Source organism: Nyctereutes procyonoides, unplaced genomic scaffold (genome assembly GCF_905146905.1).
Source record: "Nyctereutes procyonoides isolate TBG_1078 unplaced genomic scaffold, NYPRO_anot_genome, whole genome shotgun sequence".
In the NCBI taxonomy this organism is placed as follows: Eukaryota; Metazoa; Chordata; class Mammalia; order Carnivora; family Canidae; genus Nyctereutes; species Nyctereutes procyonoides.
Genome location: NW_026575151.1, coordinates 2,048,841 through 2,120,929, shown reverse-complemented (window position 1 = coordinate 2,120,929; position 72,089 = coordinate 2,048,841). Strand labels below are relative to the sequence as shown.

General features: G+C 36.1%; 2 protein-coding genes across 3 annotated transcripts; both read left to right on the top strand.

The window, feature by feature from the left end:
- The first annotated feature begins 34,457 nt into the window (after positions 1 to 34,457).
- IBSP (integrin binding sialoprotein) lies at positions 34,458 to 48,816 on the top strand. The gene is made up of 7 exons (XM_055313158.1): positions 34,458 to 34,521; positions 37,129 to 37,196; positions 37,290 to 37,340; positions 37,433 to 37,510; positions 41,430 to 41,492; positions 47,267 to 47,434; positions 47,984 to 48,816. The coding sequence occupies exons 2-7, from the start codon at positions 37,143 to 37,145 to the stop codon at positions 48,533 to 48,535; spliced, it is 966 nt and encodes a 321-aa protein (XP_055169133.1). The 5' UTR covers positions 34,458 to 34,521; positions 37,129 to 37,142; the 3' UTR covers positions 48,536 to 48,816.
- Positions 48,817 to 60,582: 11,766 nt separating this feature from the next.
- MEPE (matrix extracellular phosphoglycoprotein) lies at positions 60,583 to 70,857 on the top strand. 2 transcript variants are annotated; one of them, XM_055312935.1, is made up of 4 exons: positions 60,583 to 60,636; positions 64,916 to 64,969; positions 65,894 to 65,986; positions 69,388 to 70,857. In XM_055312935.1, the coding sequence occupies exons 1-4, from the start codon at positions 60,583 to 60,585 to the stop codon at positions 70,855 to 70,857; spliced, it is 1,671 nt and encodes a 556-aa protein (XP_055168910.1). The 2 variants fall into 2 exon arrangements, with proteins under 2 accessions (XP_055168910.1, XP_055168911.1); XM_055312936.1 differs by lacking the exon at positions 65,894 to 65,986.
- The last annotated feature ends 1,232 nt before the right edge of the window (positions 70,858 to 72,089 follow it).

Below are 72,089 nucleotides of genomic sequence, written 5' to 3'. Positions count from 1 at the left end.
TAACAGCAGACTTCTCCACAGAGACCTGGCAGGCCAGAAAGGGCTGGCAGAATATAATTAGGGTACTAAATAAGAAGAACCTGCAGCCAAGAATACTTTATCCAGCAAGGCTCTCATTCAGAATAGAAGGAGAGATAAAGAGCTTCCAAGATAGGCAGAAACTGAAAGAATATTTGACCACCAAACTAGCTCTGCAAAATATTAAGGGGGACCTTGTATAAGAGGAAGCTCAAAGAAATAATCCACAAAAACAGGGACTGAATAGGTATTACGATGACACTAAATTCATATCTTTTAATAGTAACTCTGAACATGAATGGGCTTAATGATCCCATCAAAAGACGCAGGGTTTCAGATTGGATAAAGAAAGCAAGACCCATCTATTTGCTATCTACAAGAGACTCATTTTAGACCTAAGGACACCTAGAGCCAGAAAATGAAAGGTTGGAGAACCATTTACCAATCAAATGGTCCTCAGAAGAAAGCTGGAGTAGCCATCCTCATATCAGATAAATTAAAATTTATCCCAAAGACTGTAGTAAGAGATGAAAAGGGACACTATATCATACTTAAAGTGTCTATCCAACAAGAGGACGTAACAATCATGAATATTTATGCCCCTAATGTGGGAACTGCCAAGGATATCAATTAATAACCAAAGCAAACAGATACTTAGATAATAATACACTAATAGTAGGAGACTTCAACACAGCACTTTCTGCAAATGACAGATTTTCTAAGCACAACATCTCCCAAGAAACGAGAGCTTTAAATGATACACTGGACCAGATGGATTTCACAGATAATTACAGAACTTTACATCCAAACACAACTGAATACACATTCTTCTCAAGTGCACATGGAACTGTCTCCAGAATAGACCACATACTGGTCACAAATCAGGTTTCAACCAATACCAAAAGATTGGGATCATCACCTGCATATTTTCAGAACACAATGCTTTGAAACTAGAACTCAATCCCAAGAAGAAATTTGGAAGAAACTCAAACATGTGGAGGTTAAGGACCATCCTGCTAAGGACCATCCCAAGAAGAAATTTGGAAGAAACTCAAACACGTGGAGGTTAAGGACCATCCTGATGAATGGGTCAACCAGGAAATTAGAGAATAATTAAAAAGATTCATGGAAACTAATGAAAATGAAGATACAACTGTTCAAAATCTTTAGGATACAGAAAAAGCAGTCCTAAGAGGGAAATACATTGCAATACAAGCCTCCCTCAAAAAATTGGAAAACACTCATATATAGAAGCTAACCTTGCACCTAAAGGAACTGGAGAAAGAACACCAAATAAAACCTACAGCAAGCAGAAGAAGAGAGTTAATAAAGATTAGAGCAGAACTCAATGAAATAGAAGCCAGAAGAACTGTGGAACAGATCAACAAAACCAGGAGTTGGTTCTTTGAAAGAATTAATAAGATAGATAAACTATTAGCCAGCCTTATTAAAAGAAAAGAGACTCAACTAATAAAATTATGAATGAAAAAGGAGAGATCACAACCAATACCAAGGAAATATAAATGATTTAAAAAATGTATTATGAGCAGCTCTATGCCAATAAATTAGACAATCTAGAAGAAATGGACGCATTTCTGGAAAACCACAAACTACCAAAACTGGAACAGGAAGAAACAGAAAACCTGAACAGGCTGATAACCAGGGAGGAAATTGAAGCAGTCATCAAAAACCTCCCAAGACACAAAAGTCCAGGGCCAGATGGCTTCCCAGGGGAATTCTATCAAACATTTAAAGAAGGAACAATACCTATTCTACTAATGGTGTTCTGAAAGATAGAACGGGACGGAATACTTCCAAACTTGTTCTATGAGGCCAGCATCACCTTAATTCCAAAAGCAGACAAAGACCCCACCAAAAAGGAGAATTATAGACCAATATCCCTGATGAACACAGATGCAAAAATTCTCAATATAATAGTAGCCAACAGGATCCAACAATACATTAAGAGGATTATTCACCATAACCAAGTAGGATTTATCCCCGGGACACAAGGCTGGTTCAACACTCGTAAAACAATCAATGTGATTCATCATATCAACAAGAGAAAAACCAAGAACCATATGATCCTCTCAATAGATTCAGAGAAAGCATTTGACAAAATACAGCATCCATTCCTGATCAAAACTCTTCAGAGTGTAGGGATAGAGGGAACATTCCTCAATATCATAAAAGACATTTATGAAAAGCCCACAGCGAATATCATTCTCAATGGGGAAGCACTTGGAGCCTTTCTCCTAAGATCAGGAACAAGACAGGGATGTCCACTCTCACCACTGCTATTCAACACAGTACTAGAAGTCCTAGCCTCAGCAATCAGGCAACAAAAAGAAATAAAAGACATTCAAATTGGCAAAGAAGTCAAACTCTCCCTTTTCACAGATGACATGATACTGTCCATAGAAAACCCAAAAGACTCCACTGCAAGACTGCTAGAACTCATAGAGCTATTTGGCAGTGTGGCAGGATACAAAATCAATGCCCAGAAATCAGTGGCATTTCTATACACTAACAATGAGACTGAAGAAAGAGAAATTAAGGAGTCAATCCCATTTACAATTGCATCCAAAAGCATAAGATACCTAGGAATAAACCTAACCAAAGAGGTTAGGGGTCTATACTCTAAAAACTACAGAACACTTCTGAAAGAAATGGAGGCAGACACAAAGAGATGGAAAAATATTCCATGTTCGTGGATTGGAAGAATTAATATTGTGAAAATGTCTATGCTACTCAGGGCAATTTACACGTTCAATGCAATCCCTATCAAAATGCCATGGACTTAAAATGAAACTATTGGGACTTAAAGCAAAAATGAACTATTGGGACTTAATCAAGATAAAAAGCTTCTGCACAGCAAAAGAACATCAACAAAACTAAAAGACAGCCTACAGAATGGGAGGAGATATTTGCAAATGACGTATCAGATAAAGGGCTAGTAAAGAATTTATCAAACTCAACAGCAAAGAAACAAACAGTCCAATCATGAAATGGGCAGAAAACATGAACAGAAATTTCACCAAAGAAGACATAGACATGGCCAACAAGCACACGAGGAAATGCTCGGTATCACTTGCCATCAGGGAAATACAAATAAAAAGCACAATGAGATACCACCTCACCCCAGTGAGAATGGGGAAAATTAACAAGATGGGAAACAATCAATGTTGGAGAGGATGTGGAGGAAAGAGAACCCTCTTGCACTGTTGGTGGGAGTGTGAACTGGTACAGCCACCCTGGAAAACTGTGTGGAGGTTCCTCAAAGAGTTAAAAATAGAACTGCCCTATCACCCAGCAATTGCACTACTGGGCATTTACCCCAAAGATGCAGATGTAGTGAAAAACCGAGACACCTGCACCCCAATGTTTATAGCACCAGTGTCTACAATAGCCAAACTGTGGAAGGAGCCTCAGTGTCCATCTAAAGAAGAGTGGATAAAGATGTGGTCTATGTATACAATGGAATGCTATTCAGCCATTAGAAAGGACAGATACTTAACATTTGCTTCGACTGGATGGAACTGGAGGGTATTACGCTGAGTAAAGTCAATCAGAGAAGGACAAACATTATATGGTCTCATTCATTCCGGGAATATAAGAAATAGTGAAAGGGATTATAGGGGAAAGGAGAGAAAATGAGTGGGAAATATCAGTGAGGGAGACAGAACATGAGAGACTCCTAACTCTAGGAACAAACAAGGGGTAGTGGAAGGGGAGGTGGGCAGGGGGTTGGGGTGACCGGGTGATGGGCACTGAGGGGGGCACTTGATGGGATGAGCACTGGGTGTTATACTATATGCTGGCAAATCGAACTCCAATTAAAAAATAGACACACACACACAAAAGAAAAGAAAAAGAACTGCCTTTTCCCCACTGTATACTTCTGCCTCCTTTGTCATAAGTTAAATGACTATAAAAGCATAGGTTTTTTTTAAGATTTTATTTATTTATTCACAAGAGACAAAGAGAGAAAGAGAGGCAAAGACACAAGCAGAGGGAGAAGCAGGCTTCCTGCAAGGATCCCAATGTGGGACCCGTTCCTGGATCCCAGGATCATACCTTGACCTGAAAGCAGACTCTCAACCGCTGAGCCACCCAGGTGTCCCTAAAAGCATAGGTTTACTTCTGGGCTCTCTATTCTGTTACACTGATCTATGTGTCTATTTTTGTGCCAATACAAAATGGGATATCATCTCGTTTTGATTACTAACTATAGCTTTGTAGTATAGTTTGAAATCTGGGAGTGTGATACTTCCCCCTTTGTTTTTCTTTCTCAAGATGCTTTGGCTATTTGAGGTGTTTTGTGTTTCCATACAAACTTTAGAATTATTTGTTCTAGTTCCATGAAAAATGCTATTCAAATTTTGACAGGCATTGCATTGAATCCGTAGATTGTGAGTAGAATGGACATTTTAACAATCTTAATTCTTCCAATCCATGAACACAGAATCTTTCCATTTATTTGTGTCATTCAATTTCTTTCATCAGGTCTTATGGTTTTCAGATTATAGGTCTTTCACCTCCTTTGTTAAATTCATTTCAAGCTGTTTTAACCTTTTGATGCAATTTTAAATGGAATTTTTTTCTTAATTTCTTTTTCTACTAGCTTATTATTAGTATGTATGCATACAACAGATTTCGATGTATTATTTTTATATCCTGCATTTTTACCGAATTCACTTATTATTTGAATAGTTGTTTGGTGGAGTTTTCAGGGTTTTCTAGGTAAAGTATATCATCTGCAAATAGCAACAGTTTTATTTTTTCTTGTCTGATTCCAGTACTTTGTTGAATAAAAGTAACAGCGGGCATTCTTGTCTTATTCTTGATATTAGAGGAAAAGCTTTTGGCTTTTCCCCATTGAATATAATGTTAGTTGTGGGTTTGCCATATGTGGCCTATATTATGTTGAGATATGTTCCCTCTATATCCAGTTAGTTGCTTAGCTCACCATTCTTAAATAAAACAGACAATTGCCTCTCAGAATAGTCCCTTCAGCTCTGTTCACCTCCAAACCAACTGGATATTGTTTCTTCCCACACTGCATTAACTTAAAATAAATCCATGTACCCTGGAACACAAACACTACAATAGCCATCATAAGACTTCCTGGCTTTTACTCTACCTCACTGTCTCAAACACAGATGATTTCCCTGGGAATTTTTTTTTTACACATCAGCTTACTGCATGTAATAACTTTTTTCAGCAAGAAAATGTAGCTTGTGTAAGCTAATTTAAGGGGAAATTTACTGTAAATGGAAAATTAAATACCATTTATTGATCAATATCTTCAATTTGGATTCTTGAACTTTCTTTTTTTCCTAATGTTTTTATCCTTTTGAGCTCCCTAATATAGTTTTGATTCCGTTAGTTAAAATCCTTTCTTTCCATACTTGTAACATCCTAGTTTCCATTTCTTTTCACCCTACTCATTCTATTCCAGCCAATCCTAGATCCAATTTACTAACTGGCTTCCCTATTCTTATATCTGTGTTTTGAGCGCTTCCAGAAAAAGTAACACAAAAGCATAGACTGGTATCATTACAACTCATAGGTCTATGTTAGGTACCTGTCCGTTGTTATAATTGGAATTGGCTTCTCGGCAAATAAGGTAAGCCGAGGTCACAGAAAAGCAGAAACCAAGAATCTTGTGGAGGAAGCTTGTTTGCAGAGAGGAGAACAGAACAGACAGGGAGGGGAGATCACATAGAAAGAGATGTAGACTAAGTCAAGGGAAGAGAGGGCTGCCCCTGACATTCCAGTTTCGTTATGTTGCTCTACATCTCTCCCTTTTTGAGGTAGCTTGAGATTTTTGTTCCCTGAAAATATATGATTCCTTATAAAATATGGACCTGACTTTACAGACACTTTGGTTTCTGCACCTGCCAGACTGACTATGCCCAAGCTCGTTCTGCTGGATAATATGGTTTCCACTGGCCACCACTTTCTCAACTAAACCATGCATTCGCATTATTATATAACTTTTTAAATGTGTCTATTAGTATTTGCTCATTAGATTTCAAGTTCTAAATTGCATCTTTCATTTCTTTTTCTGTCTGTGAATGTGTAGTCTAGAGCTCGATGATCATATTCATAGTACGTGATCTTTTTTTATATATACATTTTTTATTGAATTTCGATTTGCCAACATATAGTATAACACCTATTGCTCATCCCGTCAAGTGCCTCCCTCAGTGCCTATCACCTAGTTACCCCAACCCCCCGTCTGCCTCCCCTTCCACTTCCCCTTGTTCATTTCCCAGAGTTAGGAGTCTCTCAAATTCTGTCACCCTCTCTAATTTTTCCATTCATTTTCCCTCCTTTCCCCTGTAATCCCTTTCACTATTTCTTATATTCCCCATATGAGTGAAACCATATAATGATTGTCCTTCTCTGATTGACTTACTGGAGGTATTATGCATAGTACATGATTTTTAGATATTTACTGAATAAATAAACAAATTAATGAATGAGTCATTAACTATTAGTCTTTAGAAAGATGATAACAGCAAGAAGTCTAGAGTTATGGTGCTCAGAAAGGATAAGAAATGAGAGAAGAGGAAACACAAATGAAAGAAATACTAGCATTACTTCCACCAAGATTCAAAGGAGGAACAGGATGATAGGCCAATAGTCTGAGCCATTCCTAAACCCAAAGCATGAGACAGGCAGGAATGATCTTCCAGCACTCTAGGTCTCCACATTTAATCTACCTTTCTGACCTGCCATTGACATTCAAAGGGTACCAAAATAAAAGTGAGCAGAAACAGCTAACTATATTTACATTTTAAAGGTGGGGGTAGGGGGGGAAATACATTTGTAGAACTAAACATTGTTTTACCAGTAACCTTACTACCTACAATCTAAAAGACATCATCACTTTAGTTTATTTTGTTTTGTTTGCTCTGCTTATTTCTGGCATTGTGGTTTCTCTTTAGAATAGCTCAGGAGTGGAAACATGTGAATATTCCTGAGTTATTAAAACAATTACTACAGTTTTCACATTCAAATGCGGCAAATATAAAAGGTAACTACTTTACTAAACAACGAACGTAATATTTGGGGGCAGAGAATAAGAAGAAAGAAGCCTCTAAACAGTTGCAAGAAATGCCTAAGAGTGATCCAATCTTCTGCTCTTTAAAGTTTGAGCATCTAAAGAGAAACATCGTGGGGCCACAACTTCATTTGGTTAAATACATGGTTTTAAAACACTAAGCTATTCATTTACAGGTTTCTGTTTAAATTTTCAACCACATTTGTAAGCATAAAACTTAGTGGTTCATGAGTTAACAAGTTGACACCAAAGAAAACATTGCTTCATGGGGTGTTGCTCATGAGATCCTTGGAAACATCAGAATGCAGTGGTTTCCCCCTTCCCACAAAGAAATCCTTTAAATTTGAAAGGCATTGGTTTGCTAATGGTTGGTTTTAGGCTGAAGTGTTCCACAAACTGTTTTGTTCTTTCTCTATGGTCTGAGAATGATATGCCTTAAGGAATGGTGATTGATATTATTTTCATTTTCCTCCCTAATTTTCTCACTAAAATGTTTAATTAGTGAAAAGGCAACATATTTATAGATATAATAAAACAGTAGAAGAAGGACTGTTTTAAATATATGCACAACATGCTATATTTAGATAGACACACACACACATATATTTAAAGGATACTTTAAGTTCAAATACATGTGATCCAGAAAACTACAGTTACATTTCCCCAAGAGAGGATGAAAGTGAAATATACATGAACAATAAATTCTTTGAGATGTTCCAAGATAAAAGAAATATATTATGCAAAAATTATAAAAGATTTAAGATATCATAAATGAAATATAGTAAAGGCTTACAATAACAGGCACTATCCACTCTTATTTCTCATAAAGACTTTAAAATAGTTATCATAATCCCCATATTAAAAATATGGAAGCCAAGGATCAGAGAAGCTAAAATGAGTTTTAATTCTAATAAAAGATGTATGAAGAGTTATGTCACCAATTTCTAAATTAACTATTTGCTCTTACAACATTATTTAAAGGTGAAAATGTACTAAAAAATTAGTGACATAATATTTTGAACAAGACTAATGCTCTGTAGTCAATCTTGGTTTCCAAATTTCTTAACAGAAAGTCCCAAACCAGGAGTTAATGGCTGGCTGAAAAGAAAGGTCCTAGAATCAAGAGAACAAAGGTAGAGGTAATATACTCCAAAGGGATATAGAACTATATCCAAAGGGATATAGAACTATGAAAAACAAATATATATATATATATATATATATACACACACACACACACACACACATATATACACATATATACACACATATATATCTTGGAATGTAATATATATATATATATATATATATTTTTAAGATTTATTTATTTGAGAGAGAGAGAGCAAGAGCAGGAGAGACAGAAGGAGAGGGAGAGAGAATTTCAAGCAGACTCTGAGCTCAGCATGAAGCCTGAGGCAGGGCTCAGTCTCCTGACCTTGGATCATGACCTAAGCTGCACTCAAAGGACGCTTAACTGATTGTACCACCTAGTCATCCCCTATTACATTTAAGGCAAAAGTCCAATTAACAAGTGCTATCAGTAACAACTGGCTACTGAAATGAAAATGTAAGATATTGGAGAACAAAAATTCTTACTTACACCTGATACGTTTTATACATTTCCTGTGCTGGCAAAGTTAAAACAAGATGTGAGATCTTGGGGTGCCTGGGTGACTCAGTTGATTAAGTGACTGCCTTTGGCTGATCCCAGAGTCCTGGGATCTCGAGCCCCATGTAGTGCTCCCTGTCCAGTGGTGAGCCTACTTCTCCCTCTCCTCCCTGCTTGTGCTCTCTCTCACTATCTCTGTCACTATCTCCATCTCTCTCTCTCAAATAAATAATTTTTTTTAAAAAAAGAAGTGAGATCTTAATCTTCACCCAAATTTGCAACAGATATAGTTCCAAGCCCAAACTATAATTCCAGTAGCATTTGTTAGACCTTGATGCAAGCATAAGGAAAAATTTCATATTTTAACATTCACTGAAAAACGGAAAATTCCTTTAACTGAATTTTAATGGAAGCAACTAAAGAGCTTCTTTCTATCTAATCTTCAATTGAATATGATTAATCTGTTATGTAACAGCAGGCTAAAAGGGAAATATCAAGGGATGAATTTAGTAGAATCTATAAATGTCTTCCAAGTGGACAAATATACTCAATTAAAATAACATGCTGATGGACTGATATACTACTTTGGATGACCTGTGTGAAAGACATTTTCAAAGATAAAAAATGCAAAATTTCATTTCATTTACAGATGCACCTTTGCAATCAATTTCAGTGAAAGAGAACACTAACACTGAACATTTTACAACATTTGAAGGAAATATGTGTAATTAGTACTTCAGAAAAGAAAAAGACTTAATTGACAATGGTGTGGATTTCCAATTTCTTATCCAATCTGGAATCTTTGTTCTTTAATCATAGTATTTGGTGTAGCTGGAACTCTCAGCCGGCCATACTGGTGTGTAGCTCTACCCACTGGTGTGCCTTTAGTAGTGGTGGCCATTACAGCCAGCCAGCTGATCATGAGCCCCATCACCAGCACACCCACAACAGTAACAGCCAGTTACAACAGAAGGGTACATACACCTTACCCAGAGCATACCCTCAGAGTGCATGGTTCTAGTGCCGAAGGGGATAGTACATCTGGGCCCCACAAAATATCCTCTGTGTTAGGCCACTATCTTTAAAACCAGGAAATGTAGCTGACTTATCTAATACAAAGAAACAAACACAGAAGAGTCAGACGAAATGAGGAGACAAAGATATATATGCCAAATAAAAGACAACACAAAACTTCAGAAAGATAACTAAACAAAATGGAGATAAGTAAACTACTTGACAAAAAGTTCAAAGTAATGGTTACAAAGACATTCACTGAACTTAGAAGAAGAGTAGATGAACACAATGAGACCTTCAGCAAAGAGACAGGAAATCTATAAAAGAACCAGTCAGAGCTGAAAAACACAATAACTGAAGTGAAAAATACACTAGAGAAAATCAACAACATATTAAAATATGCAGAACAGATCAGTGATCTGGAAGACAGAATACTGGAAATCAAGCAGGACAGCAAAAAGAAAAAAGAATTTCTAAAAGTGAAGATAGGTTAAGGAACCTCTAGAACAACATCAAGAATGCTAATATTTGCATTATAGAGTTATCAGAAGAAGAAGAGATAGAGAAATGGGAAGAAAACTTATTTAAAGAAATAAATGCTAAAAACTTCCCTAACAAGGAGGAAAAAGACATCCAGGTCCAGAAAGCATAGAAAGTCCCAAACAGAGGTGTCTGGGTGACTCAATTAGTTAAGTGACTGCCTTTAGCTCAGGTCACAATCCCAGGGTCCTGGGACTGGGCCCTGAGTCAGGCTCCCTGCTCAGCAGGGAGTCTCTCCCTCTGCCCCTACTCTTGTGTGCTCTCTTGCTCACTCTGTCCCTCAAATAAATAAATAAAAATTTTTAAAAATGAAGCCCCAAATAAGATGAACCCAAAGAAGCCCATACCAAGATACATACTAATTAAAATGTCAAAAATTCCAGACAGCAATTCTTAAAAGCAGCAAGAGAAAAGCAAATAGTTATGTGGAAGGAACACACATAAGACTATCAGCTTATTTTTCAGCAAAACCTTTGCATACCAGAAGGCAGGTAGTATGATATACTCAAACTGTTAAAAGAAAAAACTTACTTCCAAGAATACTCTACCCAGCAGTTTTCATTCAGAATTGAAAGAGAAATAAAGAGTGTCCCAGACAAACAAAAGTTAAAGGAGTTCATCACTGTGAAATAGGCCTTACAAGAAATGTTAAAGGGACTTCATTAAGTGGAAAAGAAGATATTAACTCGAAGAAAATTATGAAAGAAAACACTATATGAAAGCAAACATATAATGAAGAAATAAATCAATCACTTACAAAACTAGTATGAAGGTTAAAAGACAAGAGTAGTAAAATCAACTCTATCTACAATAATAAGTTTGAGGTTCACAAAATGAAGAGATGGAAAACATGACATCAAATACATAGACTATGGGGAAGGGGTAAAAATACAATGCTTTTAGACTGTGCTCAAACCTAAGTGAGCATGAACTTAAATAGAGTGCTATTACATAGTGTTATATATGAACCTCAAGATAATCACAACTAAAAACCTATAAGAGATAAAGAAAAAGGAATGCAAGCGTAACACTAAGAAAGTCAATGATCACAGGGAAGAGAACAAGGAAGGAACAGAAAAGAACTACAAAAACAATCAGAAAACAATTAACAAAATGGCAATAAGTACATACCTATCAGTAATCATTTTAAATGTAAATAGACTAAATGCTCCAACCAAAGTGATATTTATGCAAAGAGATATTAAGATATTATGCAAAGAGAAATGGAAAAAAACTGGGGTAGCAATACTCATATAAGACAAAAGATGTTTTAAAACAGAGACTGGAAAGAAAACCAAGAAGGGCATTATGTAATAATAAGGGGATAAATCCAACAAGAACAATATAACAATTGCCTCTACACAACATAGAAGCACCTAAATATATAAAGTGTTAACAGACATAGTGGGAAAAATTGACAGTAATACAATAATAGCAGGAGACTTTAACACTGCATTTACCCCGCAATGAATAGGTCATCCAGACAGGAAATCAAGAAGGAAACAGTGGTTCTGAAAGACACATTAGATCAGGTATATTTAACAGATATTTACAGAATATTCTAATAAAAACCAGCAGAATACACATTCTTTTGAAGGGCACATGGAACATTCTCCAGGACTGATCACATTAGGTTACAAAACAAATCTCGATAAATTTTTAAAAGATTGAAATCATAACATGTAGGAGCACAAAAAGATGGTGGAATAGGAGGATCCCAAGCTCACCTCATTCCATGCATACACTTAGACGATATCCACATCAATGTAACCGACTCAGAAAATGAACTAAAGACCGAGAACAGACTCTACAGTTAATCATGGAAAGGAACACACACACACACACACACACACACACACACACACACACACAAACTAGTAAGGGCAGAGACATAGTGGGCAAACAAACTAACCTGTGAGACTAAGCACAAAAAGGAGAACCACCACAAGCATGGAGAAGGGAGAAGAACAGACCCCACACTAAGCACCCCAGAAATAAGGGACCTGCACTGAGAATACAAGTCCCCATAACATTCGACTTTGAAAACCAGAGGGGATTAACTTTGAGAGTTTTTAATCAGCAGAGCTTAACACCTAGAATTTTAAAGATTTTTATTTATTTACTCATGAGAGACACACACAGAGAGAGGCAGAGACACAGGCAGAGGCAGAAGCAGGCTCCCCACGGGGAACCTGATGCGGGACATGATGCCAGGACCCCAGGATCATGACTTGAGCCAAAGGCAGACACTCAACCACGGAGCCAGTCAGGTGCCCCAACACCTGGAATTCTTAAAATCAAAAGGCTTGATTGACTCTAGGAGACCCAGAAGGCCACAGAAAGCAGTCCCTGCCCTTAAAAAGAGAGCATAACAAACAACCCCTCCAAGATACAGCCTAGAAGCAGCAATTTAAAAAGAACCTGAGGTTTGTAGGAAGGTTTATTTGCTAATCTCAGAAACTGCTCCAGAGGGGCAGAAATCTTTAGGAGATTTCTCCAAGAACAAAAGAGCTGATGGGTGCCATTTCTTTACCCTGCCTACCCCTCAGCCTTAATACCCAGACACCTGTGAGAACCAGAGCAAACTCACCAACTAGCATGTTGACACTATGCACCCTGCCCCACCCTGTTCTCCTGCAGACTCACCCCACCCAATGCAACCCATTCAGGAGGAGTCCATCCAAAGTGGCACCTGACAGTGCAAGAAGTCCAGACAGTGGCCACCATCACTCCAAAGTAACTCATCCTGAGGAGAGGGGAAGATAACCATACACACCACGGTAACTGCAGCCCCAGCAGTGGGCTGGGGGTGGACATCTGAGATGACTGCCAGTTCTGCCTATTGACAAAAACCTCACAGGGGGGTATCACAAAGAGTAGAGTCACTGCACCCCCAAAGGACACTGGAAGCAGACATCCAGCCTGACTGCAGGCTGCACTCACCAACAAAAACCTCAGTGAACAGGCTGCAGGCAGGCATGCGGTTTGACCCAACTACAAGAAAAAAGTGGCCCCAGACTGGTCCTTTAACAAAACAAAGACCAAATACTGTCCACAACAGACAAAAAGGACTACTGCAGCAGACTGTACTGAAGGCAAAAGTGACTCAAACACAACAGCAAGGTACACAAAATACACGAGAGATACCCTTGAAGAGCATGGCTTTGATGGACAGAAGACTGTACTGCAGGGTACCACGGGCCCTCTTCTTCATAAGGCCATTACTTTCAATATCAAGAGACATAGCAGACTTTCCTAATACATAGAAACAGAGTTAGACAAAAGAGGTAACAAAGGAATATGTCCCAAATGAAAGAACAGGACAAAATCACGGCAAAAGAGCTAAATGAAATAGAGACAAGCAACATGTCTAATAGAGAATTCAAAGTAATTGTCATAAAGATATTTACAGGATTTGAGAAGAGTGGAGGATCTCAGTAAGACCTTCAACAAATAGAAAATATAAAAAAGAATCAATCAGGGATGAAAAATTCAATACCTAAAATTAAAAATATACTGGAGGGTATAAACAGTAGACTACAGGAATCAGAAGAATGGACCAGCAAGTTGGAAGACAGAATAATGGAAAGCAACCAAGCTGAACAGAAAAAAGAAAAAAATAAATGAAAATTGAGAATATGTTAAAAGAACTCAGCAACACCATCAAGTGTAATAACATTTGCATTATAGGGATCTCAAGAGAAAGGATAGAAAAGGGGGTATAAAATTAAGAAAAGATAATAACTAAAAACTTCCCAAGTCTGCAGAAGAAAACAGAAATTTCACCAAAGAAGACATACACATGGCCAACAAGCACATGAGAAAATGCTCTGCATCACTTGCCATCAGGGAAATACAAATCAAAACCACAATGAGATACCACCTCACACCAGTGAGAATGGGGAAAATTAACAAGGCAGGAAACCACAAATGTTGGAGAGGATGCGGAGAAAAGGGAACCCTCTTGCAGTGTTGGTGGGAATGTGAACTGGTGCAGCCACTCCGGAAAACTGTGTGGAGGTTCCTCAAAGAGTTAAAAATAGACCTGCCCTACGACCCAGCAATTGCAGTGTTGGGGATTTATCCCAAAGATACAGATGCAATGAAACGCCGGGATACCTGCACCCCGATGTTTCTAGCAGCAATGTCCACAATAGCCAAACTGTGGAAGGAGCCTTGGTGTCCATCGACAGATGAATGGATAAAGATGTGGTCTATGTATACAATGGAATATTACTCAGCCATTAGAAATGACAAAGATCCACCATTTGCTTCAACGTGGATGGAACTGGAAGGTATTATGCTGAGTGAAATAAGTCAGTCGGAGAAGGACAAACATTATATGGTCTCATTCATTTGGGGAATATAAATAATAGTGAAAGGGACGAGAAGGGAAGGGAGAAGAAATGGGTGGGAAATATCAGAAAGGGAGACAGAACATGAAGACTCCTAACTCTGGGAAACGAACTAGGGGTGGTGGAAGGGGAGGAGGGCGGGGGGTGGGGGTGAATAGGTGATGGGCACTGAGGGGGGCACTTGATGGGATGAGCACTGGGTGTAATTCTGTATGTTGGCAAATTGAACACCAATAAAAAATAAATTTATTATTAAAAAATAAAAATAAATAAAAAAGACTGAAAGCTTATCACACATTATATTCCCACCATATCAGTATGAAACTAGGAATCAATCACAAAAAAAATAAAAAGTTCTGGAAAGAACACAAACTCACGAAGGCTAAATAACATGCTACTAAACAATAAATGGATCAACCAATAAATCAAAGAGTAAATAAATAAATACATGGAGACAAATGAAAATGAAAACACAATAGCCCCAAATCTTTGGAACACCAGAAGCTGTTCTAAAGGGGAAGATTATAGCAATATAGGCCTACCTTAAGAATCAAGAAAAATCTCAAATAAATAACCTATATTTTCACCTAAAGGACCTAGAAAAGGAAGAGCAAACAAATCCTTAAGCCAGTTGAAATAAGGAAATCAATGAAATAGAGACTAAAAGTGTCTCATGACTATTTAAGAGCAGAAATAAAGGAGCTAAAGAATTAAAAAAACCCAATAGAACAGATCAATGAAACCAGTAGTTGGTTCTTTGAAATGATCAAAAAAATTAATGAATCTTTAGCCAGATTGATAAAAAAAAGACTCAAATAAAATCAGAAATGAAAGAGGATAAATAGCAACCAATATGATAGAAATATAAAGCATTAAGTCACTAGGTTATGAAAAATTATATGCCAAAAAAGTGGACAACCTGCAAGAAATGGATAAATTTCTAAAAATATATAATCTCCCAAAATTAAATCTGGAAGAAATAGAAAATTTGAACAGATCAATTCCTAATGAATTGAAATGAAATTGAATTAGTAGTTTAAAAACTTCTAATAAAGAAAAGTCCAGGACCAGACAGCTTCACAGGTAAATTCTACCAAATATTTAAATAAGTTAAAACCTATTCTTCTCAATCTATTCCAAAAAACAAAACAGGAAGGAAAGCCTCCAAATACATTCTATGAGGCCAGCATTACTCTGGTACCAAAACCAGATAATAACACTACAAAAAGAAAAACATAGGCCAATATTTCTGAGAAACATAGATGCAAATATCCTCAACAAAATATTAGCAAACTGTTTTCAACAATACTTTCAAAAAATCATTCACCACAATCAAGCGGGATTTATTCCAGGAGTACAACTGTGGTTCAATATTTGTAAATCAATCAACATGATATATCACATTAACAAGAGAATGGATAAAAATCATATGATCATTTCAATAGATGCAGAAAAGCATGTGACAAAGTATAATATCCATACATGATAAAAAAGCCCTCAACAAATAAGTCTAGAGGGAACATATCTCTAACATAATAAAGTCTATATATGAAAAACCAACAGTAAATATCATACTCAATGGTCAAAACCTGAGAACCTTTCCTGTAAGATGTGTAACAACACAAGGATGTCTTCTTACTGCTTTCATTCTACAAAGTACTGAAAGTCCTCGCCACCACAACCACACAAGTAAATGAAAGAAAACACATCCATATTGGTAAGGAAGAAGTAAAACTTTCACTATTTGTACTATTTGCAGATAATATGCTATTATAGATAGAAAACCCTAAAGACTCCACCAAAAAACTACTAGAATAAATGAATTCAGCAAAGACACAGGATACAAAGTCAACATATAGAAATCTGTGCATTTCTATACACTAATAATGATGGAGCAGAAAGAGAAATAAAGAAATCAATCCCATTTACAATTACACCAAAAAGAAATGTAAAAACCTAGAAATAAACTTAACAAAGGAAGTGAAAGACCTAGAACTATAAAACACTGATGGAAGAAATGGAAGATGACACAACAAGTGGAAAGATATTTCATGATCATGGGTTGGAAGAATTAATATTGTTAAAATGTCCATAGTACTCAAAGCAATCTATAGATTCAATGCAATCCCTATCAAAATATGAATAGCATTTTCCACAGAACTAGAACAAATAATCCTAAAATCTGTATGGAGTCACAATGACTTCAAATAGCCAAAGCAGTCTTGAAAAAGAACAAAAATGGAGTTAGCATAATTCCAGATTTCAAGATATATTATAAAGCTGTAGTAAGCAAAACAGTATGGTACTCACACAAAAACAGACACATAGATAAATAGAACATAATAAACCCACGCTTATCCGGTATGCCAAAGGAGATGAGAATATGCAATGGGAAAAAGACAGTCTCTTCAATAAATGGTACTGGGAAACTGGACAGCTACATGCAAAAGAATAAAATTAGACCATGTTTTTATATCACACACAAAAATAAACTGAAAATGGACTGGCGACCTAAATATGAGACCCGAAACCATAAAAATCCTGGGAAAAAAAACCATAGGCAGTAATCTCTTAGACATCAGCCATAGAAAGAGTTTCCTAGATATGTGTCATTTGGCAAGGGAAAAAAAAGTAAAATGAAACTGTTGGGACAACACCAAAATAAAAAGCTTGTGCACAGAGAAGGAAACAATCTACAAAACTAAAAGACAACCTACTAACTGAGAGATGATATTTATAAATGATATATCCAATAAATGGTTAACATCCAAAATACATAAAGAATTTATAATTCAATTCAAAAATAGCAAATAATCTAACTTAAAAATGGGAAGAGATTCTGAATAGACATTTTTCTAAAGAAGGCATACAGATGGCCAACAGACACACGAGAAGATGCTCAACATCACTCATCATCAGGGAAATGCAAATTAACACCACAATAAGATACCACCTTACACCTGTCAGAATGGCTAAAATAAAAAATAAAAGAAGTAACAAGCATTAGAGAGGATATGGAGAAAAAGGACACGTTGTGCACTGGTGGAGTAATGCAAGCTGGTGCAGCCAGTGTGGAAAACAGCTTGAGGTTCCTCAAAAAATTAAGAATAGAATTACCATATGATTCAGTAATTCCAATACTGGGTATTTACCCAAAGAAAACAAAAGCACTAGGTGTGAAAAGATATATATGCCCTTGTGTTCATTTCAGCATTATTTACAATAGCCAAAATATGGAAGCAACTCAAGTGTCCATCAATAGATGAATAGATAAAGATGTGGTATATATGCATACAATGGAATATTATCCAGTCATAAAAAAGAATGAAATCTTGTAAGAACAAGAATAGATCTAGAGGGTACAGTACTAAATCACAGAAAGACAAATACCATATGACTTAAGAAACAAAACAAAGAGAAAAAGACAAAAAAAACACACAGACTCTTAACTACAGAGAATAAACTGCTGGTTGTGGGTATGGGTGATATTTGTGAAGGGGATGAAGAGTACACTAATCATGTCCATACAGTAATGCATAGAATTGTTGAATCATTACACTGTACACCTGAAACTAATATAACACTGTATGGTAATTATACTTGAATTAAAAACTAAATTAATTTTTAGTATATTGCAATCATATCAAGCATCTTTTCTGACCACAACTAGATATAAAAACAGAAATCAATTCTAAGAAAAAACTTTAGGAAAAAACAAACACATGGAATCTAAACAACATGCTCCTAAATAACCAATAAGTCAATAAAGAAATCAAAGGAAATTTAAAAATACATGGAGACAAATAAAAATGAAAACACAGTGTTCCAAAATTTTTGTGTGCAAGAGCAGTCCTAAGACTGTTTTGTGTACCACAAAACACACACACACACACACACACACACACAAAACAAAAACAAATAAAAATCTCAAATAAATATTTAACCTTACAACCAAAAGAAGTAGAAGAAGAACAAATGACAAAGTTAGTAAAAGAAAGGAAATTATAAAGAGGAGAGCACACACAAAACAAAGGTTTAAAAATTTCAAAATCAATTAAATTAAGATCTGGTTCTGTGAAAAGACAGACAAAATTGATAAGTCTTTAGCAAAGGCTAGTCAAGAAAAAAAGAAAGAGGACTCAAATAAATAGAAAGAATACTTACAAGCAATACAAAAGATTTTAAGAGACAGCTACAAAAAAATTATATACCAACAAATTGGACAACCTAGAAAAAAATAACATATTTCTAAAATGTAAAAATTTCCAAGACAAATCAAGAAGAAATGGAAAATCTGAACAAACTGATTACTAGTAGTAAAACTGAATAAATAATCAGAATCTTCAAACGAACAAAAGTCTAGTACCAGACAACTTCACAGGTGAATTCTACCAACATTTAAAGAAAAGTTAGGGGATGCCTGGGTGGCTCAGTGGTTTGGCACCTGCCTTTGGCCCAGGGCGCGATCCTGGAGACCCAGAATTGAGTCCCGCTTTGGATTCCCTGCATGGAGCCTGCTTCTCCCTCTGCCTGTGTCTCTGCCTCTCTCTCTCTGTCTCTGTGTCTATCATGAATAAATAAATAAAATATTTTAAAAAATAAAGAAAAGTTAATACCTATCCCACTCAAACTATTCCAAAAAATTGAAGAGGATAATTGCCCTGATACCAAAACCAGACAAAGACACTTCACAAAAAGAAAATTACTGGTCAGTATATCTAATGAAAATAGACACAAAAATCTTCAAGAAAATATTAGTAAACTGAATTCAATAATCCATTAAAAGGATCATTCACCATGAAAAGTGGGATTATTCAGATATGCAAGAATGGTTTAACAGCCACAAATCAATCATCATGCTAAAACACATTAACAAAATGAAGGATAAAAATCATATGATCATCTCAGTAGATGCAGAAAAGCATTAGGCAGAATTCAACATTCATTTATGACAAAAAACTCTCAACAAAGTGGATATAGAGAAAACATACCTCAGCATAATAAAGACTATATATGACAAACCCACAGCTAACAGACTCAACGGTAAAGAGCTGAAAAGCTCTTCCTCTAAGGTCAAGACAAGAATGTCCACTCTTGCCGCTTGTATTGTAAGTCCTCATCACAACAATCAGACCAGAAAAAGAAAGATCATATTCAATTGATAAAGAAGTAAAACTGTCATTATTTACAGATGACATGATACAATACAAAGAAAATCTTAAAGATTTCACAAAAAAACTTTAAGAACAAATAATGAATTTACTAAAGCTGCAGGATACAAAATGAATATACAGAAATATGTTTTTTCTACATTAATAGTGAACTACTAGAAAGTAAAATTAAGAAAGCAATCCCATTTACAATTGTACTGAAAAGAATAAAATACCTAAGAGTAAATTTAATCATGGACATAAAATACCTGTACTCTGAAAACTAGAAGACACTGATAAAAGAAACTGAGTATGACACAAATAAATGGAAAGATAGTCCAGGCTCATGGATTGGAAAAATTAATATTGTTATTTTAATAAATAACTCATAATACTGAAAGCAATCTACAGATAAATAGACACATGAAAAGATACTCAACATCACTAACCTTCAGGGAAATAGAAATCAAAACCATAATGAAGTATCACTGTGACTGATGGGAGAGTCCGCACTGTGTAAATGAAGGTTTCGTTTCTTGGATTCCCCAAGAAAGATTTATGTGAGGACCCATGCTCAAAAAAAGACAGAGGAAAGTAGCAAGCACAAAGCAGCTTATTAAGGACAATACACTCTTAATAAGGGAGAGTGGGCAGGCCCAGGGGTGGCAACTGCACTGGGATTAGGGCTGTTTTTTTCTTTTTATGTTTGCAGAGGTTATGGGTCATGGCCACCTTCCCCCATGGGGGGGTAGAAGGGTTGAAACCACAATATAAATATATTACAATGAAGTTATCGGCACTCTGGGGCAAAGGTTGAAGAGGAAAGCACATGTTCTGCACCTGTGGCTCTGGGTCTGTCATCATTGGGGTGTTGGAAGCCATTAGGCCAGGATGTTAAAAGCTACAAAGTCAGACTATAGTGTCCTCAGCCTTCTAACGTGTCACTTATTTATCACCACCTTTCCCTCCAGCTCAAGTCCAATTGCTACTCTATGGTAGCCTCACAGAAGTTAGAATGACTAGTATCAAAAGATAAGAATTAACAAGTCCACGTGGGTGTGGAGAAAAGCGAACCCTCATGCATGTTGGTGAAAATGTAAATTGGTGCAGCTACTTTGGAAGTCTGTACCTGTTAATTCCATTCATCTATTTTTCTCATCTCCCTACCTTCACCCCCATCCCTCTGACAATCATCAGTTTGTACTCTGTATTTAAGAGTAGGAATGATATATATCACTTCTAGTTCTGTTCTCCAAAATAAATCTCCCAGAGTATGATCCACTTTCTTTCCCCCTGTCTCCTAGTTGGTTCCTTATAGCCAACATGACTTGGAAGTTCATATATTGTAGATGCCAGAGCCTAGCAGGGCCTATTAGATGGTATGAAGTAGAGGCCCCACTTCCACCACTAGTCAGAAAAACCCAGACTGGGATTTTATTTATTAAACCAATAACATTAGGGGCTTTTATCCACTAGACTATGTTTAATTTTCACATCAATTTGCTTTATGTAAGTTTAATCTGCTTAAAACAATATAAACAATTTTTAAAATTTAAATCATGTCGCTATCTATAGGATATGAGCCAGTACTCAAATTACAGCCACAATACATTTTGTCTAATTTTGATATATAAATTATGCTATCTCTGATTACATTTTATACAAATTAAATTTTCTATGACCTTACCTAGAATATCCCACTTAATTCTTTTACCTATCAATGTGGGAATTACTTTATAGATAAAAAGACTGAGGCTCAGTGCGGCCAATCAATTTCTCTTAAGTCACTGAGCCAGAACTTAATCTAAGTAAGTCTGGCTCTAAGTATGTCTTTCCACAGTACCACTCTAACTGATGTCTACTTACTGTCATGACAGTTCCCAACACAGCTGGGCTGAAGTGCTCAGAGTTGATTTGAGGGCACTGCAGTATGGACCCATTGGTGTGTTTTGGTGCTATAGACCCTATTAATTACAGACCTATTAATACATTGCATTGGCCTTTGTCCATCTCTTATACTCTGATTCTACTCAAGATAGCCACTTACATAGTAAGTTTAAGTATCAATGCTCTAACCTCATTACAACTTAAACTTAAAATTAAATGTCATATGTCCATTAAAAGAGGAGTACACCAATTTTCACTACAGCTTTCTTCATGATAGAAAAAAATCAGAAACAAACCAAATGTCCATCACAGGGGTATGAATAAATAAATTGTGGTATATTTATATAATAGAATATCACTCATCAATAAATACAGTAAACTGCTAATGCATGCATCAAAATTGATAAGTATAGAAAGCATTACGGTCAGCAAAAGAAGGCAGATGCAAAAGGGGATTTACTATATAATTCCATTTTTATAAAGTTCGCCGGAGGCAAAACTAATCTGTGGGTTAAAAACTAGAAGAGTGTTAGAAAAGACACTTCTTTTCTTTTTTAAGATTTTATTTGAGAGAGAGAAAGAGGGAGAGGGTGAGCGCATGAGCAGTGGAGATGGGCTGAGGGAGAGAGAGAACCACACTCCCTGCTAAGCAGAAGTCTGCTGCAGAGCCAAAGCTGGGCTCAATTCCAGGACCCTGGGATCATGACCTGAGCCGAAGGCAGCCGCCTAACCAACTGAGTTACCCAGGCACTCAAGAAAAGACACTTCAAAGTAATAGAGTGTTAACCAGAAAATATAACTCATTGTTCTACCTTGACCAAAGAACACTATCATTCTGCTCCAAGAAACAGTTTCTCTCACTTCTCTCAGATGTGTCACATAAAAAACTATATTGCTGTGAAACTCTAGATGTATAATTTACATCAATTTCAATTTCCTTCATTATTCTGTTGAGTGATTAATAGTCTTAAGAGTAAGTAGTACACTACTTTATCAAGTTGGGATTGACTCCTTCACCCCCTGAGTGGCTCAAAGGCATTTATTAAAACATACCATTTTTATATGGTTTTTATGAAGAATAAATGAGAATTATTGACATATAGAGATTACTTCATGAATGTTTAAAATGTCTTTTACATTTACTATAAAATGAATGACAAAATAGCCATATAACTTTGAATCTAGTTGTAAATTAAATAGTTACATTAAAGTGTAAGTAAAAGGGTACAGAGAGTAATGAGGAAGAGGCAGTAAAGGAATATTATTGCTTAGCAAAAATTTATTTTAGAAAATTATAATCTTTCATTCTTCTTATTTTGAGATAAGTATCTAGATTCTGTTAACCAAAGTCTAACTTGAAATATGAATTTTATTTTAGAAAACAAACGAGGCAAAAAAAAATTTTCTCCCACTAGTATCATAGCTTTATTAAGTTCTGAAATTTCTGTGCCTTTCTTATGATTAGGCACAGTAAGATATTTAGTTTCTCCATTAGATCCATCTTTTTCTGTCATCATCTTGTTTCCACTTTCTACTCCCACCCTGGTTACCCCAGCTATTGCTGGTATTATGCTGTAACTTCCCCACAAGGTACCTGAGCTGGATAGTCATCCCCTTGCAATCCAGTGCCTCATTTGATACATTCCACTGCCTTCTTTACAATCCTTTAGATCCGATTATTCTTAAATAATCTGCTCTTTTGTGAATTCCCCCCCTCTAGTACTAAATAGAATCTACTACCAATTTTTTTAAAGTTTTTATTTAAACCCCAGTTAGTTAACATACAGCATAATATTGGCTTCAGGTGTACAATTTAGTGATTCAACACTTCCAATATAACACCTGGTGCTCATTACAACAAATGCACTCCTTAATCCCCATCACCTATTTAACCCATCCATCACCCACCTCCCCTCTGGTGACCATCAGTTTGTTCTCTATAGTTAAGAGTCTGTTTCTCTGTTTGCCTTTCTTTTTATCCCCCTATGTTCATTTGTTTTGCTTCTTAAATTTCACATATGGGTGAAATCATATGGTCTTTGTCCTTCTCTGACTTATTTCACTTAGCATAATACTCTCTATCTTCATCCACGTTGTAATTATGTTTTCCTGTAATAGCTCAAAAGCTCCTGCTCCACATTCAAGTTCATACTTAATTAAGGTAAATGGGCAGAGTCTGCTAGTGTTGGTGCTCCTATGTCAAAGAATGAAAAGCCACCACCCATGGAGACCAGACATGGTCTTTGTGGTGGCAGGAGTGTTGGCCACCATGGTGGTCTGCTTTTTACTCTTTGACACAGGAGTACCAACACAAGCAGAGACTCTGCCCATTTACCTTAATTAAGTATGAACTTGAATGTGGAGCAGGAGCTTTTGAGCTATTACAGGAAAACATAATTACAAGGAGGACTTGGCTCTGGTTTGAATCAGCCTGAAATTGTAGGAAAATCCTTTGACCCCCACCTTAGATGTAAAGCCACAACACCAAGGAAAGACTTCATCTCCTGATGCCAGCTCATCAGATTTAACAAAAAATAAGGAGTGCAACATGTTTTAAAAGACTTTTTTGGGCAGCCCCGGTGGCTCAGCGGTTTAGCGCTGCCTTCAGCCCAGGGTGTGATCCTGGAGAGCTGGGATCAAGCCCCACATTGGCTCCCTGCATGAAGTCTGCTTTTCCCTCTGCCTGTGTCTCTGCCTTTCTCTCTCTCTCTCTCTCTTTGTGTCTCTCATGAATAAATAAATAAATTTTTTTAAAAAATGATTTTTCTAACACTGTAGAGTTAAGTTACAAAACTTGACTTTTAATGGGCTCTCTAGTCCACAATCCCATAATTGTATTTACTATGTTCCTTATTCTATGGAAATACTGAATCTGGCCTATTTGGGCTGTTACTTAATTATATTTCTATCAAGAAATGATTATTTCTAGGTTTTTAGATATTTCTATCTAAAACTGAGAAAAAACAGACATTTTTTACATATAGAAATTGATCTAAGAGGAAGACAGGTTAAAATAGGCATGTCAACATTTTTGATAGTGATAATGATGATAGTAACAAAAGATCAAGTTTCCAGAGTTGTTACATTACTTGCTTAATTTCATTTATGTTATTTCTAACTTGACCTATCACTTAACTCACCATCACTTTATCCCATCTAATTTTATAAGTTTTTTAAAATTTTTTAGATTTTAAAAAATTTAGGAGAGACATGGCTCTACCAGTAGAATATAAAAACATATGTATAACCGTCTTGAGTTTTAAAATCCCTCTAAGAGGGGCACCTGAGTGACTCATTGGTTGTCTGACTCTTGATTTCAGCTCAGGTTATGATTTCAGGGTTGTGAAATCAAGCCCTGCCCCTGTCCAGGGCTCTGCTCTGGGTGTAGAGCCTGCTTAAGATTCTCTCTTTCCCTCTCCCGGTCCCTCTGCCCCTCCCCCTCATTCTCTCTCTCCTTCTCAAAAAAAAAAAAAAAAAAAAAAGAAAAATCCCTCTAAGAAATGCATTTCTTAGGCATTTACAATTTTGAATCTAACTGACTGGTATTTTATTCTTTAGGGTAAAAGTAAGTAGGATTAGGAGGATGGAGGAACTCCCATCTGCAGCTCAAATTCAGAAATTGCAGGAAGACTTCATCTTCAGTAATAAGGGTCATATACAAGAAAATCAGTCATTCATCCAGTCATCCAGTATTTAATAAGTTCTTTCTATATATGTGGTACCATGATAGAAATATAGGAAGTTATTTGGGAATAAGAAAAATCAATAAATTAACTAGAAAATTGAAAAAGAAAAAAACACTAAAATCAGAAAATTTTAGGACAGAAAATCTAGATGAAAACCCAGGTAGGGGAGATAAACCAGCTTCAAGAAAATGAGACATACATAAATTATTCTTCCAAAAGGCAGATAATTGCTTGGAATGTACTAGGCCAGAGGTATCTCTAAGAATCCACTTTGGACACATTGAAGCAAAAAATATCAAAGTAAATCCCAATAAAAGTCCACCAAATGGCCAGCTGGCCTCAGGTTTCCCATGAGTGCTGTAACCTTTATGGTTGATGCAATGCAATGAGCCATATCACACAAAATTACAGCAAGACCACAACTAAAGACTGGCAGTGATTTGTTTTCTGTGGAATCACAAACTGTTATTATTGCAGATCATTGCAAAGGGCTCAAGGCAATGAAAAACCTAAGAAATACCAAAAATATAACCCCAGCTGGTAACTAAAAGACTATGTTTGTCAATTCTGAAATCCCTGAAATGATTTCTCAGAAAACATTTTCAGTTTTTCACTAAAGAATGTACTGATTATATATATATATATATATATATATATATATATATATATATTATATATATAATATTTTATTAATATTAGGTATTTTAACACCACAAAGTGAACATTCATGAAATAATCAGGTTATTCACAAAGTAACCAAATAATTAGGGAACAGCATGAAACAGAAAGTTATTACTTTCTGTTGTTTTATTAGCTAGAAATTTGCTTCTAGCTAATAAAACAAAGAAGGGTAAGGAAAACTATTAATAAAGAGCAAGATCAAAAGTACCTCACAATCTGTCTACATGTAGAAAAGAGTTTTTGTTTGTTTCTTCTTTCCTTAACTGTGGCTGGTATGGGTATAGACATGACTGCCTTCTAGAAATCATTATAGATTCCCTCCTCCATTCTCAGGTACATTACAGTGGTATACGACCCTTCAAAGCTCAACTCTTTCCAATAAAATCTTATTCCATAGTATTCAATGTTTCTCCTTAGGGAGACATTAATTTAAATTAAATTTTTCTCCTTAGTGGGTAATAATGAAAAACAATGCGACGTACTCTAACAGTCTTTTAGTCATTCATTCTTAGTCATTATTTCAAAAACATTTATTGAAATAAATGCCCAACATCCAGGCACTGATGAATGGTCAGAGATATAAGGGTAAATAAGACCCTCCCCCTGTTCTCAACAACTCTTAATATATTCAAACAGCAAGACTGTTAAGCAACTAGCCACAATAAAGGAGTGCTTGGAAACACAGAAGAGGTATCCAACTCAGCCAAAGCAAGAATAGGAATCAGGACAGGATCTCTGAAGGACAGGGCTTCAGAACTGAGTCCTAAATGACAAGTCAAAGTTAGACAGACAAAGATAACATGTATAAAGGGTCCCAGAGAAACACATGGGGCACAGGGAGGGAAATGAAATACTTTAGTATGACTTAAGCTTAGTGTGAGGAAAGAAAGTATAAGGAGTGGGGCTGAAATCTTATGTAAAAGTCAGAAACTGAAGGGCTTTCATTCAACATTGAGAGTTTAAAGTTTTTCCTAAAGGTATCAGAGCCATAGAAGATTTTAAGCAGAGATTAAAAATATATTTAGTGTTTTTGAAAATTTATTTTGGCCATGGTGTGGAAAACGGACTGCAGAGAAAGTAAAAATATTCTTATATTAATCCAGGTGAGATAACATTGGCCTCAAATAAGATAACCGGGGCGTGGGGGGTATGGATGAACGTAAGATCTGAGTGCTGTGGAAATGACAAGAATTGACAGCGGTAGAGGCGATAGAGATAAAGGACAGATAGATGATAAGGATGACATCAGTTTCTAGCTTAAGTAATTGGAACACAAACAGAAGGAGGATTAGTTGGAATTTGAGGTAATTTTGGAACTTCCAGGTAGAGATTTTCATTATACGTATGCTATTCAACTGTGAAACACAGGAGGAAAATCCTTGTTAAAAAACAAATGAGTAAGTGAAGCCATGAGAGTAAAAGAGATCATCAAGAGAGACCTTGAAGAATGAGAAAAGGAGATGGACAAGGACAGAACCCCAAAAACAAAAACATCTAAAATATGCTCGAGAAAGAGTAGCACATAAGAGCAATTGAGAAATAATAGGAAGGAAGAGAAAATCAGACGATACAGTACATGCATGTGGTAAGTAGGTAGGGCTTTTGAAAGAGGAGAAAACAGTCAGTGGCATCAACTGTTATCAATGCTGGCAAAGAAAGTGACTAAAAGTGTTCTTCCAGTTAACTAGCAAGCACTCACTGACTAACCAGAATGAATTCATTGGTAATCTTTATGAGACAAGTTTCCAAAGAGTTTGGGGGCAAAAAGCCATATTATAGTAGGTTGTGAAATGAGCAGAAAATAAAGAAATTGTGTCATTAAAAGGTGACAACTCGGGATGCTTGGGGGGCTCAGTAGGTTAAGTGTCTTCCTTTTGGCTCCAGTCATGATCCCAGGGTTCTGGGATTCAGTCCCACATCAGGCTCCCTGCTCAGTGGTGAGCCTGCTTCTCCCTCTCCCTCTGCCTGCCCCTCCCCCTGCTTGTGCATGGACACACACACACACACACACACACTCTCTCTCTCTCTCAAATAAATTAATAAAAATCATTTTTTAAAAATGTTGACAACTCTCAAGAAACTTAATTGTGAAGAAGAGAGAAATATATGAGTAGCTGGATGGGAATGTGTATGAACGAAGGAGGGTTTTTGTTTCTGTTTTATGAAGGAGATATGAAAATTCAGTACCAATGAAAAAGAGCCAATAGAGAAAGAGAGTGATAAAGAGAGAAAGACACTTAGGAAAGCGGTAGAAACATCCAACAAGACTTAACTGTTTTTCATTCCTCCCAAACCTTGAATAATGACTTGGAGAGAGAGAAACAAATTCAGGAGCTTTCCCTTGGAGACAGGAACCATATCAAGAGACCAGTCTATTAGTAGTCTGCCCTTAGATCTACCATCTGCTGAGAGCATTGTGCGTTAACCTTTGCCTTGTCTTTTAGAAAGGGCAAGGAATCAACTGATGGATCTTACTAATGTTCACCTGATGTCAATTTCCATGAGAATGTCCAGTCTTATGTAAATAACCATAGATGTGGTCTCCTTGATTCTATATACAGTAATTTAAATAGATACACTCCTTGCCCTCCAGAAGCTCACAATAAAAAACAGATGACAGGGACACACATCTACCACCACCACGACCACATGAGGTCACAATATTACAGTAAGAGAACATGATGCTTCTTAAACAGGAATTTATATTAGGTACGAGTTTGGAATTTGTTATTTCTGGATATGAAATACATGAAAGTTTTATTGGAATATTGGGTGGGGTTAGGAAAAGCATTACTGGACTTCCACAAAAACAGAAGAGGCCTGGGAAATAAGTGGGGAGGGAGAGTGTGACTGGATTATAAATTCTGAGGAAAAAAACTTGTATGTTGTATCTCCCACCACCAGGCTTACAAAAAGCTCAGTGAATGACAGCAATTGACTGATTGTATAAAGTCCTAGATCCAGAGACTCATTAATAGAAAAACTAGGTTTTCCAAATAGGTTCAACTAAGGTTGAACAGGTAAGCCTGGATGGAAGGCAGAATGCATTCTGGGAATCAAAGGATTAAAAGGGTATGAAACCCTAGACTGGCTAGACAAGGTTTTCAGTGATGGAATATTACAGACTAATCAGGCTGATGATGAGACAGTTCGGGAGAATACCATAGAGATTAGTGTTGGAACCCAAACTAGATACTACTACCTCTTAGTTTCAGAGAGAAAAAGTGGATGTGGCAGAACAGAAGTGTTTGGTAATAAATAGAATACTGGCACAGCCAAGATTTTAGCATTTTACTAATGGAGGGGAAGAAATTTTAACATTTATTCTAGAAAATTCTAAGTTCTTAAGATTTCAATTAAGAGCTGCAAAGAGAACTCACATGAAAATAGGTTTTAAAAGTATTTATCTACTTTTTTGACTTGGTTATTCATAAATCTTACTTAGAACATCTTTTTTTTTAAAGATTTTATTTATTCATCAGAGACACAGAGACACAGAGAGAGAAAGAGGCAGAGAGAGAAGCAGGCTCCATGCAAGGAGCTCCATGTGGGACTTGATCCCGGGTCTCCAGGATCACACCCTGGGCTGAAGGTGGCGCTAAACCGCTGAGCCACCTGGGCTGCCCTCACATAGAACATCTTGCAATGTATTCTAGCAGGCCAGAAGTATAAATGACATTGGAAAAGAAAGTTGGGGTCAGATTTTTTATGTTAACAGAGTTTTACCCATGGTTAAAAGCTAGCAAAAGCAGTATCAGGACTCTACCTCAATCTTTGATTCTAAATCCTGTGGTCCCAGAAATTTTGGAAGGAGAAATGGGCAATATGCCACAGTTAGGATATTACTACTATAACTTGGCAAGAAGTTGAGGACTTGAACAAACAGGGACAAGAAAGGGAAGTCTGGGAGCGCCTGGGTGGCTCAGTGGTTGAGCATCTGCCTTTGGCTCAGATCGTGATACTGGAGTCCTGGAATCAAGTCCCACATCAGGCTCCCTGCAGGGAGCTTGCTTCTCCCTCTGCTTATATCTCTGCCCCTCTCTCTGTGTCTCTCATGAATAAATAAAAAGAAAGAAAGAAAGAAAGAAAGAAAGAAAGAAAGAAAGAAAGAAAAAAGGAAGTATGGATTCCAAAGAACTGTGGAGGTGATGTTAACAAGATCTGACAACTGAGTATATGGTGCAGGTAAGAAAGAAGGATACATCACAATGAGTGTGGGGTTTCTCCAGAGATGACTCACCACACAGTGCAATTTGGTTGTGGCATGCCAATGAGATGAATGTGTGTTCTTATGTCATTTAAGAGAAGGAATTCATAACAATCTGCTTAAATAAAGATTATCATGACAATGAGACTGCAACAAAAAGTACTGCTGAGATAGCCCTGATTATAGAAAAAGCAGAATTATTAAGGATCTGTGATTTTTTTTCCCCTCTACCACTAGTCCTTAGAAAATATGCTCCAGTATTTTCTAGTCAATTGAGAGGTAGAGTTTGACTGGATTAGAGGGTTGCTGGAAAGTATATAGCAGGGTTAAATAACTTATTGATACTAAGAGATTACAGAATATTAGAAATTGAAAAAGTATTAGAGATCACTTAGTCCAATTATTCCCATTTTTTAAAAAAACTATTTGTAGACCATTTCAAACATACATAAAGTGAAGAGAAATAGCATAATGAATCCTTAGGGTAACCTATCACCAATTCAGTGGTTATCAATTTATAGCCACTCTTGTTTCATCTTTATCCACACCCTCAGGTAACTGTAATAGTATATATTTTAATATGAATCTCTAAAATATAAAAATTGTTTTTTAACACGTAATAATGTCAGAAGGTGTTAGCAAATGCTATATCCAATAAGGGGTTAATCTCCAAATATATAAAGAACTTTTACAACTCAACACCAAAAAACCCAAATAATCCAATTGAAAATGGGTAGAGGAATTGAATAGACATTTTTCCAAAGAAAGATATAAACAGTCAACAGACACATGAGAAGATCTCAACATCACTAATTATCAGGGAAATACAAATCAAAACCACAATGAGATCTCAACTTCTACCTGTGAGAGTGGGCTAGTATCAGAAAGACAAGAAATAGCAAGTATTGGCAAGGATGTGGAAATAAAGGAACTCTACTGCACTTCCGGTGGGAATGTAAGTTGGTACAGCTGCTGTGGAAAACAGTATGGAGGTTCCTTAAAAAATTAAAAATAGAAATATTATATGATCCAGCAATTCCACTAGAAGTTCTTTACAGAAAGAAAACAAAAACACTAATCTGAAAAGACATAAGTACACTTATGTTCATCGCAGCATTATTTACAATAGCCAAGATATGGAAACAACCTAAGTGTCCATCGATAAATGAATGGATAAAGTAGATGTGGTGTATATACACAATGGAATATTACTCGGCCATAAAAGAGAATGAGATCTTGCCATTTGTAACAACATGGATGAACCTAGATGATATTATACTAAGTGAAATAAGTCCAACAGAGAAAGACTTATGTGATATCATCTCACATATATGTGAAAACTAAATAACAAAACAACTAACAAACAACACAAAAAAGTGAAACAGACTCATAAATAGAACTAACTGATGGCTGCCAGAGGGGAGGAGAGCAAAAGGATTAACAAATGGGTAAAGGGGAGTGGAAAATACAGGCTTCCAGTTATGGAATAAACAAGCCATAGGGATGAAAAGTACAGCATAGGAAATACAGTCAATGATTCTATAATAGCATTGTATGCTGACAGGTGGTAGGTATACTTGTTGTGAGCATAGCATAAGCTAGCTATTCAATTACTATGCTGTACACCTGAAACTAATGTAACGTTAAGTGTAACTATACTTCAATTGAAAAAGAATATGAATTCAATAGAAGTTAGCAAATTTTTTCTAAAAAAAATCATCACATACCCCCAAATTAACAATAATTTCTTAATACTATAAAATATTTGGTCAGCATTCAACATTTCTCCAATTGTTTCATAATTTTTCTAGATACATCTCTGAAGTCTTTTTCATCTATAGATTCCCCTTCCCCTTCTTTTTAAAAAATTTCTTGCTACTAAAACAGAAGCCAGGCAATATGTCTTATAAAGTTACCCACATTCTAGATTTTGCTAAATGCATCCCAATGGTGTCATTTTACGTATTCTTCCAAACCTTGTATTTCCTCTAACCTGACATATAGAGAGGCTTCATGAGATTCAAGTTCAATTATTTGGCAATAATGCTTCACAGGTGATAGAGAAACACTTGGCTGGCTCTTTTTTGGTCCAAACCACCCCCCTTATTTTTATTCAAGATTATTTATTTATTTGAGAGAGAGAGTGCGTGTGCACAAGCGCATACCCTACTATGACCAGAGGAAAAGCATAGGGAGAAGCAGACTCCCCACTGAGCAGGGAACCAGACCCAAGACTCAATCCCAAGATGCTAGGATCATGACCTGAGCTGAAGGCAGACGCTCAACTGACTGACCCACGGAGATACCCCAAAAGCCCTTATTTTTTAAGTATGGATTAAATTAAAGACTCAGTATTGTCAAGTGGTTCACCTAGTGGTAAAATCAAGAACAAAACCCCAGCCTTTTCGTTCTCTGTTCTCTACTCCTTTCATTATATCATAAACTGTTAACATCTTGCTGAGTGATTATAATATACCAATTACTCTGCTATGTATTATATGATATGGTCCCACCACTCACCACTTATTACCTAAGCTATAAATCCAAAAGTCATTCTAGGTTTCTTCACTTCTCTTATTTTCATTAAGTCTTATTTTCATTAGTTTTATCCATTTGTTCCATCCTTTCTACTCCCACAGCTACTGGTTTAGTTTAAACCTTTTCCATTGCTTTCCTGAATCACTAAAATAGCTTCTTGGAGCCCCCATTCTCCATAACTATCTTGCTTTCTTCAACCCAAATCTACCTTGTCAACAAAAGATTTTTCTAAGTTACAAACTTAGATATAGTATTTTTCTGCTTTAACCCTTTGACATTCTCTCATTTCCATGGGGGAGTCCATATTCGTTAATGTACCCTATAGGCCCCTCCATCACCTGGCTTTTGTCTCTCCAACTGCTCTCCTCTTCATTACTTCCACTCACAATATTCCAGTTTATTGAATCATTGAAGCTTTCTGAATGTTCCAGCAAGGATACATAGTGATTAAAAGTAGACTCTAGAATTAGACTTGACTCTAATCTCTATATTCCCCTATTTACTAGCCATGCAACCCAGAACATAATTAGCATTTCTGTATCACTTACCTCACCTGTAGAATGGGAATAACCCCCTGAATTATTTCTCTCTGTGTGTGAAGGATGACTGAAAAAGCACAAGTAAAAAACTAGCATAAGAGCACTCAGCAAGTATTAGACACTGCTGGTATCATTATGCTGTTCATTCATTTCTATATCCTTTAAATCTATTCCTAAGAATGTTTTCCTTTTCTTTCTTGATAACCTCTCCCTAATTAATAACCTAGAAAATTCCTATTCTGATATCTAAGCCTTGTAGATATTTAATTGCTATGCCCTATGGCTATAAGTCTTTCTACACCACTGTGAAAATTTTAGATAGGGACCAGATCATTCTTATATTTGGCTCTTCATGGCCAGGAATATAGACTCTCCACTGTCCTGGTTCAGTGGAAAGATAAAAAATTCAAGTTTGGTAAACTGAACACAATTGATGCTGTTGAATTTAATTATATCAATATTAATTCACGAGTCACTGAAGCATATTTTAAGAAAAACATAAAATAATTGATATTAAAACATTAACTGGGGATCCCTGGGTGGCGCAGCGGTTTAGCACCTGCCTTTGGCCCAGGGCGCGATCCTGGAGACCCGGGATCGAATCCCATGTCGGGCTCCCAGTGCATGGAGCCTGCTTCTCCCTCTGCCTGTGTCTCTGCCTCTCTCTCTCTCTCTCTGTGTGACTATCATAAATAAATAAAAATTAAAAAAAAACACATTAACTGTTCATCAGCTCCTTTCCTTTTTATTTAATTTCTTTTATTACTAAATTAGTAATGTAGAATTGAATCTGAGTATAAGCTTCCTTTGCTTTCAACATATTGAAAACGTGTATAATTATAAAATTTTTAAATGGCTAAATCTTTTGCTATTTATTTTAACTCAAATCCAGTATATTATTATATATATTCAGAATTCAAACTATTCATCTTCTTCTAAACCTTCAATTAAATTCCACAATGCAAACCGCTTGGCACTAGAACCACATTTCATGTTTATTCAACTGAGCCTGTGTCTTGAAAAAGTGTTGAAGTTTGGGAGTTTTCTGGTGAGAATCCACGTTCTGACATCACCTTGCTCATACCAGTGATTGGCTGTTGGAAGGCAAAGAAGAGTTTATAGCCAGTCACAGCGAGCAAATGAGTGAGTGAGAGAGCAGAGGAAATATTCAATCTGTGTCACTCACTCCTGTGAGCCTGCTTCCTCACTCCAGAACTGCAAAAGGGTAAGATTTACTATGACAACTTCATTTTCTTAAATTTGGACACTCCACATTTTACATCTCTGGATCTGGTTTTGAATTTTTTATTTAAATGTTGATGTTACTGAATTGTATGGAACGGCTATGTAATTTAACATTTGTTTATCATTAAACTAGTACCTCAGACTTTAGATTTTTTCCAAAAGGTTCAGCTTATTAATCTATGCAAGTAAATAACTTCTTAATATTGTGCACATAAACTAGAAAATTTTGCATTCTACTTTCTATCTCTTCACCTCACAAATAATTGTTTCCTCGTTCTGATGTATTCAGGATAACCTGACTGAAATACTATTTTTCACTTGTAAATCTGCCTCCATGTATGCAGATTTCACCATAAATTATGCATGATCTATACTTCAATTATATACAATGTCTTTTCAGTAAGTTTAGTTTCCTAGTGTTAGCATCCTATATCTCTAAAATCAGTGTGGAAAAATATATAGTACTAGAGAAATAAATAATGTTGGTAGTTTATCGTACTCTTCCCAATGAAAACTTGTAATTAGATTTCCAAAACTATCCTTTAAAAATGTTTGAATTGTTGTCTGGGTTAGTAGTGGTCACTATAGACGTCTTTGTTTTTTATGAATCACAAAGTAAATAAAATGAGATTTATGTAGGCAGCCAATTGCTGCCTACATGAACCACTTGGTTCTTTTTATATTATTCCTGCTATGTTTTTATCTAGTTGTTTTTATGGTTTGCTATGAGAAATTTATGTAATCAAAACCCTTTCTATAGTTCCATGTATTTAAGTTTTTAGCTCTTTAAGGGACCAACTCTTTTCATAAAGCTGCAGTAATAATCTCCCTGTTTGCTGGCAAGCTTAACCATGGTGACAAAGTTCAAAGTATTATTTAAGCACTCAATAGCAATAAAAAAACTTCTTAGACAGATGGGCCCCCTTCAGGGGCAAAGCCTCTTTATTGTTGTGTAGTGATTAAGAACTTTTACTAAAGTAGACAGACTATGAGGAAGTATGTAGGCATCAATATCAAAAGATCTAGACTGCCACAAATAGAATGTGACTTATAACCCAAGACACCTTCTTCAGGCTTTACATCTTACTCGGTATAATGTTTTAGTGTTAGATACTCAGTAAGGATACAATAAATTGTGGCTAATGACAAAATGCAAAATCAAACTGCAGAATATAGTATATGACATGGGTTTTATACTACCTTTTAAACATTACTTTTCCAAGCGTGTTTATGGGGAAATTGCCATCATCAATACGTATTGCTTATAAAATGCTGCCAAAGCTGTCACTCTCAGCTAAACACTCTTAGGTAAACTTATGTATACGTCAATGCAAATGGGGGGGTATTAGTAGTAGGCTTTTAGCTAAATTTATTCAACCTATATTAAAATAGGATTTTATCAAATAGAATAAAATTAAAGTAGGACAGAATTTTGCCATCCCTCTCTTTTTATTTATGCGGAATCTACGTGGAGGTGAGATCTTTGCATGGCCACAAACCCCAGGAGAGTTTGGGAACTACTCTCATTTTGAGAGTTGCATCCTCAATTCCTCCATAGAACTGCAGTCTCCATGATGACTATTGCCTTGACCCTGAAAAGCCCTTGATCCATCCTGTGACAGTCTCCAACACTAGTGATGGAAAGCTTAAATGGAGCTGAAGAATAACATTTTCTGAGAAAATTTGCCCCTGAAATCCCAAGGTGAAGTTCTGATGAACTCTTCTCATAGAATCATCCTTAGACATGGTTGTTTGGTGCTACATCCTATGAGAGTATATTTCACATATTATGGATCGTTTCATACACACACACACACACACACTAGAAACTATCCTAAGGTATTCATAGGAAGATGGCTTCTACTTCCCATCTCATAAATAAGCTTTTAGTTCAAATAGTTTTATATAAAATATGGAATATATATGTATATGTAGAATCACTGGTGTAAAAGCAATCATTTAAATGTATTCAGTTTGCTTTTTTTTTTTTTTTAAGGTTTTATTCATTTGCACACAAGAGAAAGACAGAGAGAGTATAAGCGGGGGGTGGGAGGAGAGAGGAAATAAGATTGCCCGCTGAGCCAGGAGCCTGACATGGTTCTCAATCACAGGACCTGGAGATCATGACCTGAGCCGAAGGCAGACGCCCAACCATGTGACCTACCCAGGCGCCATGCTTAGTTTTTAATTATTTAAAAAAAAAAAAGTCACATTACTACACTAACAATTCAATTTCTTAGCTGATATTCCTATGCCGATGATATTGGGAAGCCTCCTTGTCTCAGTGTGAAGTAGTACACTAAGCATTCAAGCCTCTTATAGTAATGAAATGGTCTGCCAATGACAAATCACAGCCGATAGGATAAAACCAAATATGGAATTCAAGATTACTTGAACAAACAGGTAAAGTCAGTTTTCTACCACTTAAAAAAAGGAACAATTTTAAAATAAAAGCCAGAAATTTGGTCTTAATTAGTCAAAACTATACCTGTACAGAAGTGAAAACAAGTAGTTCATCTTCTAGTATGAATAGAAGTTACACTCCCAGTTTTAATATTTATTAACCTTACCTCTTCATTAATTCCAGAAGCAATCACCAAAATGAAGACCGCTTTAATTTTGCTCAGCATTTTGGGAATGGCCTGTGCTTTCTCAGTAAGTTCTATATTAAAAACCTATAGTTATTACCCTTTTAGTATTTTTATGTAAAAGAGATAGTATGTAATTATTAAATGTTCTTTTAAACAGATGAAAAATTTGCATCGAAGAGCCAAATTAGAGGATTCTGAAGAAAATGGGGTAATTGTTTATCATACTTTCTTGGCTTGACTCTACTTGCCTAGATTTATTGCGCATTAAACATGACTATATCATTTATTTTGTTTATGCAGGTCTTTAAGTATCGGCCACGTTACTATCTTTACAAGCATTCCTACTTTTATCCTCCTCTAAAACGATTTCCAGTTCAGGTAATTATAAAAATTAATTTTTCCCACCCATTATAATTTAAAGGGAATCTTATTTAACTACAGGACATCTAAATTCAATTCTCACTGAAAGTCTGCCAGAAAGACTTACTTACTAAAAAAAAGTTTGCTTTTAATACAACACAATAAAATTTATTCCTAAGTTCTCTTTTAAAGCAGAGATATACACACAGAAAATAATAGCATTTGGGCCCAGTCTAGAATGATACAATAAAAGCAAATACCATGGTACAGAATTCAGGTATTTTGGCTAACTCATTGACAAAATGGACAACTTTATCTGTTATTGACAATCAGTGATAAGGCCACTGTCATGTTATAGATGAGTCAATACTGTCATACCACTGTTAACATTCAATAATTTAGAGTTCTTTAATTGATAAGGAAAAAATTTACTTCATAAACAGCAGAGACCATTATTAAAAACACTCCTGAAAATCAGTGGTGATTGCTAAAGATTTTCTGAACCTCTGACCTGTGTTGGTCAGCAGAGCAATATGTTATGCATTGGAATATAACTATAACAGTAGTGTATCTCAAGAATTGCAGAGGAAAGAGAGAAATTCACGAAGAAAACTGAAAGCTTGTAAGAGAAACAAAACATCCTTAAAATTTGTAAACAAGAAGAAAAATAATAAACACCAAAAATAAGAATTTCTGTTTTTACTGGGTTATCAGTAAAGAAAGCCTTTGAAAATTTGAGAGTGTGGTGTTGATTTACAATATTCAACAAACCAGAATTGTGCTATTTTTATTACTATACAGTTTGGGTTCAGAGCACCAATTATGCACCATTTGACCCAGGATTCCTAAGACACTAAAAGCAGTCAAGACGCTGAAAACGATGCCTCAGCACAGTGGCTTGGCAGAGCATCCTACCATATCTTGGGCTAACCCATTTCTAACTCATACAATGATAGGAAATGATAATCTTTAAGTATTTATAGCACCATAATAATTATGGGGAATGTATGTGGCCACAGAAATATGAGCACAGATAACACAAGAGTTGTGGGTTTTCAGAACTGTCTTCCATTCTTTGGTACACCTCAGACCCACAAATAAACAGTGTTCTTTTGAATGTTTGCTTCATTCCCTTTCTTAGACTAAATGGAAATAATAAATTTAAATTTCTAACTAGCTCCTCAATTTTCCTAAAATATCACATTAATTAGAGATATTCCCTTCTATAAATTTTTATAGTCATAATAAATGTGATCTAATTATAATATCCATAGTGAAAAGATATTAGGAGAGGTTATATTTTTAATTATTGATAAATTCAAAGTTCAAAAATCTTTACATAGATTTTTAATATACAAAATTTAGAGAAATTATATGCAAATTCATTTCAACTAATGTAGAATTTGTAAGTAAGACAGTAGTATTTTAAAAATATTCAATAAAATGTACACCCCAATCCAACAGTCTGACCTAGGATTGATGATCCATTCTCTTACTTTACAGAGTTTGATTTCTAGAATTTTCCCCTTACATGTCTACTTATATATTACCCTTAGCTCTGTACCATTTATTCTCTTAAGTCTATCATGTATTTGGTACCCAGATTGTTACCTTAAAATACATTAAGCTGTATTGGCCTTAAAATTTATGTTTTATGCAAACAAATCTGTGTTCATATATAATAATTTCTTTTTTTAAGATTTATTTATTTATTTTAGAGAGAGCATGCACAAGTGGGCGGAGAGGCAAAGGGAGAGGGAGAAAGAGAATCATCAAGCAGACTCTCCGCTGAGCATGGAGCCCAATGTGGGGCTCAATTCCACAACTCTGAGATCATGACGGAGCAAAAATCAAGATTCGTCTGCTTCACTGACAGAGCCACTCAGGCGTCCCTACACATAATCATTTCTAAAATACCAACTTCCATGAAATATCATACTAATCATAAAGCTATCAACAGTCTACCTATAGCTTATCTATCTGCTTGGCTATAGAAGTGAAAGTCTAAATAACCTTAACACCCTAAATACTTTTAATTGAGGAAATTGCTTCGTTTTGGAATCAAATGTTATTTGAATTATACGTGAATTCTTTGAGGGAAGAAACTTTATATTTATTATATTAGGCTGATCTCAGCTATCACAGTGCTTGACACATAGAAACTGTCAGTGTTTCCAGCTCTATCTCTTGCTACCACCCTCATTTGCAAAACAATGCCTGAAGCATATATTTTGGGATTGAATAAATGGGAGTGACAGAAGTTGAAAGGAGTAATAGCAAAATACACATACATACATATGTGTGTGTGTGTATGTGTGAATGTGTGTGTATTTGACTTCTGGAAGAATAATACGACTTAGTTACAAACTGGAAATAAGACATTAGAGAAAGAAAGGAAAAAAGAAAATGTCAAGGCTTCAGGGCATTTCATGAAGTTTCAAAATTGTTCTCACTGCAGACACCAATTGAAGAGAGAGGTGGTTGGGAAAGGAAGAAAGCTAGAGGTGAGGAAGCTTGTAAAGAGATTCAAACACGCCCACTGAGACAAAATACATTGCAAAAATATGCTGTCCTATTAACTAACAAATAGAAATACTTTACATGTAACACTATGCTTTATTCACCCTCTGGGCTAGGGAAAGCCAAACATTAAGGTCATGGCAGTGGAAGAGCAGGTCTAATTATTCTCTTTTCCATCCATGGTTATTCTTGGCTCAAGGGGACAAGCATTCCTTTTTCTTGGATGGATGACACAGCCACTGAAGAATGAGCTCTACAGAGACAGCCTTAAGCATGAATGCTTCCTCATATCTGATCTTTAACCCTGAAGTTCTTCTGCAGCTATATTTTCTAAGACCACAGTACTTAACTGGGTCATCAGAATCAAAGCTAAGATTTGTAGGACTAAAAATGACAGAATCTTAAATTGGGTATCCATTTATCTACCTGGTGGCTTAGGGGCGATTGCAGAAAGAGAAAGAAAATTCAATTTATCATTGAGAAAAAGATAAAAAATCTCCTCTACTGTCTTAAAGTCTTGATAACAGGTGTTCAGACATATATTTCCTTTTAAAAAGTAGCAAAGCTTGTTAACTTATATTTTTATATACAGACTCCTGGGTTTAAAATATTCTCATTCAATATTGAACTCTTTAGAGGGGTGATACTCTATAAGTCTCCTAAATGAGTAAGTGAACTAATTTTTCTCTTATATAATTGTTACCTCATATATATAAAAATCTCATTTATATATATAGAGAGAGGCTTATTTTATGAAGTAGCTTTAATTAAACTGGAAGATACTAAAAATTATATGCAAATCTAATTTCAAGTCAAATTCTAATTTAAATTCACCAGGAGCTCATTATTTAAAAGAATCATTCAGTAACAACTTTATTTCACAATAAGCCTAATCATCATTTCATTTATATTTTATAAAGAAAATAAAATAATGTGATTATGTGTTAGTTCATTTGCCTTGAACTGGTTGGAGAAGTCACAACTGATCTGGGCTTGATTCCCTTTCTGTAAAATAAATTGAACCAGATAATCCTCTTATTCTTACAGAGTTAGGCAATTTTGTGATTCATTGCTAGTTTTTACATATAAAATGTTTCAACATATTTCCTATGCTTTTGGGGTTGAAAATGGAGTATCTCATTTCATATCTTGATCACTATAAAATGCCTTTTTCTCTCTAACCTCATTTTCTACATTCCCAACTCCTCATATCTTTTTCTCATATTCTCATGAGAACTATTCTAAGTAAATAAATCAATCAAGATGCTAATTAATACTAGTTAGGGAAAATAATTGTGCATATTTTACCTAATTCAATCAATAGGAAATTTTTTTTGGTGCTGAATGTATATATACATATATATGTACACAAATATTCATATATGTATGAACTCACATATATATACATTTTTTTTAGAGCAGTAGTGACTCATCTGAAGAAGATGGAGATGGTGACAGCTCAGAAGAGGAGGAGGAAGAGGTAAGGAATTTCTGCAGGATTTTTTTTTATAACACACCAGGCAACATAAAACAAATAGGAAACTAGTCTACTGTAGTCTGGACTTAGCAAACAGCCACTGCCAGTTTACCAACTACCCACAGTCTTCTATTTTGGACAAGGGGAATGTTACTGAAATTAGAATCAACTAAAATTACCTGTTTAAAATACTACTGCAGGTACTTAAAGTTACCTATAAGAGGTATACAAAAACAAAATGTCTCCATTATAAGTGGAAGAAGTATAAATTCTGATAAAAAGAAAAAAAATATTATTTATACTTATGTGGACAGAAGACCATGGTAAAAGACAAGTACCTAAATTCAGTACAATACTTGTTTTAAGGAGTGAATTTAAACTCAATTTACAAAGTGGGTAGTATATGAAAAGCTAATCTTATATCCTCTATAACATTATTGTGATTTATCTGTCTTCCCTGACCCACAAAGTAGGGTTGTTCTTTTAAATGGGAATTTCATGTCCTTTTATCTAATAATACAATTTATGTTCTTACAGAAATAGAAATACTCAAGATGTATAAATATATATAGCACTATATAGTACTACATATTTTATACATAATACTACATAGTCCTCTATAATACTACAAATTAATGTAGTTCCTGGCTAAAATTAGTGTAGTTCATGGCTAAAACTCATCTGTATATCTTGGAAACTGTGCTAACATGTTTATAACTGACACTCTTGCTCAATATACTAATTAGGTACATTTTCCTGGATAGTCAATTATAGCTATCCACTGTTTTGGGGACCTTCTAAATTCAGGTATTCTTAAGTGCTATTTATGAATGGGCAGTAACAGTCAAAAATGGATCATGTATAAACATCTGCTATCTTGAAAACAAAATGGTATGGGAACTTTAAAAGTGACAAATAATTAGTTTGATTTTTTAACCATAAAAGTATCATTTCCCGTACTATAATTTACTCCAATAGCTTAAGGAAGACCTTACAAGAATATCAACCCAGTACCAGGAAAAATGCCACCCACTAAATCCCACAACATTTTGCTCAGAGTTCCACTTAGTAATCTTACATAAGAACTAAGCTGGGGTAATCCATTTAACTACAACTATTTGCTGTACAGTGATCACAAAATTGCCTTGCAAACTAGATTTCCCAATTAGACTACACACCTTTTGGCAATGGTTCTTCATTTGTTATGATGGTAGTTGAGAATGGAGAATGATAAGGACACCTTTAAAACTCTGATGAAATCACACACACTCAGAATCTTGCCAATAATCTTTGAACATTTATCTTCCTCCCAAAACTTATCTGCAAATTCCTTATGACCCAGAGGACTGGAGATCATGGGTTTCATCTCTGGTTTGGGGAGAAACAGTGCTGTACCCTTCTTGTATCTCCTCATATTGCCTAGCTCAGTTTCTTATACAATATATGGTGCCCAACAAACATCTGGTGGTTTGGTTTCAAAAACTTCAGAGAATAAATACTCCAAACATCATTCATTAAAAGTGATTACAGCAAAGTGGATGAATAAACCTGGAGGCTTCTATCTTAAAGAGATTCTACAACTTCCTTTTCCCCATTTCTTCCCTAAAATGTCATTGACAATTCAGGTTAAATACACAGAGTCCCCAGTAATTGTATTCATATGAGAGGGTGCTTAGACATATTTTCGATTTGGTGGTCAAATATTTTTTTCCATTCCTAAACTATTCAGCCTCACTTAAAAAAAACCCTTTTATTTTAATATAATATATACAACACAATTGTCATATGTATATAGGTCATTGAAATTTCAGAAATTGAACACAAGTGTAACCAACACCCATATCAAAAAGCAGCACTTGCATCCATTTCATTTTATTAACCAAACCCACAAAGAGCAATTGCTATTTTAAGGCCTAACAGATATGGTTTCACCTATTTTTTTTGTACTATATAAATGGAATCACACTTCATATATTCTTTTGTGTGTGGCCCCTCCACTCTCAACTTCAAAGATTGATCTGTATCATTCTACAACTGTACATCTTTTTTTTTTAAGATTTTATTTATTCATGCGAGACACACAGAGAGAGGCAGAGACATAGGCAGAGAGAGAAACAGGCTCCATGCAGGTAGCCCAATGTGGGACTCGATCCCTGAACTCTGGGATCACGCCCTGCGCCAAAGGCAGACTCTCAACCGCTGAGCCACACAGGCGTCCCATACAACTGTACATCATTCATTCCCATTGTCAGTATCTCATTACTACCATAATATATTATTCTTCTGTTGATGGGCATTTAGATAGTTTCCAAGTTTGAGCTATAACAAAGAGTGCTGTTGTAAACATTCTAGTATCCCTTCTTGTGGACATATGCATTTATTTCTGGAGACCATTTTACTTCAAAATAAAACTTCTAAGTCAAAAGGTCTGCATATGTTCAATCTGAATAGAGTCAACCAAAGCAGATGTATTATGCTCTCCTTCTATCAGTACATCAGTTGCTCCATATTCCAACCAACACTTGTTTCTTTCAGTCATTTTAGTCATTCTAGGGGGTTAATAATACTTTTTTAAAAAGCATTGCTAATTTTCCTATTCAAAAAGATATTTGAGACTTAATACCCATCAACAGACTGACCTGTTTTCTTTTTTAATTCACTGCAACACAATATCCTTAAATAAAGTATCTAAAAAAGAAAGGGCATTGTAGGAGAAAATACAGAAGTTCATGAGTTAAGAGTTTGGATCTTTAATCATGACCTTGCCACTAATGAACTACCATCTATTTGACCTCATGCAAGTTATTCATCTTACTGGATGTCAGGCTTTTCATGTGTAATATGACAGTACAAGACCTAAATTGTATGTTCTATTCTAAGAATCTTTCCTCCTTCTCCTCTGAAAGATTTAGTCTGTTGGAATAAAGCATAAACATGAAAAAATAAATAGTATGGTGTTTGTGGGATATTTGACACAATTAGCTTAGAGACTGTTTGGGGGTAGATTCTAGTAGTCCCAAGAGTTTACTGAAATAGCGGAATTTACAAATTTGATGAAATAAACATATTCTTCTTTAGTCACTTTGTTTTCGTAATAAGGCAGGCTAAATCTGGGTTGGGTTTGTTTTATTTTTTAGATTTTTATTCTTCATATAAATTTTTATTTTTTCATCTAACATTTTGGTTTAGAATTTGTGGGTTATCTTTTTTTAAGTTTTTATTTAAATTCCAATTAGTTAATATACAAGGTAATATTAGTTCCAAGTGTACAATATAGTGAGTGGTTCAGCACTTCCATACAACACCCAGTGTTCATCACAATTGCCCTCCTTAATCCCCATCACCTATTTAAACCCATCCCACTTACCTCCCCTCTTGCAACCATCAAATTTGTTCCCTATAGTTAAGTCTGTTTCTTGGTTTTCCTTTTTCTTTTCTCCTATGTTCATCTGTTTTATTTCTTAAATTCCACATATGAGTGAAACCATATGGTATTTGTCTTTCTCTGGCTTATTTCACTTAGCATAATATTCTTTAGCTTCCTCCACACCATTGTAAATGGCAAGATTTCATTCCTTTTCATATATATATATATGTATGTGTATATATACACATACATATACATACCACATTTTCTTTATTCATGTTTTAAAGTCTTTTTTTTATTTTTTTTAATAAATTAATTTTTATTGGTGTTCAATTTACCAACATACAGAATAACACCCAGTGCTCATCCCGTCAAGTGTACCCCTCAGTGCCCGTCACCCATTCACCCCCACCCCCCACCCTCCTCCCCCTCCACCACCCCTAGTTCATTTCCCAGAGTTAGAAGTCTTTATGTTCTGTCTCCCTTTCTGATATTTCTCACACATTTCTTCTCCCTTCCCTTATATTCCCTTTCGCTATTATTCATATTCCCCAAATGAATGAGAACATACACTGTTTGTCCTTCTCCGGTTACTGTGGCCAAGTTCAAAAAGGGTGTTGCCTGAGTTCTTCTCTGGGATTTTGATGGAATCTTGTCTCACATTTAGATCTTTCATCTATTTTGAGTTTATCTTTGTGTATGGTGCAAGAGAGTGGTCCAGTTTCATTCTTCTGCATGTGGATGTCCAATTTTCCCAGCACCATTTATTGAAGAGACTGTCTTTCTTCCAGTGGATCGTCTTTCCTCCTTTATCGTATATTAGTTGAGCATAAAGTTCAGGGTCCACTTCTGGGTTCTCTGTTCTGTTCCATTGATCTATATGTCTGTTTTTGTGCCAGTACCACACTGTCTTGATGAACACAGCTTTGTAGTACAACCTGAAATCTGGCATTGTGATGCCCCCAGATATGGTTTTCTTTTTTTAAAATTCCCCTGGCTGCTTGGGGTCTTTTCTGATTCCACACAAATCTTAAAATAATTTGTTCTAAGTCTCTGAAGAAAGTCCATGGTATTTTGATAGGGATTGCATTATACGTGTAAATTGCCCTGGGTAACATTGACATTTTCAAATGGTTCTCAAAATATACCCTAAAAACTACAGAACACTTCTGAAAGAAATTGAGGAAGACACAAAGAGATGGAAAAATATTCCATGCTCATGGATTGGCAGAATTAATATTGTGAAAATGTCCATGTTTTAAAGTCTTAAAACATAGGATGCCTACTAAAGTGATCTTAGCATCATAATCTCTTTAAAAATACATCGAAATGAATTCAATTTTCCAGTACTCATTCAAAGTAAACTCTGTGTATGAATTTCTGATTTTTAATATTAGCTATGATTCACATCAGATTAACTCTATTGACAAACAACTGTCTAACAACATAAAGGCCAAGAATAAAATGTTAAATAAAATTATAGTAATATTAGTAGGATTATAATAAGCATTCATTTGAGGAGTATTAATTTTTTTAAAACATCTTCATGTAATCAGATACTACTAAAGATCTTTTGGAGTGTTTAGTTTCTTCAATTCATGATAAAATTGATTGTGTGTCAAATGCCTAAAATCTTCTGAATACTCCATACAATACAGAACTGGCTTATATACTGGCAGATGAACTTTGAATTAAATGTGTTTTCTTGTCTACATACTTGAAATTCAATGAAATATATTCACTTCAGTAAATAAGACATTCAATCAATTTGTTTGAAGAGAGGGATTTCCATAAAAATTCATTCTGAAAAAAATATCCTAGGCATAGTGTGAACATTCATATAAATCATCCTCATCATCAAAAACATCATAGCGCATTATAAAGGGCTCAGCTTTTTAAATTAGAAAGATACAGCTTCATTACATATGATAAGACCTTTAACAAGTATTTTAGATTTTCTGAGCTCACTTTCCTTTCTAAAGAGAACAATAATCCTTCTTACAAGTCTACTATAAAAAATAAGAAAAATAGGTATAAGTTCTCAGCTGATTTGTCAGCATATGTAAGAATCCATTTACTACCATGTTGTAATAGTATTGATAAGACTTTAAGAGCCCAAGGCATGTAGAATACCACATACTCAGATATGCTGAAATTATTACATAAATATTTTTATTGATTAAATAGAATACAGAAATGTCTAAAACAGACTATGGTGAGGTAAATAGAATAACTTTGAGTTGAGTTCTAAGCAGTGAAAAGTGCAAATGGCGTAAGAGGAATTAAAACTATTAGCATTAGGTGATGAACTGGCTGAGGAATATAATGTTTATCTCAATAATGACTCATGACTCCAACAAATTTTGAGTTCTCTTCTAGCTAAAATAACTTTTCTGGATATTTTCACCAGGAGACTTCAAATGAGGAAGAAAATAATGAAGAGAATACAAATTCTGATGAAAATGAAGATGAATCCGACGCTGAGAACTCTACCCTCTCTGCTACACCTGGCTATGGAGAGGAGACCACACCTGGAACAGGGTACATAGGTCTAGCTGCAATCCAACTTCCCAAGAAGGTAATAATTCCTCAAAAATGTTAAATCTGATTTCATTTCTTTACTGAAATCTACAATCATCCTGACACTAAACACGGAGTATTTCATATCAACTTGTTGAAAAAGCAAGAGCAGGTTCAATTTCCCCATATACAAATAAGGAAAGATATTTTCCCAGGCAAGTTCTCTTCCCATGTTGTTACACTGACTTCCTACATTATAACAGAAGACTAAGGGAAAGCATCTTAGCAATGAATAAAAGGTCCTGAAAGATGCCACTGCATTTCAGGGAAGAGGATCCCAAGACAAAATGAATAGCAAAGCTGCAGGAAACCATCTCCCACTCAGAAAGCATACTTATCTAGTACATTTTTCTTCATCAAAACTCAATGACAAAGGTACTAATTCTGAATTTTTAAAATACTCATCAAATTTTTTGTAAGTTAAACTGGCTTCAATTCAAAAATACATCTCGAACAAGACCATAGGTATATCCTTTGTTGAAGGAATGATCTTAAGTTTTGACATTTTCACACCTAGATCTGAATTCTTTCAAACTTTTCTTTACAGGCTGGGGATATAAGACACAAGGCTACAAAAGAGGAGGAAAGTGATGAAGAAGAAGAAGAAGAAGAGGAAGATGAAGAAAATGAAGAAAATGAAGCAGAAGTGGATGAAAATGGGCAAGGTATAAACAGCACCAGCAGCAACAGCACAGAGGCAGAAAATGGCAATGGTAGCAGTGATGGAGACAATGGAGAAGGTGAAGAAGAAAGTGTCACTGAAGCCCATTCAGAAGGAACCACAGAGGCTGGAAAGCAGAACAATGGTGGCTCTAAGACAACACTCTCTCCAGATGGTGGGTTTGAACCTACAACTCCACCACCAGAGCTCTACGGGACTACCACCCGACCATCTGGGGAAGCCACTCCCAATGGATATGAGGAAGAGTATGAACAAACAGGCACCAATGAATACGACAATGGATATGAAGTCTATGAAAGTGAGAATGGAGAACCTCGTGGGGATAACTATCGAGCCTATGAAGATGAGTACAGCTACTATAAAGGGCACAGCTATGACAGCTATGATGGTCAAGATTACTACTACCACCACCAGTGAAGGCTCAGCCTGGGATGAATTCATCCATTCTGGCATTTCATGTGGCTACCATTTTCAAAGTTCAACTCAGGAAGGTGCAATATAACAAATGTGCATATTATAATGTGGAATGGTGCTACTATTCCAAAGTAATTTTCTGTAATTTTGCTTCTGTTGCTTTTCCCTGGCATGTTATTGAAAGCTTATTGTAAATCAGGGCCATTTAAACTAATCTAAGATTGAGTTCAATTAAGTGTTTTGAGTTTGTAGTTCTATTAATAGTATTTTTAATATGTTTGTACTATTATTATCTGCTAAAACTACTCTTCATGCAAGTGCTTCTAGGAATTAACATTAATGACACTATATACAAAATATGTGTAGTTCTTTAATCATACTACCTAACACTGTATATTATGTTTAATTACCATCATCATCTATTTTTATGTGATCTTTATGTATATTCTATCTATGGATTTTATCACAAATAAAATGCAAACCTTCAAAAATGTTATAATAAAGAAAAAAAAAGATTCGGAATTGAAAAAGATGAGTCCAGGAGGGAACAATATAATGGATTTATCCACTTATTTATCCAGCTTATTTCCACTATGGTTTAAGACTCAGAATAACTATAAGTATTTTGTCATGGATAAATCAACATAACTAAGATTTTGACCTGCTTGTGGGCACAGTCAACCATACATATCAGGAGAATAAATGGCTTTTGTTAGAGTTGCTAGATTTAACAAAAATTTAGGATGCCTAGTTAAATATGAATTTCAGATAAACAATGAAAAACTTCTTAATATAAGTATGCTCCGTGCACTATTTGGCCTCTATGAATTATTTGGGATATACTTATACTAAACAAATCACTCATTATCTATCTAAAATTCAATTTTTTTTTAAATTCAAATTTAATAGAATACTCTATTTTGTATCTGGCAACCCTACTCCTACTTGATTTGGTTTTAGGTGGGGTGGGAAGTGGGATGGAGTAGAAAATTCTTACACATACACACATGCACACCATTAAAAAGGGGTTGCAGGTATCATGACATCATGATGCTTTATACCTAAATTCTTCAGTACTTATAAATATAAAAAATTCTTCTACATAGCCACAATACCATTCTCATTCTCATTCTAAAGAAATTAAACACTGCTATGATAGTATTTTATAATATACAGATCATATTCACATTTTCCCAATTCTAATAATATCATGGATTACTAACTCATTTAATCCTCACAAAACTCTATCAGGTAGGTGTCTTTGTCATCCCCTATTTTATTGATAAAGGAACTGAGTCAGGCACAAAGAGACATACAGCTTGCACAAGGTCACAAGTGGCAAAGCTGAGGGTAAAGGCAGACCGGTTTTAGAATCTGTGCTCTTTGCCATTATGCTATATTTATTAGTGTATATTTATCAGTAATGGATGTTGGAGCCATAAGTGAGCAGGAAATCTCTAATGATAATACTGCTGAAAAATGAGATTTGTCCTATATTACAATTTTCTTAGAACCAGCCAGGTTTTATGACTTGAGCCCTAAAGAATCTTTTCAAAGCAATGGTCTTCTCATATTTTGGCATATATATTGTGCAAAGTTCATGAACTCTGGAGTTAGATGTTATTGAGAGTAAATAAATATCCTTCTTTAGTCCTCATCACCTCATCTCCTGCACGTGGAGTGTACTCAGTAGTTACTGTTCAGAGCCTCACATGTTAATGAGGTGCTCAAAATCATCATCTCTCTCCTCTCCACTCCCCTCCCTTTCTCCATCTTAGCACTTAGGTACATCCAATTGTTATAGAATTACCTGGTCCTTTATAATCCATAAAACATTTTTTTTCTTGCCCTAACATATCTTTGTAAACAAAAGTGTTTGATGAGATTGAGGCCTTGGGAACAGTGTAATCAATACTTTTTATTTGACAATATAGGTAATCTTATTTATTTGTGACTTACTGTCACAAACTATCTCAACATTATCATAGAATCATCAAATCTTAGATTTGAAAAATATCTTCAAAATCTGTGAAGTTTATTTACTAATATTCCAATATTATTACCTCTTTTAGCAAAATTAGTTAATCTTTTCTGTTATGGTTTCTTCTTCCTTTGCTTTGGGCTTATGTAATGGGGGTGTCTGCTCTGTAGTCTTCCACCCTCAAGGATTTGAGCTAGCTCACTTTAATTCCACCATTGCTCCAAGCATCCAGGAGTTTCCTTTAGACTAGTGGGGAATTTTTTGGAGAACTATGGCAAGAGGTTCACTCAGAGTAGGTCATGGCTGCAGAGGAAAGATTCACAGCCTAGCCAAGACACCAAATGAATGGGTAGTCTTATGATGAGAACTATAGTTGGTTAACTACCCAGGGCCTAGATGAAGGCAACATGATGTTCTTGGGTAAAGACTAGGGAGTAGATTGGTAAAGGCTGTGACTTAACCCAGCTCTTGGGCACCCCAACAATGACCCTTACAGTAATTCTGTCAGTTATATCATGCAAAATTTTCTTCATGGAAGGCCTCCTCGTCAAAAAATGTTTCCTACTTAGGATCATGTTAGAGTTCCAGACTCCTTCTGCCATTCTAGCTAGCTAGCCTCTCTGGTCTCTTGCTTCAAATTCCCTTCTCCTTTCCAACAAAAGTTTTATTTTCTATATTCCTTGATAGTACCCACTGATGGTCCATCTGGCAGATGATGAGAATTCAAATTATTTGGAAAAAAGGGGGAGTATTTTTATTCCTCCCAGGGAAAGATAATCCTTCTCCTGAGAATCAATCAAACGACTCCTCTGAATAGAGAAAAGATAAAAAATCAAAGAAGTTATGTTTGCATTTGGGGGTGGGGGAAATCAAGTTTATCTTTATATCCTCCTATCCACAGAAAATTCTTTTGCTATTGTTAACTTGTAGAAACCACTCTGTTGCTGTGGTAAAGATTACAGATGCCCATAATACCTGTTCTCCTTTCTTTCTCTGAGTACAGAACCCTGGTTTTTAAGCTGGGCCTGTGGCTACAGAGCAAATTCTAATTTCTTTCACTTTCATTGGAGCTAGATGTGGTCATTCAATTTAAGTTCTGGCCATGAGTACCTTGGATGTGTACCATTTCTTGGTTGTCTTCCTAAAGAGAAGTATTATTCTCTTCCCCTTTCTCCAATTTCTCTCTCCTACTGGCTGGAATTCAACAATGATGGTAAGCCATCTATGACAGTGTGCATGAAGCAATAATCTGTGGATGGCAAGGTGCCAAGACAGAAAAAGTCTGTATCAGACCAGCCTTGGACACCTACCTCTGCAAATAAACTTCTGTTCTCGTTTAGTCATGGTGATAGAGGATCTCTGTTATTTACATGCAAATTATCCTAACTCAGTAGTTCTCAAAGCATAGTCAACAGATCAGTAGCAGCAACATCAGAAATGCAGATTCTAGAGCACCACCCAAGACTCACTCAATGAGAGACTGGGAGTGGACAGGTGATTCCTGTGTACTTTAAAGTTTGAGAACCACTATTTTCATTAATGTAGTAGCTAATGCTTATTATACACTTACCGTGTGTCAGTTTTAGTCTAAGCATTTTACATATTTTACCTCATTTTTACATGTATTACCTCATTCTCAACAATTACTAAAAGTCTACTACATTTTGTAGGTAAGAAAACTGAGTTACAAAGACATTTAGTAACTTGCCTGAGATGATGCACTTGCTAAGTGGAAGAAAGGAATCTGCTCCAAAGTCCACACCCCATATATCTCTCACAGCTTCATTCTTTATGGAGAAAAATCACCCTGTTAAGATAAGTTAATTTAACTGGGAATCAGAAGAGGAAATTTTGCATAAGAGTACATATAACAACCCTATGTTTTCACTACTTTGCCCTTTGGTATTAATAAGAAGATATAATTTTATTGGTTTCACATCATACTCAGGTGATCAAAGAAGGTTCTCTTTAAGAACAGAGACTATTAGTAAACAAGGAAAATATACTTTCATGCTGTTGTCAAAATAGGACAAAACTTTGTCCCTTGTCAAGCAGTAAAGCATTCCTCAAAAAGCAATGTAATTGGTAACAGGGCCATGAGAATCTCAACTGCATCTGCTAGGTTTGCATGTCACAATTCGACTGATTCAGCCAGTAGGGAGACAATGAGCTCAAGTGGAGTCAAACAGTTTATAACTTTCACAGAGAGCAAAAGCAGTATCAGCATGATGTCAGCTCTCTGTATTGCTGGCCCCACAGGATGACACTGAGCCGAAGGGGCCAAATGACAGCAGAGGTAGTAGGTCATTCTGTTGTTGAGAAGCCAGCTCTCACCTATGGCTAAGTAGAGAGACTTACAAAGAGATCTGCAGTTGAGCCCTAAACAGGAGAGGCTGAAAGTCCTATGCTCAACTGAAATCAGGAAGATGGATGAGAAATAGCCTTGTGACCAACTCCGAGAAGATGGAGAAGTGGGAAAGGAACTGCCTCTGGAATTCCTGTACCAGGCAGCTTATCACTCCTTGCTCCAAGAGGAATCACAGGGCACTTGGCCAAGACTCAGGTCAGAATGAAGTCAACCTTTGCCCATGTGGTCCATATGGAGACATGCCAGGTTGTCAGGAAGTGGCAGCAGAGCTCTTCCCCTACATACTTCTTCCAGATTCCAAAGTTTGGGAGGCTTATGAGTTTCTTGGATCATTTAAAGAAAGCTGGCCACAGAGGGTAGTTTAGATAAACTAAGAAAGGTCTTAGGTCATGAGGAAGATTACTTCTGCAAGATGATCCTGCAGACATGCAGGCCCTCACCAGGCAATGGTACACTAAGAGTCTTCTCATCCCAGGCCATGCTGTGGAAGTGGATGGTCTGTGGTTATTAGTGTGGCCACAAGGCAGCTGCATCTTGTCACTTCTCTACATCAAGGCATGGAAACTACTTCTGCTCTTCTTTGGATCTGATGGCTTTGACCAATATAATTACAATGTCTCCATAACAATTCCAAGCTTAGGTCACAAAACTGGCCTAACAACTTCTGCTGTCTACTCAAGGCCTGGAACTCATGAAATATAAGACAGAAGAGACCCCCTAAGAAAGAATAGAATATAATAGAATGTAATTTGCATGGGAATTTTTATTCTTAAGCCAACAAATCCAGTTAATGAGATTTTAGCCCACCAAGTATTTTAAAATGCTGAGCCACTGTAAATTATTTTAAAATAAAGTATTTTAAAGTGCTGAGCCTATTCTACCAGAGAGAAAGGTCTGGAATATGGAGAAGCACCAAGGCACCATCTTAGATAGACAGCTCAGTCACGTCTTTGGATAACTTTGGATAAAATTTTGTACTTTCCCCACTCTGAATGTTCCAAATGAGAGATCCCAAGTGAGGACCTCATTGCTAACCCAAATCACACTACAGAATACTGAGAGAAAGTAATATATTGGTGTTTTTTTTAATATATTTTTTTAAATTTTTATTTATTTATGATAGTCACAGAGAGAGAGAGAGAAAGAGAGAGGCAGAGACACAGGCAGAGGGAGAAGCAGGCTCCATGCACCGGGAGCCCAACGTGGGATTCGATCCCGGGTCTCCAGGATCGCGCCCTGGGCCAAAGGCAGGCGCTAAACCGCTGCACCACCCAGGGATCCCTATATTGGTGTTTTAAACTAAGTTTTAAGGTGGTTTGTTTCATAGCAATAAGTAAGTGGAACAGGAAATGACAAAGAGAAAATCTGGGTTCATAGGAATTAAGAAAGTCATCAGAGAAAAGCTAAAATAAAATACTATCACAATGCAGATAAACTTGATGTTAAAAACTAAAAACTGAGAGGACTAGATATGCTCCAGTTTGGTAAGAAAATATTAGTTGTGCCCAATGCAATGAATAACTAGCTGGTAAAAGTTGTCATGTTCTTTCTCCTAAGGAGAAGATTCTTAGTCCTGAAAAACAAAACGGCAACCTCTGAAAAACACTATTTTGAGAATGAGAGATATTTCCCCCTTGAGGTAACACAACAAAGTTTTACAGCCACTTCCAGCGATGTCACCATGTCCTGAAGGAAAGGCTGGTATCATTATAATTATATTTTAACTACATCCTCTGAGTTACATTTTAAGGTGTAATAAGACATCTTTCTAATATAAAAATAAAAGTAAATTATATTGACATGTCTTCTCTTTGCTAGTAATAGCTGAATGAGTAAACAAATAGCCTAGAGAAATGAACACAGCTAGCTTCATGCTGTTCTGTGACCCGCCGTGGTTCCATATCTGGCTGAAATTTTTATGTACTTCTGTTGAAATTCTCAAATACTGAGAGAAAAAAATAAAAACTAAAAATAAAAATAATTTTAGGGTAGATGAGAAAGTTGGTTGCAAGTGATGTTTTAGAAAAAGGGACCTTTTTTTAAATTCAAGATGAATATTGATATACACATGAATGAACATAACAGAAACATTTTCTTCTGCTAAACACAGGGTAAGACCCAGCACACCCATTCTGGACTCTGTTCTGAAGATCAAGGGCAAATAAATATTTCTATGAAAAGCCTAAAGCCTTAACAAATCTTTAAGGGTCTATCTAATCCCAACACTGTAATAACTCCCCACGATTCTGGAGGAGAAATGTACATTTGTCGTGTATGTAAATTAGAAAAAAAAAGAATTACTATATATATGATATACTATATATATAATATACTATATACATTATATATAGATATATTTCTCCCCCTCTCTCTCCCTTTCTCTATCTATATGATGTTTACCCCTAATTTCCTAAGATGATACAGAGAAACGTGTTGCATAATAGTGTTAAAAATAAACTGGGGACCAAAATCCCAGAAGGTAAAACTATTTACTATAATATTTTTTAAAATATATATACACTAAAGCAATTGGGCCTAGAGCACAACTACAGGGAAGATAGGTGTGACGTTCCAGAAATAAATGGGAACACAAAACAAAACAACTAAAACCTTGTGTAGATTCCTAGCTAATTAACATTTTATAGGATTGCTCTTACTCAAGTGAAGCGTAAGAAATGAAAAGGACACCACAAAATGCAACATGTTGAACGGACTACTTTCATCTTAAAATCTATTTGAGGAGCAACTCTGGGACACTGTGACCCAGGAAGGCCAGCAAGGTACAAAATCTAAAACGAAGGTGCCCATTCTTGAACCATCAGCCAAAAACCAGAAGAAAATCCAGGTGTCCATTTCTTGTCTTCTCTATTGCTTCCTAGTTGTGTTTTGTTTTCCAGTTAAATAGGGATGGTGTGAGGATAAACTTTTTTTTTTTAACAGAACATTGTTCTTTATCTTTGGTTATTCACTCCTAACAAATGTTATGGCAAAACTGTTTATGGCACAAAAATGTTTAGAAAACTTATGCTGAGTTTTTGTAGTTCAAGCTTAACTCAGGGGGCGTCAAGAGGGTAGAAGTAAAACCTCCACTTCACAGAACTATAGCAAATAATCTTTCTTGGTTTCCCCCCCTGCTCCCCCACCCCTGCTGCAGTTTCTTCTCTGCAACCTTAAAACCAGAATAGGCTACTTTTTCTTTTGTCAATTGTAGGTTCTAAATTTGAGGCCTAAGTTGATTTTTTTTTTTTTTGAAGCTTTGAATTCACTTTGGGAGCAAATATATTTAGCTACTGCCAGTTTACTCCTTGCTAGGACTAGTAGCTAAGCAAGTTTTTTCTCTTAAAGTTCACTGAATTTTCTCTTACTGAACACAGATACATCTAGATAGAAATAAACATTTTCCCGTCAGTGACATAAAGGAGAAATACCTTACAGCTTCTAGGCAGCTAGGCCCTGAGCATCTCTGCAGCGAGCGTATCCTCCGTAAGCATTTTGATGGGGTAACTAATTGACCGTAAAGCAGCTGTGTGGTAAAAGATACAATTATGAAAAACAGAAGGGGCATTCATTAAAGAGGGCATAACGAAACATGAAAAATGAGTAACAAAAGTGAAAACACTTTCTTAAGAAATACAAAATATTGAGTACATTCAAAATGTATAGGACAGATTTGGGGCAGTGCTGCACAAATAACCGATTTTATTTCATGGATTATAAATAAACCTTTGTCTTCAAAGTCCTTCACTCACAATATTATACTTTTTTCCTTTCTTTTTTTTTTCTTGATGATTCATTTCCTCATTTAGGCATTACACTTTTTCTTTTTTCACTAAAATTTCTTCCTTCATTAAAAAAAGTATTGGGGGTGCCTGGGTGGCTCAGCTGGCTCGGTTAAGCATTGGACTCTTGATTTTAGTTCAGGTCCTGATCACCAGGTTGTGGGATGGAGCACCTCCCCCCACCAAAATCAGGGGCATTAGGGAGTCTGGTTGAGCTTCTCTCTGCTCATCAGAGAATCAAGTTGAGTTTCTCTCCCTCTCCCTCTCCATCTGCTCCTTCCCCTTGTGCTTGCGGGTGCAAGCAAGTATTCTCTCCCTCAAATAAACAAATATTAAAATAAAAAAACATAGAGAAGTATCAGTTTCTAAATACTAGGATGCATATTTGTAATTGAGCTTTGTGTCCCCTTGTGAAAGCCTTCTACACTGTTGTTTGTTCTTGCCATATTGTCACATGTCACTAATAGATGTCCCTAAGTTCTACAGGAAATGTGGGTTCAAAATTCTGCACCTTTATATAGACCATTATGAGGGTAAGGTTTATATAATATAAAAATGGGAGTACTGTATCAATGGAGAAATCAAATCGAACTCTTAAGCCAAACTGTTAACCAGTTATTTTTTTTATCTTTTATGACAAAATTGCCTTACAGTCAATTCCTCATGTTGTGAAAATATTTATTTATTTATTTATTTTGTGTGAAAATATTTAAAAGTAAAATTCTTGCAGCAAAGGTATCTGTGGCAAAGATGCTTACAATGAAAATACCAGACACATCTCTTACCAATAATTATTATTATTATTTCAATGTTTCTCCCAAAACCACTGCTTTTGCAGTTTCCCCCATATCAATAAAAGGCAACTGCATTTGTCTAGTTGCTCAGACCAAAAATCTTTAGATTCACTGTTGAATCCTGATTTTCTCTCACAGCCCACATGTGGTATGTCATTGAATCCTATTGGCTTTACTTTCAAAATATATCCATAACTTGACCAGTTCCCCCAATCCCTCTGCCATCACTGATTGAAGTCCTAATCATGGTTTGCCTGGATTACCTCAAGGTCTTCCAAGCCCATCTCTGCCTTTTCCTATTTCAATTACTCTGCAGTTACAGCTCTGCTCAAAACTGCCAGGGGTTCTTTCTCACTCAGGGTAAAGTCAAGAGCCTTGCAATGGTCTATAGGCCCCATGCCATCTGCCACCTACTACCCTTTTGACCTCATTTCCTGCTATTCACTTCATTTAGTCTTTCCAGTCAAAAGGTCCTCTGCTCTGTTCCTGGAACAAGTCAACACACTCTCGTCTCTGGGGCTCTCCTCCTCCTCTTCCTTCTACTTGGAATGCTCTTCCCCTAGATGCCATGTGTTTACAGGTCTTTACTCGTAAAGAGCCTCCTTCTCGGTGAGGCCTTCCCAGGTCTCCCTATCTAGTATTTCAATGCAGTGTCCCCATGTCCCCACCCCCAGTGCTTGTCATTCCTCTCCTTGCAATACTTTTTTTGTTATATGTAGTCTATGTCACTATCTACATCATATATATTATTTATTTTATTTGTTGTCAGTCTCCCCACCAAATTATAAACTCCATGAATACAGGGATTTTCTTTCCTGTCCGCTTTGCTTACTGCTACTTCCCCAGTGTCTGTCACATAATAAGCACTCATAACACATTTTTGTTAAATGTTGCTGAATTTAATACAGACTAAGTTGAAATTATAAACTTTCTACACAAAAGGTTAGCTAAAATTTTTCCACTTATGAACATGTTAGTTATTCAGAGTCCTAATTAATAGTTCTGAAATCAGTTTTAATTACCTGACAACATCATACACCAAACTAAGGTATTTATATTTTCTGTTTATCCTACTTTCTGGAACATTTGATAGCAGCTTTTCACCACAAAAACATTTTTAGATTAAAATTACTTTGCCCCCTATGGTTATCTGTGGGCACTGGTAACAAATTGTTTGCTAGTGCTAAGTAAGTCTATGCTGATTGGCCATTGGGAACTCTAACAAACTTTAAATTTCAGCAAAATTTGCCCAGAGACTGCTAATCCCGTGGAAGAAGCCAAGTATTCTGAAGGTAAAATATATCAGGTAATTTGGCTCTCTTGATATTCTTGATAGCAAATAAATTTATAATGTAGTTTACATTTTCAAGATATATGCCATCCAGGTAGGGAGACTGCTTTTGAAAATAAATATATATTGAAAGTATTCTCTACTCAGCACAATGGTATAATTTTTAGTGCTTTGTTTTATACTCTTAAACTTCATGTGTTTAAACACATTAAAATGTGTTTTTATAAAATATAAAATGTGTTACTAAGTTCTGGAAATTATCCACTAAAATTGATACCTTGGTAGCAACTTCCTCTTTGATTTAAGTGTTAGCATTATCAAGATCCACCATAATTCAAAGAGTCTAATTTTTTTCTATAACTGCATTTATAAACCAGAATAAGGATAATATAAGCATATTCATAGTTTTATATGCATATATTTGAATATGCATAGTTATTCATGCAGATATTTCTACTGATGAGCATTAAGTCATTTGATAAATGACTTGTATTGTCCTGATCTCTAAAATATGTGGATGGCTAAATTATAGTTAGGTTTAAGGTCATGAAAATTATATTGTTTAGAAGCAAATAGCCTAGAGTTTTTAGAATATATTTAATAGTTACATTATTTCTCCAAATAAAAATTTTTACCTTGAAATGTTTAAAGATTGCAACAGCATTTAGATTATTATTCCCATTAAAAGTGTTTTCCCCAAATAATCTCAAAAAGTGGTATAAATTTTTTATTCTCGAATTCGTTCTATATGTCTGGGTGGTAGTCAGAAAAATACCTAATATTCATCAAAACCAACAGATTAATAATCCACTATTATATTGACTTTTTTTTTCAATAATGGCTACTTAATGTAAATGAGCTCACTAGCTCCTCTTAGTATTCACCAAAGTATAAATATGTACCTTTATCCATAGCTAAATATTAATGTTTAAGCATAATTTTGTTGAGCTCAATATAAAATATTATTTGCCTTTAAATCAACTACAGGGAGATTTTTTCTGTAATAAAATGAAAGAATAGAAACTTATTCAAGATGGCATAGAGTCTTCATTATGATTACTGGCTCTATAATTACATTGCTTGGGTACTAATCCCAGTTATACCTCTCAATACCTGGGAATTCTGAGGCAAATTATTTGACTTTCTATTTCCTATTCTAAAACAAGAATAGTAACACCATCTAACTCATAGGGTTGTGGTGAGGCTCAATTAATTGAATATATGCAAAATTTTTAGAAGAGTGGTTAGCTCATTTTAGTATTCAGTAAATTTTAGCTATTAATATAAGGATTACACAAATTGTTTTACTCTGCAGCCCATGGATGGCTTCTAGCCCAGATAAATTGCTAATGAATATAAGGATATAGATTAGGGGATCTTACTGGCAGCAGACAAAATTATTTATTCCTCACAGTAAGCCTGCTTTGCTGGCACTCATGTAGAGTCTGTTATGAGTTCTTACACTAACTTGATACTATTATGAATTATACAATAATAAAATTAAATGATCTCTAAAAACAAAAGGGAAAAGTTTGGGCTGATAATAGAGCAAGTAAATGTATCTATAAGATTCATTTCTATCTCCTGACTTCATTGTTTTAATAATATTGGACAATTTTCACTTTCACACAGAATAATTACATATGAAGGCTCTTAGATTAAAATATCTACATTTGGTTATAAACTATACATAGTTTTTTTTAAAACAAGGAAACGGACTACTGGGAGAAGGATGTTTGTATATATTTTTGTATTTTATTTATTCTTAAGACTTCAGTTCATAATTGGCAATATTTTAGGGTAAAATTTTATTGTCTTTTTGCAGAGAGTCTCAGAGATGCAAACTGTCTGTTTGGGACTGCTTCTTTTCAGCGTGACTTGGGCAGCACCAGTAAGCATTTACAAATTCAGTTATGCATCATATTATCTCTTGCTCTCATTATTTCTCTAAGCAATGTTTCTTTCTTTTTTTCTTTTTTCCTTTTTTTTTTTTTTAGTTAGTAAGCCTTACCTAGTTTAGTTGCAAGAAAGTACCAAGCAAAAAGAAAGCATACAGCACTTGACACAAATGTCTATTAACAAGGAGGGCCTCAATAAATATGTGCCGAATTATAAAATGTCAACATACTGCTTTTCATGAAGTGCCACCAAGAGTATTTTTGAGAAAATCAATAGCCAGTCACAGTGTTTCAAATCAACTATTGTTAATGAGTAAATGCTCAGAGACCAAATTATAACACGTCTAAAGAACTTTCACTATTTTACTAAAAACTGAGAAAAATTTGACTTGGCTGTTTTAAAGCTGACCAACTAGATTTTGTAAATACCTGGCAATGGAAAGAAACCAGACCCTTTCTGTAATTCTTGTAAGACCCCGACACTGAAATCGTGCTAATGATTTTTCTCTTCAACAGCAAGGCTAAAGATGGGAAGGACTTTTAAGCTTAACATAAATTGAGCTGCAATTTCCTTTTGTGTCTTTTCTTCCTTCTGATTCACTCAGATGAGTACTCAGGATGTGACTAAATTATCTTGTGAAAATGCTGTTACTGATATTTTTTGCAGTGCAGACATAGTGCTAATTAGATAATGTCTGAAAAGCATCCTAGCTTTTCAGAACCATTTCAGTTGAGGAGCAGGAAACAAGTAGTCATTCTGTTGCCATAAGTACTTAAATATAGGTCCTGAGCCAGTGAGTGACCAGCTGGGTGACCCAGTGATGAGCATAAACCATGCCATCTAGCGAGGACAGCAGAAATTGAGGAAAGCATGGACCTTCTTAGCGCATATCCTTTGATAGTCCTGTGGTGGGCCATACTGCCTAAAATAGACATCTGCCAGGCCCCATCCACACAACTCAGCTCAATCACGACCACAGAGGCATGTGCTTAGGCATGATGAGAATTGAGTGGGTCCTGCTGACTCAGCTCAATCCCACCAGCTGAGGATGAATCTATTTAAGCAACACATTCCAAAGAACAGCTGGAATGGCACCTTCTGACCATTTTCCAGTAAATGCTATGTCAATATCAATCCAGTGACCACTGATCAAGAGAAGGTGCCAGCATTCTTCTGCAGAGGGAGACAATGCCTTCTCCATTACAAGGCCACAGTCAAATGTGGGAGAACTGCAAAATGGGTGTGGGGGGAGAAGCGAGGGCTGCATATTGCAGATGAAAGAGGCTCAACAAGGACATAGAGACAAAATTTGGGATTATGAATGGCTAAATGTGATGTTTCCTCTCAGATATATAGATTCCCTTTAGTCAATTACCTAAATTATTAATAGATTGTGGTATCAGAAATTAGAATATATTGAGTCATTTACATCTCTTTTGGAATTATAATCCAAATTCAAACTGTAGGAGAACAAAAGATTTCCTCAACCTTCTTTGGGTTCATGGCTCCAGTCAGAAAATTAAACTGACAAAGACAGATTAACAAGAGAAAAGCATACAAATGTTACTAAATTTCTATATGCACACGGGAGCTGTCACAAGAGAATGAAGAGTCAAAGAGGTGACCAAAGCAGGAAACTTTTATATCTTTTAGACAAGGAAACAGTAAATTTGTAAAAAATTGATAAGACAAAGGGATTTAGGCTGAGGGTAGTCCAACTAAAGCCAGGTAGTCTTTACATTTCTTAATGAGAAGATGAGGATTAGTCTAACAAAATTTGTTTGTGGATTTCTCTGGTGTCATCCCTGAACTGATGAAAGCTGGTCTTCAGGAACAGGACAATTTGTTTCCTACCTTTAGGCAGAAAAGAGGGAACTTTTTCTACATTTATGACTTAATTGCCTTCAGTTCAAAATAATTTTTATGTCAAATAAGCATATTTTAGGGGTGATATTCTGGTTTCATTCAAAATCAAAATTTGAAGAAAAAAAACAAAATTTGAAAAAAACAAAAGGTGGATATTGGATCATGCAATTCAATTATATTTATCAACATGCAGTTAGACTACAGACTTTGTTATAAGCTACTTTGTTGTAAGTTCATGACTTATTATTGCAAACTTTATGAAGGTTCTCTATACTATCAAGTATGTTTTTAATTTATGTGTGTGTGTGTGTGTTCTATGAGAAGATGCCAAATACCCCAAACCATCATTTTTTCTCTTGCTTAATATCTGCCCATCTCATTTTTATGTTTTCTCTTTCCTACAGCACCATATTCAGAATTATTTTCACTGTTTTGATATTTTTGAGAAATGACTCTATGATCTAAACTTACATAAGAACCAGCATAAGAAAAAGTCAATCATGGATAGAATTATAAAATATGCCTTAAAGGTACTTAATGTAAAATTCAAAAACATTTCCTCTTATTATTAAAGATGATTTTTTGGCATACAGCAGGCCATTTAAAAATCTATTTTAACCCTGGGAATTTGAGACTAACGATTTCCTTACAATATCTCTTTTACTACTTCTACCAGCTGTTTAAGTGTAGACAATTTTGTTTCTTCTACTGCCTGTCTCACGGGGGTTATTAGTGGTATCAGATGAGATTATATATACAAAAGTAGTTTACAAACTGTAAAGTGCTATGTAAATATAAGGTGTTACTGACAAACCATTTTTGTTTCTAGAATATAATGGAATGTTAGGCAGATCTGCCTTGGAGCCAAGCCAACAGGGTACTTTTACTAAAGTTTTGAGTTTATTTCTAAGACAATTTTATCAGTTAGGGTCCAGTCAGGAAAATAAAATTAAAATAAAACAAAACTCTCATGATAGGCAGTTCAATAGAGAAATTTTATTTGGAGAATAATTATAAGTATAGGACAAACAGAAAGAGCAAATCATGGGTGGTGAGGCAACCCAAAGATTAAAACTACTACTACTCCTTGGACTGAAGAAACAAGGTGGTGTTCTCCGTGCCCTGCGTGGGGGAAGGGGCCCCAGAGGAGGCAGGAGCACAAAAGAGATGTGTCCAATCCTAGAGATACAGCCCAAAACAGAGACAGACCAGGAAAATATACCTTGGCCGCTCTCTTTCTACTCTCAATGCCAGGCTAGGCCTTCCATTAGCCAAACCAAGGCTGAACCCAGACAGCAAAGTTGCTCAGGAAATGCAGTTTATAGAGGTCATTCTAAAAAGAGCTAAAGTGCAATATCTGAAAGGATAATAGCCTATATTTTACTGCAGAAAAATACAGATCATGGAGGCTTATTCAGGATGAATACTCTCTAGGTGGATAAGGTCTTTTTATTTCATCTTTCCCTTCAGGGGTTCTCTCTCTTTTACAACTGATACATACCATCATGATGCCTGCTGCCACTTTAGCACATGCATATAAACACAAACCAGTCTTGGCTACTGGTTCCTTTTCTGAAATCTGAGATAACCTAGGAGTTTCAAAAAGAAATAAGAAAGTTAAAATACTGGTAATAAAAGAATTGTTATGTCTGTTCTTTCACAGCAAGCTTGCTCCAAAATTCTCCGGTCCTCTTCTGCAGGCTCTCCTGTGACACCTAAATTTAAGCCCAAAAGCCTGGAACACGCTGCCCGGATCTATTCCTTCCTAGTTTCTGACCTTTCTCCACTTCAGTAGCTACCTCTCACCCCAGGTACTCTCAAGATCCAATCTGCGGGCCACTCCATTTTTCCTTCCCTGACAGAAATCTCTGCTCAGGTGACTGGCAACAGCCAAGTACCATCCCTGAATGTGATCTTACCCCTTATGTAGAGGGCTACAGTTTTACTTTTGCTGGACTAATAGCAGTATCAGCCCTTTGCTAATACAGCAGTCACTAAACTTATGCAATCACTGCACACGAATAATCCACATCACTGGGCTCTGAGTTTGGTTCACTGATACTAAACAACTCCCAATGTGCCAGTAAAAACTTATTTTTCAGTTGATATCAGCAACATCCAAGCTTCCATATCTGGAGTGCCACCCCTCCCCAATGTGGCAATTCTGTGCTTGAATATGGTACTATTGGAGATGGCATTGTCTCCCTCTGGAGGAAGAATGTGGGCATCCTCTTTTGTCAGACTAAAACAAATATTAATGTACTGTATCCATCTTCTTTGGTTGCAATGATTTTCTACATTGAAGAAAAATTCAGCAAGAGAAAAATAAACGAGACATTTATTGTTTGCAGAAATGGATGAAGAGATGAATGTTTGGTGAAGTTTTATTTCTTGTTTCCTTCCAGACATTTCAGCCACAGACTGGGAAAACCAAGGATGACTGTGTGGAAGAACAGAGGGTAAACAGAATTATTCTTCTCAAATAAATCTATTTCAACTTTGTAAAGAAAAAAACTCCTGAGAGGAAATTTTCAACTGTCCAAATATTCTTGTGCACTTAGAAGGGAAGTACAAAATTACACAACACAATTTTGGCACTTAGATAGAAAAGAGAAACATTCTGAATGGAAATTTGTTTCTCTTCACTGTGACTTCTTTCTTCCGAGGGAGAAGTGAGTAAAAAGCCTGGCATATTTATTAGCAAACTATTTTCCCACACATGTACATGAGAACAAAACCACAAAGGAGGGAGGAAAGAATGGGAAAAGAGTTAAATCTTCATGTGGAATTCTGTTTACAAGGAGTTAGTTTTCCATATGCATGCAGAAACTTAAACAAGTAGCCTCAGTTTTTCATGTCACCAAATTGCAGCCTACCATAGTTTCTCCTGGCCGTTTCAGAAAATTCTTTTCTAGGACCTAACAATCTTCTGTTCTTCATCACAGCTGAAAATTACGAAGGCAAAAACTGCCAACATCAGAGCCTGGATGCTCATGCTGTGAATCTTTCCAATTTGACCACAGACATGAATACTGTAAAACCTACATTTCTCCCAATCCGTACAGCCCTTCCCACCTGAAAGCACTTCCAAATGCTCCATTTCCACTGAAATTTGATAACAAAATTAGTATACCCTGCGAGAGAGAGCAGTTGTTTGTCATCCTTAGAGAAAACAGATTTACAGGCATGTAGAAAAGAAAGGGACAAGGTTTATCTTAAGGAGCTGGCTGACAGACGCTCTCCTGTGGTTATAAGAAGCACTACCATTTGTCAGAGGCAGAATTTGACTTCACCTAAGTTAAAGAATATCTTGTACAATCAGAAAGAGAGCCAGGAGATTTAATGTTATAAACACATCTTAATATAATGTTATGTTTTTGTAGATAACGTACAAAGGCCACCATGAGAAACATGGGTATTATATTTTTAAGTACGTTTACACATCATCGGGGAGGAAAAATCAAACTGACATAAAGGTAAGCATAATCTCTGGGCGAAGATACTTATCAAGAGCCAAAATCTGGACTGACCCTAGGGGAAACTGTTATAGGAGACAACTTTCCTTTTGATTATTCTGGGTTTCTGTCTGTGGCGGGTGCCACAGTCCCTGGCTCCTTAAATATCTCTGCTAAAAGAGTTAAAAAACTCTGACACAAATGGACCACCCCACGCCCTCATCCAAATCCTGCCCTGCTTCAGGACTTGCCCTAGCAGGTATGTGATACTGGTGGACCCCCGATGCCCATGCATTTTTCTTGCTTCTGAGTAACATTTGGCCTTTTGTAAGAAGGGTTTCTGAACGTATTCTAGCATATATTCTAATGGTGAGGTTTAGAAAGCTAATAGGAGAAATCATTTTGCCCTTAAGAGGGACATGTTTTAGTGCCCCTTAAATTCATTCCACTGATGACTCCATCTGGGTGAGAATACTTGGAAGAGAAAGAATAAGGGCCTTGTCCCTGGAATAGGACAATAATTCTTTTCATTCAGTCTCTTTTTGCAGATTCATTGGCCAAAGAGCTAGAAACAGCTTAAAATGCCATCAGCAGAAGGACTATTTACTTTTTCCAAATCTGGCTTCATTTCCCATGAAAGTAGTAGCTTTTCTTCAGAATGTTATTTTGTTCTGCTCATTATTCTTTAGATGGCATCTCTAATACTAACTGCCTGTTAAGCTAATTTGTTATACTAAGTTAAAATGTTTTTGTTGTAATCAATATATGTTGAGCAAAATACTATGTGAGATAAAATGATTAAGAAAACTTAATTCTTTCTCTCCAGGAACTGAGTTAGAAAAAAAAAAAAAGACACTTATGAAAGTCATTATAAAAGTCGATTCAGAATGTGCAAAGTGCTGTGGGAGTAGTACCCAAAAAAACCATGAATTTAGGGGCTTAAGGTAGAAAAAGATTAGTTCCTAGTCTGGTATTTAGGGAAAGCTACATAATGGAAATAATTGAGCTGGGCTTTGGAAGATGAGTACAATTTGAGCAAATGAGCAGATGGGAGAGGCCATTCCCCATGAAAAGAATAATATGAACTAGGGCACTGAGAGAGAAAAGCAGAGCATAGGAAATCAGATCACCCAACTGATACAAGGACCATCATGCAGGCAGTGATGCAACCAGAAATCATTTAAAATAACAAATACAAAAATGACTATTACATTCCACAGTTTAAAAGTTGTTTCGTGTTTTCATCTATAAAAGAACTCTATTCAGTCTTTAATGAAATGGACACAATTCATTAGTGTACATGCTACTGCTTTGTGGAGTTTTAAAAAATATTTTATTTATTTATTCATGAGAGACACAGAGAGAGAGAGGCAGAGACACAGGCAGAGGGAGAAGCAGGCTCCATGCAGGGAGCCCGATGCAAGACTCATCTATCCCAGGGCCCCAGGATGACGCCCTGAGCCAAAGGCAGACGCTCAACCACTGAGCCACCCAGGTGTCCCTTTGCTACTGTTTTCAAGGCAGTTGAAGCACCAGAAAGAAAACAAAATTTCCCATGGCAAAGTAGGGAGAGAAAATAAGTTAAAAAGGATTATCATAGTTTACTGATTAACACAACTATTTAGCGCAAAAAGCCATATTCACAATGAGCAAATGAACTTGATTTCAAAGGAAGATATAAATGTCCATGTAAAACTTTCCAAGATTCAATGACTTAAAATAAGCCAAATGTTTAAAAATACTTTTTATTCAGGAATAATTTACTGTAAAGTTTGTTTCGATTACACTTCCCCCCACAGAAAAATATTGCCTATTTTCAGAATATCCTTGCCAATAAAAAAGATCAGTGAATATCATAACTGAAACAAATTAATAATTTCTTTAAAATTATATCTTAAAGAAACTACAAGTTATATCTTTTGTATGCTGTGTATTAACCAGTTTCCTAAGAGTAGAAGGCATTTCCATAAACTCTTTTTAATCTTGAGATTCATGCATGAGCTGATTTAACAATCTCCCCCACTGCTTCCAATGGTAAGATACATGTGGAAAAGTAAGCAGTCCTTCAAATAAAATGATATTCTTATTTGCAGATAAAAGAAAGAGAGAAATAGGAAGTCCAAGCAAAATAAATTTCAGAGGGCATAGTATGAGGGGCCAGAAGCTCACAGAACCCTCCCAGAGGGTGACATTCAGTTGGTACATGTCAGAGAAGGGTCCAGAGTTAGTCCGTCTCCATCTGTCACCACCACAGTTAGGGAGGAACAGGTACTGGGAAATAGCTGTGCATCCAATAATCAAGTGACTATTACTCACAATATAGAAGAAAGCAAGCAGCCATTTGATAAAGGGCTATACGTGGTTATGTATGAAATGATAGTTACCATCATTTGTCTTACACATTGACATTGTTCTAGATACTTTACACACATTATAACATTTAATAAAACCATTAATTGGGATGCCTGAGTGGCTCAGCGGTTAAACGTCTGCCTTCGGCTCAGGGTGTGATCCTGGAGTCCCGGGATAGAGTCCCACATCTCCTGCAGGGAGCCTGCTTCTCCTTCTGCCTATGTCTCTGCCTCTCTCTCTCTCTGTGTCTCTTGTGAATAAATAAATAAATAAAATCTTAAAAACAAACAAACCATTAATTCTCCCAACAATTCTGAAAGGTAGGTGTCATTTTTCTTATTTTACAATTAAGAAAGCTGAGCCTCAGAGAAGTAAAAAAAAAAAAAATAAGGTTTCTAAGATCACATAGCTCATAAACGGTAGAGTTGGACAACTCATTCTAATACCTGTGCTCTTTCGAAAGTACACGTACTTTCAACAAGCACTTGACTGGGATCAAGCTGCCTGCTGTTCCACTAAATGTAATTCCCCAATACCCTGGCTTCCCTGAATGTGGGTTTTCCATCTCCTTTGTCTTCCCTACACACTTGCCCTGTGAGTGCAAGCTTCTAACTGATTACACTTTTTTCCTTCATCTGGGAGCGCTCATGTATTTGCACACATCTAATTAATACATCCAAGAAAATGTCCATATGCTCAATAAGAGCCAACAGACTGAAGTGGTGGCCAAAAAAGACAGGATGAAATTAAGCTGTATTAGTAAAAACAGGGCTGTGGCCAGGGCAAGGAAGCTACTAGATGCTTTGTGCTCAGGGCTGCTCAGGCCACATCAGAGTGTGGGGCCCCGTGGGACCCCACAGGCTAAAGGAGAGCCATTCTTTACCAGTTCATTCTTTATCCATGAAACTTGCTTTGATCATTCCAGAATTATCTCTGCCAACAAACTTCTATTGAATTAATAGTCTTTCTCTTAAATATCTGGTGGGTAATTCTTTTTAAATTGCCTAGGAATTATTAAATTTTTAAAATTTAATATATAATAATACTTCATGTTGAAAATTACACTTTAGCAGGAAGAAAAAAACAAAGACAATACTGCCCTTCAAAATTCTGGTAAGAGAAGAAATCAAGAGCCAGCACCTAAAGAAAACATTGCCCGGGAAAGAGAGAAAAACTTGTCCATTCTTGGAGCCAGTGAAAATAAAGAAAGTAGCAAAACCCAAACTCTTTTTGAAAACATACAGACCACAAATGAAGTTGATAGCATTAATAACAAAGAAAATGCCCACAGTGACCTAAAGATGTCCGTTTACCTTGAATCCCCTGGGAATAATGGGGCCGAGGATAAAGATAATGCTATCAACAAATCACATGACCAAGAAGAATATGGTACAGCTCTCATCAGAAATAATATGCAACATATAATGGAGCCAGGGACTGTGACTGAACTCTTGGCAGAAGAAAACAAAGAGAACAAACCCAGAAACATTCTAAGCAAAATTCCAGCAAGTGTGAACTATGTTAAAATCCCCTCAAAAAATAGGAAGAATTATCAAAGAGATCCTCAAGCCCAGAATATTCCAGTTAAAAGCAAAAGCACCCATCATACCCAACACAACATTGACTATCCAAAACTGCTCCAAAAAGTCAAAAAAATCCCCAGTGATTTTGAAGGCAGTGGTTACCCAGATCTTCAAGAGAGGGGGGACAATGATATCTCTCCTTTCAGCGGAGATGGTCAACCTTTTAAGGACATTTCTGGTAAGGGAGAACCTATTGGTCCTGACCTAAAAGGTGCAGATATACCAACAGAGTCTTCTGGCCCACGTGAAGCTGATACTATCAGTCCTGATGCAAGAAGGCCAGGTTATAATGAGATCCCAGAAAGAGAAGAAAGTGGTGGAAGTACCACTGGAACCAGGGATGAAACAAGAAAAGAGGCAAGCACTGATGTAAGCCTAGTAGAGGGCAGCAACGATATCATAGGTAGCACCAACTTTAAGGAACTCCCTGGAAAAGAAGGAAACAGAGTAGGCGCCAACAGCCAAAATGCTCACCAAGGGAAAGTAGAGTTTCATTACCCTTTTCCACCCTCAAAAGAGAAAAAAGCTGAAGGCAGTAGTGATGTAGCTAAAAGTCCTAATTATAATGAAATTCCAAAAAATGGCAAAGGTAGTAGTAGAAAAGATACAGAGCATTCTAATAGGAATAAAGTAATCTCAACTGAAAAACAAAGATTTCCCACTAAGGGCAAAAGTCAGAGCCAGCTTGTTCCTTCTCATGATCTTGATAACGAAATTAAAAATGAAATAGGTTCCCATAATGGCCTCAATAATGAGGACACTATAATAACACAGAGCAGAAAAAATCATTATGTGCCCCACAGACAAAATTCTACATGGAATAAGAGTGTGCCAAAGAGGAAAGGCTCCTGGGGTTACAGAAAACCCCATTCCAGGAGAAGGGTGAGCCCCCCTAGAAGGCATGATAGTAGTGAATCATCTGACAGTGACAGTTCCAGTGAGAGTGATGGTGACTAGCCCACAAGAAATTACCAGCAGGATAGAGGTTCAAATACCTCATCATCTGTAACCTGACAGAAAAGGGGAGCCATGTGAGGGCAGACCAGATGAGAAAGAGCAGAGCGGAGACTGAGTAAGCCAAGAAAACCAGCCCCTGGGGGAGATTTGTTGCTATCGTAATTGGTCACAGTCTGAAATTCTATTCAAAGTTATGACGTTTTTTTTAAAGGAGAAAAATTAATTAAGGATTTGTGGAATAGTTCACATTTGAACAGATGTCATTTAAAACTAGTGTGTGAGTGTCACAAAAGCCTTCCTATGCTGTTTGCTTTATAGATATGAAGAACAACAATATCTCTCATATGATAATCTGTAATTAAATAATCTCTAAGAAAATCTGCTGTCTGTGGTGCTTCATTTCAGAGACAACAAGATTAGTTCTGCTGCTGGCAAAGGCAGTGTTATGAAGTTAATCTGCTGAATAAAGCTTAGCCACATTCTCTCATCCCACTGTACTTAAGGCAGCATTTCCTTCTTCTTCTGACCTCCCTGTGCTCTAATGAAGATGTCCTGCTTCACAGCTTTCTATGTTCCCTTCTTGTATTGCACATTTATAACTTCTTATAAGATACGTTTTAGGAGCACCTAGGTGGTTCAGTCAGTTAAACGTCTGCCTTTGCCTCAGGTCATGATCCCATGATCCCTTAAGTCCTGGGATCCCCCACCCCGTCTCAACGGGGAGCCTGCCTCCCCCTCTCCTCCCCCATTCGTGCTCTCTCTCTCACTGTCTCTCTCACCCAAATAAATAAAATCTTTTTTAAAAAGACAAATTTTATTTCCTGAAACAACTTACCACATTATCACTACTTTCATTAGTTCTGCCTCCTTCCAGACAAAGAAGGGAACGGGGTGAAGGGAGGAGGAACAGGGATACATTGAGAAGGAGAAGCACAAGTACAAAGCCAAGAGAAAAATTTACTTTGGCAAATATTATTCATTGACTGGTCCTAAATTACTTCCAGTTAATTTCTTTTCCCAAATTTTTCATATAGATGTTTTCCCACCTATTGGACTTTTGACACTGTTGTGGAAATTGGACCCAAGCTGCCCGGTAAGGGAGGGGAATGAAATTCTGGGAGGCTTTTTTGCTCTTCCTGATAAGAAAAACTTTTACGACTAGAGCCATGATTCCTCCCTTCTTTCCCTAATCTTCTTTGTTTGACATTAACACAATGCTTAGAGGTGCAGCA

Coding starts and splice junctions, on each gene's coding strand:
- IBSP (XM_055313158.1), top strand. CDS start 37,143: ATGAAGACCGCTTTAATTTTGCTCAGCATTTTGGGAATGGCCTGTGCT. Junction 41,493..47,266: donor CAGAAGAGGAGGAGGAAGAG/GTAAGGAATTTC, acceptor TATTTTCACCAG/GAGACTTCAAATGAGGAAGA. Junction 47,435..47,983: donor CAATCCAACTTCCCAAGAAG/GTAATAATTCCT, acceptor TTTTCTTTACAG/GCTGGGGATATAAGACACAA.
- MEPE (XM_055312935.1), top strand. CDS start 60,583: ATGCAAACTGTCTGTTTGGGACTGCTTCTTTTCAGCGTGACTTGGGCA. Junction 60,637..64,915: donor GCGTGACTTGGGCAGCACCA/GTAAGCATTTAC, acceptor GTTTCCTTCCAG/ACATTTCAGCCACAGACTGG. Junction 65,987..69,387: donor AAAATCAAACTGACATAAAG/GTAAGCATAATC, acceptor ATTACACTTTAG/CAGGAAGAAAAAAACAAAGA.